The sequence below is a fragment of the Nicotiana sylvestris genome, chromosome 11, assembly GCF_000393655.2.
Source record: "Nicotiana sylvestris chromosome 11, ASM39365v2, whole genome shotgun sequence".
In the NCBI taxonomy this organism is placed as follows: Eukaryota; Viridiplantae; Streptophyta; class Magnoliopsida; order Solanales; family Solanaceae; genus Nicotiana; species Nicotiana sylvestris.
Window position 1 is genome coordinate 14,625,295 of NC_091067.1, and position 71,921 is coordinate 14,697,215.

Genomic DNA, 71,921 nt, shown 5'->3' on the forward strand with positions numbered 1-71,921 from the left:
GGAGAGTTATGGAGTATGAATGAAGGAGGTTGATGCGTATAAGTAAAGGTTTAGTAACTGGCAAAAGTTATGATGGTTCGTGGGTTGACGCATTTTCGGGGCATCAAATGCGGAGAGACGTGTGTCTAATCAACTATCAGAAGCTTTTCAGAAGCAATTATAGTAATTCCAATCAAAATGACTATTTCTACCAACTTCCCGGTGATACAAAGTCATGACACCGAAAAGCAGGGGGACTATCTGTATAAGATAAAACATGCTATGCTAAGTGGCCGCTTAAGAGAGTGACACGTGGAGTCTAAGGTGGGGGATAGTTAAAATCGAAGGCAATTGCCCCGTTTGTTACTGAAGGGAGTGACACTTCATAAAGATGCAATAAATATCCTCCGCTCGGTAGCATTTAATGGAGAATATTCCGCAGCATTTAGTACACTGCCCGTTACAGAGAATTTGACATTTATGCTCACCATTATACCTTCTTCAATGGACCTCATAATTGACATTAAAGAAGGGCATGATCCTAGGACCTTGTTTCCTAGGTGCAACTATAAATAGTGAGCTCTGTTATCATTGAAAAGAGGACGACTTTTCTGGCAAACTTACGCTACAATTGATTCAAAGCTTTATACAATTCTATCTTCTTATTCTTTGATTTCATTCCTGCTGTGCCCGGAAGCTCTGATCTCGGAATTACTTTTTCTGCGATTTTATCTTCACTTCAAGGCTAAGTATTGTGTGTTTCTTCAATTATTTTATTATTTCGGGATCGAATTAATTCACTTGTCTAGAAACCACGTATAAATTCAACTGTACTATTTTACAGATAAACACATACGTCATTAATAAATTCACTAAAATTTGTTAGTAAGAATATAGTTAAATAGCGCACAAAATATTCATATAGAAGATAGAAGTATTATTGAATTATTTTTTTCTAGTAGAAAATAAATAATCATTTACAAGAATATACAAACTTGCTCACTCTAGAATACCAAAAAAAAATGATTATTCTAGATGGTGAGAAGGTGACGAAAATATTGATGGGTTGGGAATTTGTTTTTAAGAAAAGAAGTATTTTATGGGTATAATAATAAAAATATTGGTCAAATGCTTATAAGCAGAAAAATCATAACTTTGGGCGACCAACGTATCACTTTTAGCTTATTTTTTATTTATAAATAGTAAGCTTATGAGCACTTTAAATGCAAATAAGTCAAAAAGTGTTTAAAAATTGATTTGACAACTTATAAGCTTAACCAAACAGTCTCGTACTCAAATGAAAGAAAAAACGGAAAAGGGTAAAAAATATCCCTATCATTTGCTAAATGGTTTATAAATACCCTCTGTCCATCTATTCGTTCAAAAAAATACACCCCGTCCATCTATCCGTTCAAAAAAACACACGAAGTTAATTCTATTAACAAAAATACCCCCGCGACTAACGGCAGAACTGATGGGTGTTTTTTTTTGAACGGATAGATGGACGGAGGGTATTTATAAACCATTTAGTAAACGATAGGGATAGTTTTGGCCCTTTTCCATTCATTTAATGACATGACATTTTTTAATTGGGCCACGGGGTAATCTTTGACTGGAACACAAAATGGATATTATTTCAACCCATTTACCTTATCCGACCCATTTACAAAAATGGGTAGTATCTATCACACCCATTCTCACTCATCTGATCTCCCCCTTTCTTCTTCTCTAATTAGGACACTGCATACACATAATAACAAATTAATTAAAGAATAGATAAAACCCAATCCCGCTTTTTGGAGCAAACAAAGTGCAGATCGCTCAAAATCTGATTGAAGTCACGAGCTCTGCCAATCCCGCTTCACTCAATGCTGCAGAAATAAACAAGCGCCTACAACTTACGAGCATCAAGATTCAGATCGAAGTCTACAAGCAGAATCAGCTAAGACTCAAGATCAATTTGCGAAAGAATTATAGATAGGAATCTTGTAACTAGTAGTTGATAGGCATAACTAGCTTAGTTTCAATTTTCTACCAACAGGCACACTTTTAACTTTTGAAATGGTCTTTCCATCAGTCTATGGCAAAGGCGATTGTTCCCCTGTCACTACATTAATGATTTTAACACTACTTGGCCTTTGCACTTTGTCTTGCTTCTTCTTCCATTTTACCGATAATTTTTATGGACCGGAGGGGAAAGTTTACTATGGATTTGTGACACCAAGAGGATTGAAAGTTTTCAAGTCCGGATTAGGTGTGGATGTGCCAAAAGATGAGAGGTAATATTTGCGACGGAATATATGACAGCCATATCGCCTATCACAATTTTATGTTAGATTTTTTATGGAATTCATCCATGTGGATTGATATTTGTGGCGGAATATATATAATTGACAAATCGTTTTGTCACAATTTTGTGACAGTTTTGATGATGGAATTCATCCATGTGGATTGATATTAATTTTGTGATGGAATATATATGATAGACAGATCATCTGTCACAATTTTGTGACAGTTTTTACGACGGAATTCATCCATGTGGATTGATATATGTGACAATTTTATTCTTATGTTAATAGCATTATTTTTCTTGTAGTAAGTTGATTTCATGTTTCAAGCTATTATTTCATTTTTTTAATCTATTATTTACTTTTTCTAACAGGTACGTAGTGGGATTTACAGATTTCGTGCATGCGATGATGTCTGTTTTGGTATTTGTGGCGATTGCATTTTCGGATCATAGAGTGACGCTTTGTCTATTCTGTTTAACAAAAAATCTGAGTCTTTGGTCAAAGCTAAAAATAAAGAGAAATTCGGGTTACTAATAATCAGGAGACGAAAATAATAAAAGTTTTTTGAGAACGATGATAAAGCAGTAAATAGTTTTATATTTCAGTGAAATCTCAATAGTATTTTGTGTCCTTACAAATGTTGAGTCTTTCTCCTTTTATAGTTGATTCTAGGAGAAGGCGTAATGCCTTAGTCTTAATGAGACAATTATGAGCAATAAATGACATTAAATAAGACGTTACATAATCATTCCTATTTAATACCAATTCTCTAACATATTGGGTATTTAATATTGAATTTGGACTCCTTTTCGTCATCATATCCATGTCTTCAATGCCTTCTGATCTCTTGGCTTTTAATGACCTAAATAGGTACGAAGCTTGTATTATTCGAATTGCCTCTCGTGCCTATTTAGCTTTCCTCTCCCCGTATCTGTTGTCACTCGTGCCTCTTAACTGATCATCATGTTTTGACCATTTAACTAGTCCAAGTGTCATGCCACGTCACCTTCAATGTAAATTCAGTTTTTTCCCAATACAGATAGTCCCCCCACTTTCCATTTATTTATCAATTAAATATCTGGGAAGTGGATCTTCATAAAAAGGGAATTTTTGCCGTAATTAATGCTATGACAGTACTGACGCTTCAATTGTCTTTTCTATTTAATGGTCTCCGCACGCGTCATCTTCTGATTGGCTCTGTAATTTTGCAGCCTTTTTTCAAGGCTTATTCATACCTTACTATTCATGAAGTGATAGTTGCCTTTATTATAGGCTTTCCATCATTACACTTCTAAGTTTGACGGTTGTCATTATAAACATATTTAACCCTCTTTCTTTTATCTTCTTCTTCATAGATCTTCAACAAGCAATTTATTATTCACTTTTTGCTTTTTATCCCCTTTAGTTCATCCTTCTTCAACAATGTCATCTCCAAACCCTAACCCTAGAAAAGTTCCAATTCTAGATCACTTCTCCAATACCCCCGTAAGACATAGGAGAGGAAGAGGAGGTAGGCTTTGGAGCTTGAGCCTAGGATCCACTCGTGGTGGTTCATCTGGTTCTGCTTCTTCTTCTTCTGGTATTAGATGTTCTATCCCAAAGACCCCTTATTCTAAAGGTAAAGAACTTTCTGAACCTACTCACGAACTTTTAGTTGAAGAAATTGTACCCAATGATTTATCTTTTGGGAATGATAGAAGATATCTCCAAGAACAAGTTAAAAATTTAGAAAAAGCTGACACCTATCCTTCTTTAATAACTGAACTTGTGATTCCCACTGTTAGGAAAGATTGTAATTGGAGAGATAATCTTCGTATGATGATTCCTGCCCAAAACCAGAGAATTTCTTCTTTCAGAATTGGATTCTCTTTCGTTTATACATATCCTTTTACTTTGGGATTTAATCCTGCCATTGACCCAGTTATACTTGAATTTTGCCGCTTTTTCAAAATTTGCTTAGCACAAGTAGGTCCTCTTGTTTGGAGAGCTGTGGCTTGCTTGAGGTATTTGTCTACCAAAGCCAATGTTAATTTTACATTTTCCCATCTTATTCACCTATAACACCCCAAATTATTCCGCCATGGAGTTTTTACCTTGACTGCAAAAAGCAAGAAGATTTTGGTAAACCCCGAAGATGACAAGGATCGAGGGTGGTATTGTCGTTACGTTGTTGCACATATGGTGGATTTGTTGGGTGAAACAAACATTCCCTTCCCTGAGAAGTGGAATTTTGCACATAAGTTTTTCTTTTTCTTACCGTATCTATTTTTTAAGAATTTTGATTTCTTTTCTAATCTCGTCTCTTTTTAGCTTTTTGTAGCAACCATGGGAGATGTGGAACACGTTCCTGACTTCCGTGGTTGGGTAGATTCAATTTTGAAGATTGCGTCTATGGAGGCGAGAACTTGGAAATCAATTTCTCTTTTGAATGGTTGGAAAGTGAAGACTCATGGTATGTATTTCCTTATGCTTTGCCGTATATTGAATTATTTCTTATTTTAATTCTTTATCCCTCTTTTTATCAGGATTTGGTATCAGGGGTATGATAGCTGAGGTAGTTGTTGCTATTCGAGCGTCTTCAACCGCTTCACTTGATTTGGAAAAGACTCGGGCCACGCTATCAAAAAGAAAAGTTGCAGAAGAAAGTTCTGAGAATGAGAAAGAAGAGAATACCTCTTTGATAGCTAGGCCAAGAGCCAGGAAATGCGTCATTGATGGAGATGAAGTTGAAGATACTCCTGCTCGAGCCTCTATCTCCGAGCCTGTTCAAATCCTTTCTGATGAGGATACCACTCCAAGAGGCTCTAATGAATCAATTCGACGTCTCTTTGTTAGTGGTTTTGAGAGTGGAGAGTTTGGACCAGTTCTTGATGAAACTCCCCTCTCTTCTTCTATTCCCATTTCTTCTATTCCTTCTATTTCTTTGACAACCACGAGTATTTCTTTACCTATTTTATCGACTCCTGTTTCCTTACCTGTTTTGGTTCCCATATCTGCTCCTACTGTCCCTGCTTTGTCTCCCACAGCTCCCATTGTTTTTACCTCTTCTACTACTCTTCCTTCCATTGCTCCCCCTCCCTCTGTTCAGCATACAGAGGCGGGTTCTAGCAGCAGAGGCATGGCTATGAGAAGTGTTACTCTTGAAGTTCCTGCCAATCATAGCCTTTTGAGAAAGACTGGTGGAGCTGATGTTTGGCTCGAGCCTCTAATCGAAGATATTGAGAAGAAGAAGATGTAGAGCCACAGTTGCTTGACTCTGATGAATGACATAGTTCATTCTACTTTGAAGGTATTTTTCCTTTACTTACTAACAAGTTTTTTTTTAATCTCCAAATTCTCATTTCTATGAGTTGTCTCTGTAGGCTAACTTCATTGGTACAGAATTGATGGGAAGAATCTCCCTTCTGGAAAGGAAAGCCCATGAGTCTGAAAAGTCTATCCACGAGGCTGAGGAAATAGCTAGGGGAGCCCAGCTAGAAGCAGCTAGTTGGAAGGAGTAGTTTGAGAATGCTCAGGGGACCATAGAGGAGTTGCAAGAAAGTAGAAATCTCCTGGAGCAGCAAAAGCGTGGTTTGACTTCTGAGCTAGCAATTGCCAAGGCTTCTTCAGGCCAATTTAAAAGAGATAAGGAGCTTTTGGAGTGCTCATTTTTAGAACAATTATCAAAGGCTAGTGAAGAAATCAGAGAGCTTAAGGCACTTGTGGAGAAGAAAGAAGAATATGCAGGGGAGTTAGTGCAAAGCTTGACTCAAGCTCAAGCTGACTTAAGGATCTCCTCTGACGAGATACGTGCTTTGAAGAGTTCTCATGCCTCCCTTGAAGCTTCCCTTGATTCCACTTAGCTGAACACCAGATATTGAAGAACGATCTTGCTATGTGGGAAAGGAAGTATGGACTTCTTGAGGAGAACTTCAACATAGAGGTAAGTTGGGCTTTTTTAAAATCTCGTCGTGATGCTTTGATGGAAGCTACTCAAGAAAACTTTGATTTGCAATCTGAATTATCCAAAGTCTTAGACACTATTGAAAAAAGCCAACAACCAGTTGATACTCCTTCTCCTACACTTGGAACTCCTGGGGCAGAAGAGCTTTTAACTGAAGAAGTGGCTACTGCGGCAATTAGAGTTGTAATTCCGACTCTCGATGGTGAAACTTCTATGACACAGTCCATGGAAGCTGAAGCTCCTACTGAAGCTTCCGTGACCCTTGCTTCCCTCGGTGATTTTAACACTCAGGCCCAGTTGAAACCGCTCCTATTGCTGCTTCCTCAGAAGTTGTTACCGTGCCTGCGACTGCCCCTGAAAATGAGATTGAAACTTCTGATGTTCCAACCCCTTCAGTGACTAGTTGAATGTATTTCAAACTTTACTATTTTTGTTTTTTATTAATTGGTGGTGTTATCCCTTGGAAACTTTAAGGGATATTTTGATAAAGTCCCCAGTTATCATAATGGGGCATTTGCAAAAAACAAATATTTTGTTGACTAAGTTTGTACTTAGTTTTTTATATTAAGAAGTTTTATCGGTACTTCTATATATTCTATTCTTGCCTATTTATCTAGGACTTATGGAATAGCTTAGTATTTTTATCCTTTGAAAATGCTTTATGATTCTTCTCATGGATTATCAACATGAGGCTTATAAAAGAGGGCCCTTTTATTTTATCGACACTTAATGAAGAAGACGTCTCAACTTTATAATGGTGTTATAATATGATGAAAGAAATAGGAATACACATGTTTTGTATGAAACAACTTTGACTAGTTTTTATTCATGAAATTTAACAAGTTTTTTGACTATTACATGTATTAAAATACATCTATAACTTTCTCGTAACTGTTTTTCTTGTAACAGATTTTTACATAATATAAAATAAACAAGGTTTTTCTTCATAACCTGTTTCAGTACATAGTCATGACCCTATCTTTATATATTTGGAAGGGTTTGAGAGGTGACTTCGTTTATGATCTTGAGAGATGACTCTGTTGTTCTCATGGGAAAAACATTATGATGAATGTCTTGTGTTTATTGAACACGATGATGAATGCTGAAGACTTCGTAACTTTTTCTCAACACTTGTCTCTTTGTGTCCGACTTTTATTCGATATTCGTATCTGTTTTTCTACACATATCTGTGTATAATATGTAGTCCCCCAAGTATTTGAGCGGTGAAGTATGAAGCCTCGAGCACTTGTTTATTTCTTTCAATTTGGTCCTTTTCCTGAAACAGAAAAATATACGGGACTCGGAGGTGCGATTATAGATGAAGACTGCCTAACTCGTGTGTATTTCCATCAGATTAATTGTAACCCTGGGCTGGGAATTTTAGAATACTCCATTTTGCCTTGCAGGTCGTGACTCATCATTTGGCACGAGTTAGGGTTTTTGCCTAGCATCTAAAATCGTTAGAAAAACTTTAATAATTTCAAAAGAAAAATTTTAACATGGTGATACCTGATCGTGGATACTTTCTCAGAAGTAATATCTCTTTAAATGGATGGCATTCCAATGTGAAGGTAAAACTTTGCCGTCCATTGTCTCCAACTCGTATGCTCCTTTTCCCGCAATGTCATGAACTCTGTATGGTCCTTCCCATGTTGGACTTAGTTTTCCTTAATTAGCAGCCTTTGTGGATTGGAACACCTTTTTAAGCACGAAGTCCCCAATTTTAAAGAATCTGAGGCGTGCTTTCCTGTTATAATACCGTTCAATTACTTGCTTTTGTGCTGTCATTCTTATTAGTGCAGCTTCTCTTCTTCCTTCGAGCAAATCAAGGTTCACCCGCATCTCTTCATCATTTGATTCCTCCGTTGTTTGAACGTATCGTGTGCTCGGTTCTCCTATTTCAACTGGAATTAAGGCTTCCGCACCATAAACCATTAAAAATGGCGTTTCTCCCGTGCTTGTTTTTTTCGTTGTACGATAAGCCCATAGTACTCCAGGTAATACCTCAGGCCAATTACCTTTTGAATCTTGTAACCTTTTCTTCAAGTTGTTGATAATGACCTTGTTTGTGGATTCCGCTTGTCCATTACCCACCGGATGGTATGGTGTAGATGTTATCCTTTTAATTTGTCAACTTTGAAAAAATTCTGTGATTTGAGCTCCTATGAATTGTGGACCATTATCACACATGATTTCCTTTGGTACTCCAAAGCGGCATATTATATTCCTCCAAATGAAATCTTTAACTTCTTTCTCTCGTACCTGTTTAAATGCTCCTTCTTCTACCCATTTAGTAAAATAATCAGTAAGTACAAGTAGAAACTTCACCTGACCTTTTGCTTGTGGTAATGGACCTACGATATCCATTCCCCATTTCATGAAGGGCCACGGTGTTATGACAGGATGCAGTAGCTCCGCTGGTCTATGCATATTATTACCGTATCTTTGACATTTATCACATTTGGACACAAAACCATTTGCTTCTTCTTCCATTTTAGGCCAATAATACCCTGCTCGAATTAGCATTTTTACTAGCGACCTTCCTCATGCGTGATTTCCACAATGTCCTCCATGTACTTCCCTTATCACATATTCTGTTTGAGAAGGTCCGAGACACCTTGCTAATGGTCCATTGAACATCTTTCGATAAAGATTTCCTTGATGTAAACAATAACGAGCAGCTTTTTTGCGAAGTGCATAAGCTTTTCCTTTGTCATCAGGCACGGTTCCGGGCTGTAAAAAAACAATAATTTCGTTTCTTCAATCCCATGTTAAATGATTAAAATTTACCTCGTTCTTATCAGGTTCGAGAACGGAATGAAATAAATGTACGACTGAAGCATTTGCATCGTTTTCTACGTCTGCTGCAGATGCGAGATTAGCTAAAGCATCTGTCTCCACATTCTCATCTCTTGGGATCTGCATTACCTTCCAAGTTTGGAATTGCTTTATTAGTTCTCGTACCTTTGCGAGATATTCTTGCATTCGTGTCTCCCTGGCTGTATAAGTCCCCAGCATTTGATTGACCACGAGTTGAGAATCACTCTTGATTATAATTTGTGTTATACCGAGTTCTCGTGCCAATTCTAGACCTGCAATTATAGCCTCATTCTCTGCTTTATTGTTAGTTATAGAATGACATTTTATAGCCTGTCTAATAGTCTCACCTGTAGGTGGTATAAGGACTATCCCTAGGACTGCTCCTTTTACATTAGACGAAGCATCAGTGAATAAAATCCAAATCCCCGGGTTTGCACCATTAAAAACTTGTAATTCTTTTTCTGCTTCTAAATGCATCCCCTGACTAAAATCAGCTACGAAATCGGCTAATACTTGAGATTTTATAGCAGTTCTAGGCTGATAAATGATTTCGTATTCACTTAATTCTATAGCCCATTTTGCTAACCGTCCTGACAATTCATGCTTATGCAAAATGTTTCGTAATGGAAAAGCAGTAACTACAACAATGGGATGACATTGAAAATAAGGTCTTAATTTTCTAGATGCCATGATCAAAGCTAATGCTAATTTTTCTAGTTGTGGATAGCGTGTTTCAGCATCTAATAAAGACTTGCTTACATAATATATAGGAGATTGTTTACCTTGGTCCTCACGGACTAAAACAGCAGTTACCGCAACTTCTGACACAGCCAGATAGATGAGAAGCTTTTCTCCCACCTTTGGTTTTGCCAATAACGGTGGTTTTGACAAATAAGCTTTCAAATTTCTAAGGGCTTGTTGACAATCTTCATTTCATTCAAAATGATCTTGCTTTTTGAGTGCAGAGAAAAACTTAAAACACTTTTCTGAAGATTTGGAAATAAATCTCCCCAAAGCTGCAATTCTTCCCGTTAATCTTTGAACTTCGTTTTTATTAGTAAGGATATCAGGGATTTCTTCTATTGCTTTGATCTGAGAAGGATTTACCTCAATACCACGCTTAGAAACAAGAAAACCTAAAAACTTACCTGATGCAACTCCAAATGCACATTTTTCTGGGTTGAGTTTCATATTAAATTTTCGCAAAATTTCAAATGTAACAGATAGATGAGAAATATGATCATGAGACTGTTGGGTTTTGACGAGCATATCGTCTATATATACCTCCATTGTTTTTCCTAAATGTTCTTGGAACATCTTGGTAACCAACCTTTGATAGGTTGCTCCAGCATTTTTGAGACCAAAAGGGATTACTTTATAACAGTAAGTCCCCCTATATGTGATGAAAAAAGTTTTTTCTTCATCACTAGGGTCCATTTTAATTTGGTTGTACCCTGAATATGCATCTAAAAAACTTAAAAGTTCATGTCCTGCAGTTGCATCAATTAATTGATCTATATGTGGTAAAGGAAAAGAATCTTTTGGACAAGCTTTATTAAGATCTGTATAATCTACACAGACTCGCCACTTACCATTTTTCTTAGGTACAACAACTGTGTTGGCTAACCAATTAGGGTACTTTAGCTCGCGGATTGACCCAATTTGTAATAGCTTTTGGACCTCATCTTGAATCACCTGGTTTTTGAAAGCCCCTTGTTTTCTTTTCTTTTGCTTTACTGGTGTAAAGGATAGGTCTTTGTTTAATTTGTGAGTCATCACATCCGGTGGTATCCCTGTCATATCAGCATGGGACCAAGCAAAGCACTCCACGTTAGATTTTAGAAATTCAATTAACATATCTCGCATGTCTGAGCTTAAATTGGCTCCAACATAAACCTTCCGTTTAGGCCATTGCTCAAATAATATCACAGCCTCGAGCTCTTCAATTGTTGTTTTGATATTTTCATTCTCTTCAGGTTCTTCAATTGTATCAAGTCTCGAGTCTAAATCCGTCTTTTCTTGTTCAGCTAAAGTTTGATCTTTGATACCTTCAACCGTTTCCTATAATTGCTATTTTTCTTTATTTACGGTGCTCGTACCTGTTACAGCATTGATACTTCTAGCTGTCTACTGATCCCCACGAATTTGGCAAATTCCCCATGGTGATGGGAATTTAATAACTTGATGTAGAGTTGATGGGACAACATCCATATCATGTATCCACGGTCTCCCCATGATCATATTGTAAGCCATTTCCATATCTACTACCTGAAATTTAGTTTCTTTAACAACACCTGCAGCAAAGGTTATTAGAATTACCTCTCCATTTGTTACCACACTTAAATTGTCGAAGCCTGACAAAGTGTGCGCCTTGGGTATCATTTTGTCTTCAGCTTGCATTTCACGTAATACCCTTAGTATTATAATGTTTATGGAACTCCCTGGATCAATCAAAACTCATTTTACATTAGTATCATGTACAAGTAAAGATATTACCAGTGCGTCATTATATGGGGTTATCACTCCTTCGGTATCTGCATCATCGAATGAAATACTTTCATTTTCTAAAACCTGCCGTACCTATTTCCCGTGTGTAATTGTTACTTTAGAAACCTTTTTGGAAGCCGTATATGTTACACTGTGAATATCTTCTCCTCCGCTTATAACATTCACGGTTCTCTTGGGTGATGGGGGCTTTGGTGGCTCTTGACTATTTTTCATATAAGCTTGCTTACCTTTCTCACTAAATAACTCAGTGAGATATCCTTGTTTCAATAGATGATTCACTTCACTTTGTAAGAATCTACATTCTGAAGTTTTATGCCCGTGATCATTGTGGAATTCGCACCAATGGTCTGTATTGCGTCTATTTGGATTTGACCGCATCTCTTTTGGCCATCGTACCTTATCTCCCATGCTCCTCAAAACAGCTACGAGCTCGGAGGTAGTGAATTTGTTGTTCCCTATTAAATTGGATTCCGTGTTTTCGTACAAGACTTGGAGCTAGGGGTGTCAATGGTTCGGTTCGGCCAGTTATTTTATAAAATTTGTATTATACTAATTTTTGGTTATTTTATTATGTATAATTAAAATTAGCCTTTTCGAAACTATCCCAATCATGTCGGTTTCACTTCGGTATCGCTACGATTCGGTTAATTTTCGGTATTTTTCTAAATGTCATGTAAAATTCACAAGTAAAATGCAATAACATACGTTCTTTTATAGGACTTAACAAACTCTCTAGACATTTTTACTGTTTAAAGGGTGATGAATCAACAAGCATGAAAGAAGGCTAGAGTATAAATGCACAACTATTCGACAACATCGTAAAAGAAACCAAGTAAAAGCAAAGAACATATAAATCACACGAGTGGAAAGATATTAACCAAGTTGGGACTCAAAAATAAAGTCTATATTAAATATTCAAAAAGATAAATCTAAATTATATGAAAGGAAACATATTCAACACATTGTAGTTTGTTACTCATAATCGCTAGAATACTTTGTGTCTTGCTAATAAAGATATTTGAAATAACTTAGTTTAAGTATAAGTAGCATAATAAGTTTTAGAAATTAGTATTTTGAGTTTAATTACTTACTAGCTTGTAACAGTTTTCATAATTCTAAGGCCCAATAAAAAATTAATGCTTTATTAGTTTTAAACTTACTATATAAATATATTTTCCACATGTAAAATTTATTCGATACGGTTCGATTTTTTTTGATTTATTTTTATAAAATAAAAAACCTACCCTAATTATCAGTATGATTATAGATTTATATAAAAACCTACGATTTCTTTAAAAGAAACCTAAAAATCAATTCGGTACGGTTCAGTCAGTTTAGTCGATTTTCAAATATCCATTGACACCTCTACTTGGAGCTAATCGTTCATATTTGAATCCCTTTTGAAGTCAAATTCATGTTGCAGCCAAATTGTTGTCGCCGGCTAGCACTTGTTCCCACATCGAGAAACAAGCTTCTCAATATTCTCTTTTGACATCTATACAAACTCTCGAGTCTCATGTTAATCAATAACGACCAGCAACTCGGGCTTTGACGACTCGAAAGCTTTAATGCGAAAGTGATCTTTTCTCTTTCAATTTTGAGTCACTCTTTCCTTTTTCCTCGTTTTTAGGTCCGTTTATCTTGAAAATAGTAATTATAATTGAATTTAATTTTATGGTTCTAAAAATACGTGATCCGTTTTTATGCTAGTTGTTTAGGCAATAGATGCTAAGTAAGAGATCAGAAAATGAGATAAGAGCTTGTAGGTAATATAATGACCAAACCGAATGGCTGAAAATCAGGGCCTCGAGGTTGAGTCGGCTGCTCGGTTAGGGGCAGTCGAGGGGGGATTAATAGTTATAATAAAATCAACGATGGTTCTTTATGGCCAATAATAAGCAATAAATGGAGAACAATAAATAGAACACAATGGATGTAAGCAATAAATGCAAGTAATGAGAGTAAAAGAATATGTTAGAGAACAGAGAGAATGTTCTTGTGTATTAAATATTAAGCATCAGATCCCTTACAAAATGACAAGGATCCCCTTTTATATATCAGAAGGAATCCCAACATAGTACAAATGTATTTATTACAAATATATGGGGCTAGTACAACCATTTAAAGCCTTAATCCGGGTCTGAACTAGCCCACTAGGCTTTGCCAACTCTAGTTACGCGCCTTGGGAACTTCCCACTTTTTCGCTATAACCATCGATCTGTATTGCCCCGAGGTCGGGCGTCGATAGACCTTCGGGTGTAAATCTTGATCGTAGCCTCGAGCCTTTGAAAACGTGCTTACCGAGCGTCGTAATGATAAAAAATTGGATCCTCCAATTTTACTATATACAAATAGTCCCTACGTTTCCTAGAACGAAGTGATAGGAAAAGGTTTCAAACTTCTACTCCTAAGGCACTGTTATCATGACGTTAGCCTATCAGAGGATTAAATGACATAACTCAAGAGCCGCGCAAGGATCGCCGTCAACATGACTATCGAGAAACTCACGAACCGTTATTGGTTCAGCTTTTTCGCTGCCCATACGGCTTCTATAAATACCCCAATTGCTTAGTGACTCGCACTTTTGTGATTCTTTCAAGCTTTCAAATCCAAATCCATCTTCCTCTACGACCCCTTTTCTTTTGTTTTTGGTTTCCTACCTTCCTTATCGAGAAAAGAAAACTTTTAGTCGTCATGGCCAGAACCTCCAAGACAGTGCCTTGGAAAGACGAAGCTGCTTCTTCATCTCGAACATCCAACAATAAATCCAACGGTAAGGCCAAAGTGGCTCCTACCGTCGAACAGTGTACACCCACCGAGTTCGATAGTATGAAGGATTTTTCCATCGATAGACCTTCATCTATGTCGGGTCGATGCGAACCCGTGTCCCGGTTCATTAGCGTTGTGAAGGATATAGACAAAGTGCGGGCGAACTGCCAGTGGGAGAAGAAGGTGCTGGTTGACATCCCTAGCCCTAACGAGAGCATAACGGATCATAAGGCCGATTTTCTTTATGTATACACATACCCCTTCACCTTGGGCCCTGTTGACTCCTCGAACACTTCTTCTCTGGCTATAGAACTGGTCATTCTCGGCTTCTGTTGTAAATACCAGGTCACACTGGACCGAATTTACCCCTCTTTCTAGAGGATAGTTTACATGCTTCGCTACTTTTCTAGCAAAGTCAAGGATACGACTTTTACCCTTGATCATTTGATCAGGCTGTACAGCCCCCGTCTTTTTTGAGGCTTGATCAAGCTTCACCCTCGATCTTCAAAATCCTTTTTCTCGAGTACCGATGAACGCAAGGATCGGGGGTGGATGAGCCGATTGTCCGAGTGAGGACCTCGGACATTATTCCGACTGAATGGATGTCGTTCCCGGAGGAGTGGAACATGAAGCGTAAGTGTCTCTCCTTTGAGTATGCTTTATTGTCTTCTTACTTTCTTCCCAAAATAAAGCCTCAAGGCAATGGTATGCAAGACTCACCGCAACACTGAACTTTAAAGGTTATTCTCACTCTCTCAATGATTATTCATTATTTTTTAAAAGGTCAGCAGGCAGGATTACAATTGTTGCAGTGTATGTTGATGACCTTTTAATTACAGGGGATAATTTTCCTGAACAAGAAAGCCTCAAACTTTTCCTTCATTCTGAGTTTCAAATAAAAGATCTAGGGGATGCACATTATTTTTTGGGTTTTGAAATCCTAAGGGAGACACAAGGTATCATTTTGACTCAACGGAAGTTTACCTTAGATCTTTTGGCTAAATTCCATTGCTTAAGCATGAAAGCAGCTCCTTCTCCTTTGGATCCCACCCAGAAATTGAGAGCAAACGTTGGGGTTCCCATCCAAGATCCCACCTTTTATCGTCGATTGTTAGGAAAACTTAATTTCCTAACACAGAAAATTACAATCTTTTGGTGTTTGGACAAGAGGGAAAAACTAGTTTAGGAGAATATAATTTGGAATGATGCATTTAGTGCTTTAGCTTGGATGAGATAAACTGTAACTAGGCTTTAAGATCATACATTGTTGAGCAGAAATTAGTCATTTTTCCTTAGAATAAAACAAGTGTAGAAAATTGCTTAAGGTAAATGTAAAGAGTTTACTTTTATTCTTGGCATATTTTTGTATAGAAGTAGCCAACGATGACTTTGATTTTAACCTAATGGATTGTTGTTTCATACATTTCCCGGTTACATAAGGTCCGTCAGGCTTTGACATCATAGCTCTTTTATTAGGATACTCATATGGCATTTTTACTCACACATTGACATTTAAAACATTGCATATCTCTATGTCTAGTTTGAATAGGTAGAGCATCTGTACTTTTGCCCTTGTCATCCTTCTAGCCATTGCCTTTGTAAACTTTAAGCTTAAGCTTGCTTCTCATCTTCGGGCGTGTTTTAAGTTCTCTGCAAATGTATTTTGGCTTGTCCCATGTTGATGGAATTTGTTTAGCCTTTTTCTTTATTTGTTCTACCATTTGGCATGCCAAATGCAATGCTTAATCTTAATTGTTCTCTAAAATCATTTCATGAACTCCCTCTCTCTCTCGCACAAACACACACAGCATATATGTATAACTTTATTGATTCACTGTAATCATTAAACTTCTTTTCGGTTTTGGCAGTTTAATGGAACTCCTGAAAAACCAAAACTTTCAGTCTTCTGCTTAGAAAAACAGTTATATGCTACATTGGTAGATGACCAAAATAAAAAGTCTTTGTTTTATGGGAGCACTTTGCAAAAATCAATCTGGGGTGATCCACCATGCAGCAATGTTGTGAGTATTTTTAGCATATTGAGACCATAATTTATAATTATGTTAAGGCAAATTTTATAGTAAGTGTTATTTCAAGACTGCTTAATTTGAAGAGGGATCTCAGTTTTCTTGTTCCAACACATTATGGGATTTTCAAGTCATAGCATCATCCCTTGACTTTGTCCCTCTCAATCACAGGAAGCAGCGAAACGAGTTGGTGAGAAACTTGTGCAGACTTGTGTTGATCTCAATGTGGAGCACGTGATTTTTGCCTTACATGAAAATAACTCCTAAAAATAGACCAAAAATAATTTTTATTGATTTTAGGAATTTTTCTTAATTTATTTGCATTTCATGCATTTTTAATATTTTTAAATCATAGAAAAAATCCTAAAAGTTATCATTTTTACATATTTAAATTTTAGTCTTTTAAATTAGCATTTTTTTTAGTTTTAAGTTAATTAGTTGTTTTAATGTTAAAAATAAATAAATAATTTTAATTTCTACAAAAATAGATAAATTAATTAAAGAAAAGAAAAAGGAGAATAGGAAATTAGTAAGAATGTATTTTTGGTCTTGTTTCTTCTAAAATTGGGTCAATTCCTAAAGGCTCAAATCAATTCTAAACTCCAACCCAATTCCAATACCAACACTCATTTGACCCATTACCCGGCTAAGAGAGATCTGATTAGGGGACTTCACCCCTAGAAAATAGAGATAGCAGCGGCGCTCCTGTCCTCTCTCAAAAAAAGAGGCGCAGCACCTCCCCTTTTGGCTTCTTCTTCATTTTTTTTCCCAAACCACAACCAAAAGAAGAAGACTCCCCATCTCAAAATCACCAAACCAGCCCCAAATGGCCATGAAACTGACCAAAATTCCAGCAAAAAATAACACCTAAAGACAGCTCCAAATCCGGAATCGAATCCAGATCTGAGATTTCTAAAAGGACTCCAAAAACGCGAAATAAAGAAAAACATAAATAAAAAAAAATTCGAGATCGATGGAGTCGTAGAGCTTGGCTTGAAGTTGTTTTCGGATTTTTCTTCTCTTGGTTCGTTACTGTTTTGCTGCTGTACCTGCCATATTTGTGGATTTTTCTCTTGCTTTGCTGAGTTCAACGTCCACTGTGTTCTATTTCTTCTATCCTTCTTAAAGGTACTTATCTCATAAACTTTGCTCAAATTCGGATATGTCAGAGATTAATGTATGGATTTGATTTTCATTGTGATGGTTAGTTGAGTACAATTTTATGGTTTATACATATGGATTGCTTGAGCATATTCCCTTTCTGTTCATTGTTGGAATAAATCAGTCTTTATATCTTGTTGGGTTTAAAGTTTTAATCAGAATATGTTTGTTTCCTATTAATCCGCAAATAAAGCTTTTGTTGCCTCATTGTCAATTTCTTTCTCACATGCGTCCGTGATTCTCTCTTTTACTGATTTGATTGCTTTATGTGTTGTTTCATACGTGAATGATTGTTGATAGGCCATCTAATTTAAGAACCTATTATTTGTATATCTTTTTTTCTATGTGCACCCTTAAGATCGCTATTCTTGTGATTTGAGCATTTTACACGTTGGTGTTGTTGAACAAGGAATTTCCATATTTGGGTCCGTGGCATCTTATGGTTCACATTTCCATATTTTTTTTTAGATTGCATAATTGAAGCAAAAATTCGTACTTGATACAATCATATGGACGTTCATTATGTGCAATAAAAACGAGGTAAAGTACTTGATGTAGTATAAGGTCATGTGAATTTAGAGCAGCGGATACAATTTATAAAAACGCATAGTTGCTTTAGGCGCGTAATTTAAAATTACCTTCCTAAACTCGGGTGTGCATTTCATGTGACCCAAAACCAATTCTCAACAACGTTAAATAAAATATGTCGTGGACCGCGGGTGCATTTCATGTGGCGTGGTTCAAGGCGTGTTTTAAATAACGTTGAATCTTCTTTAAAAATTAATTAAAAGCGGTTTAAATCTAAAATGCACATAGGTTCATAATTGTTTAAAATCAGATAAATAAGCCAAATATAACAGTCAAGCGACCGTGCTAGAACCACGGAACTCGGGAATGCCTAACACCTTCTCCCGGGTTAACATAATTCCTTACTCGGATTTCTGGTTCGCGGACTGTTAAACAGAGTCAATCTTTTCCTCGATTCGGGATTGGAACCGGTGACTTGGGACACCATAAATCTCCCAAGTGGTGACTCTGAATTTGTAAATACAATGAATCTCGTTTCGATTGTCCTTTAATTGGAAAAACTCCCTTTATACTCCTTTACACCCTTCCGGAGGTGTAAGTGAAAAAAGGAGGTGTGACACTCAACATCAATTAGATTTCATCATGATTGAAATGGTTTTGCTCGAGGAGAAAGAATGCAAGCGTTTGTGATTGCCATTTCTCGCCATGGTTTCCTGCCCAGATAGTTTCTTCCTTCTTTTCTATGTGAATTTTGTGTAGCTTTCAGCAGCCTAAAGCTATTACCTTTTTCTGCCAGCTTTCTCATTAGGGCGTCAAACAGACACATACATAACTACCTTAATAGTAAATTTTATTACGGATAACTTATGAAATTCTGGTACCACTAAGTTGTGAGACAAAAAAGAGGTCTCACACAACTAGTATCAGTTGTTTGAGGCACAAAATAATTTTTTTTTGTAATTCGAGTGGTTTTATGGTGTGCGTCACACAACTGACATTAGTGGTGTGAGACCTCTTTTTATCTCACATACTTGTACAATTATTATTAGCCTGTTATTTGTACATCATGTCCCTTTACAATTTTGAATCTAAGAAAATGATCTTTTTAGATCTGTTATGTGTAAAAGACAGATCTCTTACGTGTAAAAGTAAATCTCTCATGTGTAAAAAAAGAGGTAGGGTTATAAAACAAAAAACAAGTTTGTAAAGTACCAAAAAACCAATTGACACAGTAACATATATAAACTCATGTTAATCAAATATTTTTTAGTTGCACTCTTTGAGAAATCATCTTGGAACGGAGATAGCAGTTATTTTGCCTTTTACCAAAATGATTTTTTTCTTTTCAAAAAGTAATTAACGGGAAAAAAAGTAACTACCAAAATGAGGACTTGCAAATTTTGAATTTGAAAGGAATAGTTTGCGGGTGGCAACCATTCAAAACAAGTTAGTTACTTAACGTTAACCAAAGTCAAAAATTGTTTACGCCATTTAATTTACCTACCCAAAAATCAAGGGCTGCTCCTAAAATTTAGTGGCCTAAAGCCAAATTTTAATAAGAGGCTTTATACTTTTTTTATTAGTACGTATACACATATATGCAAAAAATTTAATCTTGTCATTTTTTGCATACTTATTGTTTATAGTATATATTCTTAAATGACATAAAGTCTTTAACTTCACATAGTAATATTATTATTTATATTAGAAAATAATAATTTAAATAAATGAGATGTTAGACATGTATTTACAATATGTTACCTTTGATATTGTTGTAAAAAATGTATTTACTAATATGAAGATTTAAGTAGTTTAATTCAAAGTTTTAAAATATTTTATTGTTAAAAAGTAGACCCCTTTCTTTTTTTTTTTTTTTTACAATTTTTTGTACTTTTTTATTTTTTCTACAAACATTAATATTGTCTAATTTGAAATAAAATTTTAAAATTCATTATTAAAAATTTTGGGGGACCTAAATCAGGGCTTTACTAGTCTCCTATCAGAGCCACTTGTCCACACCTGATATTCTCAATCAAATTTATAGAGTCTCATTAAAGGCAGTGAGTGTGTCATTCAGTTACCAAATGTGAATAAAGTTGGTTGAACAGTAGGTTCATGGTGGGGCTATAGTCTATAATAAATTGTTGATCGTCAATGAGGGGCGGCTCAATAGAACTGGTGGCCTAAAACCAAAATATATTAAAAAGACCCTGAAACGTCTTTTATGAAATCCATATTATATTGAGATACAAAAAAAACTACATGACTTTGTTATAGTGGTGAGAGTGCAACTCATGATGTATGAGTTAGTCGCACATCATATGATATTGAATTGATGTTCCCCTAAATGAAAATGGTAAAGGGTGAATCCATTATCTGTCGTGTTTTGAATCTTGTGACATTTGTCTCTGGAATTTCTTAGTTAAAAAAGATGAAACACAAAAGAACTTGCTTTGTAGTGTGTGGATCAATGAAATGTGACAAAAAAGAATAGTTAATTTAGAGAATTTGAGTTGAAATTAAAAAAGTAAAATCGTGAGAACCATGAAAAAAGACTATACATAAAGGAAGAAAATAAAATTGATGAGAAGATAAATATATTATTTAATTTAGTAAAAAAATTTTATCCAATTAACTCACTCAATTTTACGTCTACCAAATATTAAAAGTTATTAAATTTAAAACCTTTTATTAATAATTATATAAATATAAATTATGGAGTATATATTATATAATAATATAGTAGTGCTTCTTATTTTTGGGGCCTTAATTATTTGGGGGCCTAACAAGGGCTTCACTTGCCTTACCCTAGACCGCCCTTGGCAAAAATATAAATAAACAAAAAGGCACATCAAACCCAGTATACGACACTACAAACATTTTCATGATCTTTGCCTAGAAACTTCAAATTTCCCCATTCCGTCAATCTTCAACGTCTCTAAATCTTCTCAATTATCTCAAAAAAAATGGAGAAAAGTACTGAGGGAATTGGGATTAAAATCTACAGTGCATCAAGACGTGCCGATACATCAATGTATCCTGCTAATTTACCACCAGACGACGATATTCCGATCCCCGAATTATCTCAACCAGCAATTGGTGGCAAATTCATGATTTTGGGCTCTATCTGGGTTTTGAATACAAATATGCTATGACCCCAATTTATTGCCATCGCAAACTTATGATCCCAGATCTATTATGGATAAGAAAACATGCATCGTGTTGTGGACCACACATTTGAAATGCTAATGAGCTATGAGAATGTTGTATTTTGAAGAATATTATGTTGGATCTGATGATCTGTGCTTTTTTTTCTTTTTCAATTCTAATTTTGTGATGGTTTTTCTGAATCTCCATTAGTTGTGTTTTGTGGCATAATTAATTGATTGATTCACAATTTTACTGTTTTTATAATATTGTGGTTACCATTTTCGGCGACTGTGAGGCCATGGATGTCGGTGTCCTTGTCGTTGAAGAAGCAACTCCGCCAACCACGACTCTCATGGCCTTGTCTTCTTTCTCTGATTTTCTCTTATAGTTTCTGTGAATATGAAATTAATATTTTGAAGATCTTTGCCTGAAACTTTAAAACTCCGGCGATCTTGTTACCATTTTCGGCAACTATGTGGCCATGGATGCCGGTGGCTGGTCTGTTAATGAGAGGAAGATGAGAGGAGATAACTATGTATAAAGTTAAAATATATACAAATAGATTGTCACTATACAAAAATTATACAAAATAGACTATCATTATACAATTTGTATACAATAGATATACAAAAATATACTTATACGTAAAATATACAAAATAAACTGTCACTATACAAAATATATACAAAAGAGATTGTCATTATACAAAATATATACAAAAGAGATTGTCACTATACAAAAATATACAAAATTGACGGTCACTATACAAAATAGACTGTTACTATACAAAAAATATATAATATAGACTGCCACTATACAAAAATAGACAAAAACTATACAAAATAGACTGTCACTATGCAAAAGATATATAAAAATAGAATATGTTTTTATACAAAATAGACATTTCGTATATGACATGCATTACATATTTCATTCAATTCTTAGCTAATATTATTAGATCCAGAAGTACAAAATACAATTTAAAAAGGCCGATTGCTCTATCGCGCCAGGCAGGGGTCGAACCTGCGACCTTCAGCTTAGGAAATACATGCCCTACCCACTGAGCTACAGGCACTTGTGTGATCATGCTTATTCCTTTCGGCTACTATATGCAATATGTTTGGGCCGAAGGGCTATTTTTTGTAAGTGGTACAAAACATGGGCTATTAAAATTTTGAGGAGTTATAGAGGGTAGTTTTCTCATTAGTATATGGGTTTTAAGCCCTATTCTTAAATGTCTTATTTTGGGTTTTTTTTTTGACTTATTAAGTATTTAACGATACCCACTTTTAATAATTAATAATATTAAAAGTATTAATATTCCTCTAATTGTATATTCAATTATTTAATTTTTTTTTTTTGCACTCAAAACAATATTAATTTTTTTTATTTTATAATTTAGCGTGTCAAAACAATTTTATCTTTTAGCGTGTCTTGAAACTTATAGATGGGAGGAGTGTGACATCTTTACGGGAAATTCAACTATTTTCCAGTCTTGTAGACTCGATGGTTTTTGACTACCTGTTATGGATTCCGGCTGCTCAGGTGCCTGCGATTATGTTTAGGAGCATTTTTTTGTAGATATGGTCAATTCACCCACACTCTTTGCAGATAATACACACTATGGGTTGTTTGTGATCCCCAATTATTACTGATGCTTGAAGCGGTACCTCTGTTTGCACCTGAATACAGATCCGTGCGTATCTGCCTCTTAAAGTAGCAGAGGTACACATATCTATCTTTAGGAGTTTGCGAATTCTTTTACCCACTTTTTCTAGAATTTTATTGTCATAAAATTTGGTGGGTAGATATGGCTGTGACTTATATTTTTATGTTAGCAGGAACAAAGTTGGGTTCCCAGTTCTGAACAGATAGGAAATGACCCATGATGAACCATGATCCACCGTGCAGTGCACTGATCATATTTTCTTCCTTCGCAAATTTTACTATAAAGAAGCACTATCCTAGATCGATAAGGATGAATTGTTCAGTTGGGGTCCAGAGTTGTTGGAGCTTGGTCCGCAGGAGGTGGTGGGGGATTTTTCTTCCAAACACCTTGACCCCAGTATAATCCCACAAGTCCAAACACCTTAATGATGATTGAGAATTTCCATGGTTGGTGAATTTTGAGTTTTTGCTCCTGCGACAGTGAGACCATACTAAGGGGAAGGGGATTTAAAAATTATAGAGATTGGTTAGGCTTTCTCTCTCTCTAACACCTTCATGAATTGTGTTCCATATATTTTCTTTGAACTTGGGGTTAGGGATGTACTTTTTTGTGACTATAAAAGTATCCCTTTAAAAATAAAGTGAGAAGTCTTAATTTATAGTATTATTTTTTCATACAAACAAATTAGTTTTTTAATACAAACTAATATAAAAATAGTATCATATAAAATGAGACAGACTAGTATTGGTGTTTGGAGGTTGTTAATTGGAGTCTAACAGCTAAAGTTAACTACCTCCTTTCATGAATAAATAAGAAAGGGAATGCTAGTTGCAAAAATAACCACCCATAATGGTTATTACTGCTCCCCTTTGTCATTAATTTATCTCTTCTTTTGTCTGAACTAATAGTAGCAATCAACTTCTTTACAAAGAAGTAAGGATCTTCAAGCTATTTTTCTTATGTTGGGCTTATATCCAGCCCAAACCCAATATACCCCTAATCGAGTCCATAAATTGACCGCTTCTCCATTCTCATTATCTTCTGCACAGATAGATAAAAACTATGGCATGCAAGAAGGTGAATTGCAGACAACCTGTTTGATTAAATTCCCAAAAGAGCGGATGGTTACTCCAGTGAGCCGTGCTAGCTTTTAATCACGCAAATGTCCATTTTTGAGAAGTGGGCCTGTTGTAATTTCTATTAGCAAGTGAAAATATTTGGGAAACTTACGGTAAGAATGACAACTATGGCTCTGGGTAATGTTTGTTCGCTACAAATAAAGACTTGTGAGCTCTTTGGAATTTGTGTAAATCACTCATATACCCTTCCTATCCAAAATAAAAGTAAGTTTTTTGTCAATTGTTCTAAAGTTTATAGCTTTTCATAGATTTTTTTTTTTTGGTACTGGAAATCCTTTTCTGCTGTGTACTTAGCTTTCTATATTATCCTTTGTAGGCTTAGAAATAAAGCCATTGGTTATTCAAGCCACAGCTAAAGCTAATTCTCGAACTGAGAGTGCTAAACTTCGAAATAGACGAATTCGAAAAAAGGTACGTATGTTGTAAAATTATGCTCTTGATATTTTTCCCCAGACATAATTGAGGAGATTGGTTTTTATGACCGGTTACAAATTTTCTTGTAGTTATATGGATTTTTCACAGGAGATCAGTAAATTATAACACATGAAATTGGTAAATAAAACACATGAGATTCTTTATAGCCCCAATTATGTACTACATTTGGCTGCACTAACAGGTAATGTTAGTGAACATGAATCATGTTACATGATTTGGTGCTGATGGGTTTAATTACAATTTTTTTTGTGTTTGGACAAGAGGGAGAAACTAGTTTAGGAGAATATAATTGGGAATGATGCATTTAGTGCTTTAGCTTGGAAGAGATAAACTGTAACTGGGTTTTAAGATCATACATTGTTGAGCAGAAATTAGTCATTTTTCCTTAGAACAAAACAAGTATAGAAAATTGAATAAGGTAAATGTAAAGAGTTTACTTGTATTCTTGTCATATTTTTGTATAGAAGTAGCCAACGATGACTTTGATTTTAACCTAATGGATTGTTGTTTCATACATTTCTCGGTTACATAATCAGGCTTTGACATCATAGCTCTTTTATTAGGATACTCATATGGCATTTTTACTCACACATTGACATTTAAAACATTGCATATCTCTATGTCTAGTGGGAATAGGTAGAGCATCTGTACTTTTGCCCTTGTCATCCTTCTATCCATTGCCTTTGTAAACTTGTAGCTTAAGCTTGCTTCTCATCTTCGGGCGTGTTTTAAGTTCTTTGCAAATGTATTTTGGCTTGTCCCATGTTGATGAAGTTTGTTTGCCTTTTTCTTGATTTGTTCTACCATTTGGCATGCCAAATGCAATGCTTAATCTTAATTGTTCTCTAAAATCATTTCATGAACTCTCTCTCTTGCACAAACACACACAGCATATATGTATAACTTTATTGATTCACTGTAATCATTAAACTTCTTATCGGTCTTGGCAGTTTAATGGAACTCCTGAAAAACCAAGACTTTTAGTCTTCTGCTCAGAAAAACAGTTATATGCTACATTGGTGGATGACCAAAATAAGAAGTCTTTATTTTACGGGAGCACTTTGCAACAATCAATCCGGGGTGATCCACCATGCAGCACTGTAGTGAGTATGTTTAGCATATTAAGACATAATTATAAATATGTTAGTGCAAATTTTATAGTGAGTGGTATTTCAAGACTGCTTAATTTGAAGATGGGATCTCAGTTTTCTATGTTTTCTTGTTCCAATGCATTTTGGGATTTTCAAGTCATAGCATCATCCCTTGACTTTGTCCCTCTCAATCACAGGAAGCAGCGGAACGTGTTGGTGAGAAACTTGTGCAGACTTGTGTTGATCTCAACATCAATGAGATTTCATCTTATGATTGCAATGGTTTTGCTCGAGGAGAAAGAATGCAAGCGTTTGAGATTGCCATTTCTCGCCATGGTTTCCTGCCCAGATAGTTTCTTCCTTTCTCTTCTATGTGAATTATTTATAGCCTTCAGAAGTCTGAAGCTTTCTTATAGGGGTTAGGGATGGCAATAGGACAGGGCAGGGCGGGGCAGGTGAAGCATTGCCCTGCCCCAAATTCAACACGCCCTACCCTGTTTAACAATGTTTCTCTTTTTCAACCTGCCCCGCCCCGCCCTGCCCTGTCCCGTTTAGCTTTTTTGTTTCTTCCTTTCTTTTAAGTTTGGAATTGTAACTATTCATCTTATTATAAAAAGAAGGCGTAATGGCTTCCTGGCCACTTAAACTTGTACCGGATTTTAAAGCCGATATATAAACTTACATTATTCTCATTTGAACACTCGAACTTGACCGACTGAGTACAAATAAATACATTCAGTAGTGCGTGTATATCATCTTATTATAAAAAGAAGGCGTAATGGCTTCCTGGCCACTTAAACTTGTACCGGATTTTAAAGCCGATATATAAACTTACATTATTCTCATTTGAACACTCGAACTTGACCGACTGAGTACAAATAAATACATTCAGTAGTGCGTGTATATCAATTGTGCTGACATGTACAACACTCATATACTAGACTATTTATTACTTGACATATGTTATTTGTGGGTCTTATTATTAAATACTAAATAAGCAAAAATTAAAAAAAAAAAAAAGGGAGAAAAAGACCTGACATTTCCCTCCTTTCACCCACCCCTCCCTTTTTCTCCGTTCACCCACCTCCATTCCTTTCCTTAATTTTTTGTTTTTTTTCCTTTTCTTCAGTGTTCTTTCTCTCTCTTATTTCTAAATCAAGTTTCGTTTGCTACTGAATTGCTTGCCATTAGAATCCTCATCACTATCTGCACAATCATATTATATTTTCCATCGGTATCATGTGCAGGTTTCTCTTTTTCACTTTCATCCAATTGGTATTCAGCAACACCTATATATTAAGGAGTAGGGTAAAAAGTTATTACATTCCTTAAATATTTTTAAACGAAGACGAGCTTTCATTGAATGGAACAACGAAAACAAACTTTTGTTTCCATAGCAGCTTGGTCCCGATCGCGATGTTAGTCTTAGTTGTTTTGATTTGGTTGTTTATGTGTAAAAACTTTCGCATATGCACATGACATAATATATAAAGGTAGATTATTTTCCTTTTCCATCTTCGATTAGGTTTTGTGTCCGAGAAATTTCTTGGGGGAGGACGACAATGGAGAAAAAAACACTGGGGTGAAGGGAATTTTAATGGGGATGGGGAAGTGGGCCTGGTTTATTTTTTTTCTTTTTAATTTGTATTTTTTTTGTTCTAGATTTTTTAAAATCAAAATTATTGTAGTCACACACGTAATTTTCGTGACTTGCACACACTTTGTCCACATCATCTCTGTCATTGCCTCATGTGCATGGTCAACGGTCAAATAGGTTTATAGTTACCGGATATGTGAGTTTAAGTGTTCAAATGAGAATAATGTAAGTTTGTATATCGGCTTTAAAATCCGGTACAAGTTTAAGTGGTCAGGAAGCCATTACGCCTAAAAAGAAAGATGAATATGATTTCCATGATAAATCTGATAATGGTATGGCTTCGGTTTACATGGCGTAAAATTACTTTATTAAGAGCATGTCATTAAGGCTAAAATAGAATGATGTCTTTCTTTTGACAAGAGATTAAAAAGGAAAAGAGTGTAGTATAAAATGGAATATCATATCTGTACATGCAAAATTAACATTTTGACGTGAAAGACAGCAAACACAACGCTTTAATCAAAAGAAGTTCAGAATCATAGACCGTACAGCTACTGACATAGTAAGTACTAATAGTTGTACCCAACAATTGATTGACTTCTTCTAATATATGTATGTATGTGTATATCTACCTAAAGACCTGGAGCAATAAACCCTTCAAAAACCACTGGAGCTCACTGTAGCTGCACTCTTGCTCTTGCTCCATTTGACATATTCACAAAATATCTCCCACCCAAGATCCACCAATATTACATAACCAAATATTTGCCTAGAATTAATAACAAAATTGATCTCCAAGATCCTAACCACCAGATTGCAAAGCGTGATGGGTGACCTCATAGATTATAGCCAATCAGCTTTTGTGCCCGGGAGAATGATAAGTGACAACATTATCTTAAATCACGAACTAGTAAAAGGATATTGAAGAAAGGGATCTCTCCAAGATGTATGCTAAAAGTGGACATGCAAAAAGCATATTATTCACTAGAATGGAAGTTTACTGAACAAGTACTGATACATATGAACTTTCCTAATTTGTTCATACAGTGGGTCATGGAATGCATAAGTTCAGTTTCATACTCTATTGGCATTAATGGATGGCCTACAGAGCCATTTGCAGCTAAAAGAGGATTGAGGCAAGGGGATCCTATATCCCCCTTCCTTTTTATTCTTGCTATGGACTACTTTTCCAGAATGTTGAAAGGACTGAGTGAACGACCAAATTTCAATTATCATCCCATATGCCAGAAAATGAATTTGATACAATTAGGCTTTGCTGATGACCTACTATTATACTGTATGGGTGATTTAATATCTGTTCATATGCTTTATGACTGCTTCCAGGAGTTTTCTCAGGTATCTGGTTTGATAGCAAATAAGGAGAAAAACTCTATCTATTTTGGAGGGGTGAGAGATGAGACACAAAGGGCTATAATGGAGATGATTGGGTTCAATAAATGGGAGATACCATTTAGATATTTGGGTGTACCACTCAGTACAAAAAGACAGTCAATCAACCAATGCCAACCTTTAATTGAAAAAAAGCTAGGAAGGATTAAAAACTGGACATCAAAGTTCCTTTCCTATGCATGAAGGGTTCAGTTGATAAAAAATTTCTTTTCTCCATTCAGATTTACTGGTCACAGATTTTTGTTCTGCCTACTAAAGTGATAAAGCTGATCGAAGATACATGTAGAAGATTTCTTTGGACCGAAGGAGTGGAATTGACAAAGAGAGCATTACTTGCTTGGGAGAAAGTATGTTATCCTGCTAGTGCTGGGGGACTTAATATCCTAGATATAGCTATATGGAAAAGAGCAGCGATTAGCAAGCTATTATGGAACCTATGTTGTAAAAAGGATAAACTCTGGGTTAAGTGGGTTCACAACTATTACATCAAGGGTGGACAAATTTGTTGAGTTGTGTCCCACATCGGTGGGTTATGGGTATCTTGGTCTCCTTATATGGTCTTGGGCAATCCTCACCTCACCAGCTAGCTTTTGGGGTTGAGTTAGGCCCAAAGTCCATTCTTATCATGGTATCAGAGCCAGGCCCATCCCAATTTATTGTTACCGATGTTGGGCCCCCATTTATATTCTCCACGCTCCAGTTGCAGGCCTGAGCGTGATGGAAGTGTTGAGTTGTGTCCCACATCGGTGGGTTATAGGTATCTTGGTCTCCTTATATGGTCTTGGGCAATCCTCACCTCACAAGATAACCTTTGGTAATAAAATCTTTTATTTACCAAAAAAAAAAAATATTGTGGACAACACTTTATATATCTACCCCCAACCAGAAAAAAATAAAAACAGAACATCTAAACATAACATAGAGAAAAGACAAACCTCCATCCTATGAAGTAGGCAAACGCAAGTAAAAGAAAATTCTAGTTTCTTTGTTGACTTTTCAGCTAAAATCCTGCCCTACCCCTGCCATGTCCCATTAACTATTTCTTAAAAGTGTGTTTTGATACACCCTGCTCGCCCGACCCTATTAAGACTTTGCCATGCTTTGCCCCATTAAGGTTTTGCCGAGCCCCGCCCTATTTGTCATCCCTAATTGGGGCGTCAAGTAGAAGCATATGTAACTACCTTAATAGTAGTAAATTTCATTATGGATAACTTATGGCCACTTATTTTTATGCTATCAATGTATTTGAACTTATTTTATCATGTAATTTACATTATTTTCTAGGCTACCAAGTTAGACTACAGGTTCTGTTGTAGTTCACTTTAACTTGACGGAGAAAAAAGGTTTTCACTGTCATGGCACATAAATTTGAACTCTTTGATCATTTTGCGGCCAAAAATTTTTTGCGGCCAAACGCACACGTAAATATACGCGGTCGTTAAGTAATAAAGTGACTAAAAGTCGGATGTCGAACCCACGAGGACTTGTGATTAACTATTAACTAAATTAGACTATCCTAATTATCTAAACAAGAATTAAACCTAGAAATATTCGATTCAAACTAATTAAATAAAGAACTTTGAACAGAGAAAGAGCAGATTTTTATGATATCAATGTAATGAAAACGATCTAGGATGATGGGCTATCTACAATCCTATTATATTCTTCAATTGAATTGACTAAATAATTTGTCTAGTTTATTGGTTAACATGGTTAATATTGCTAATAAGAATCTGTCGTGTTCTTACTCGCCTATTCAAGCTAACCTAACAGCTATATGTCTATGGAGTTAGAATCAGCAAGAACACATTTATAATTCCGGTAAATCAACCAAGCAAGACAATTAAGTATATGTCTATCGTAACCGTGAATCTATTCCCCTATGCCCAGGTTCAAGAACTTGCTCAACTCAATCCTATATGCAATCTAGAATTTTCACTTTCGAGTTCAACTCTAGATTCGTAGATAGTATACAATTGGTGATCAAGCAATCAAATAATTAAGTGCGGGATTGAATAAATAAACAAGTATGATAAACTAAGAAATCAATATCCGAATAACAATAGTCATGAAAGAACCACAACCCTAGAACGTGAAGTTTAGCTCCACATAGACATGGTAGCCAAACAATAAATCATACAAAGAAACATAAAAATTACTAAGTTTTGAGGAAGAAAGATGGAACTTGATGAATTCCGGCCTCCACGGCGGTTCTGTGCTTGTGTTTTATTCTCAAAAAATGTTCTTCCCCTCCAAAATAAGTTTGGGACCCCTTTTATACGAGTTGAGGTTGTGTAAGACCGAAATAACATTGTCCCGTACGAAATAGCAAAACCCAGGCAACACAGCATCCAGGCCAGCGCCCAGCGCTGACCGTGGCGCTGGAGGCAGTGAGCTTTTCGTTCAATTCCTTCACGTTAATTTTCATCCATTGCATTTAGAATGCAATTGCATTCTATATCTTTCTTGTGTTGTTTGTCTCCACTTGGGGGGGGGGGGACAAAAGTCAAAACCAAAGGGTGTCTCCTTTTTTTATTATTTTAATTTACTTTCTTTTTCTTTCGCGTTTTATCAAATTTTATCCCAAATCTTTTCATCTTCACATTGCTTTATTCCTATACAATTAAAATATAATATTAAGCAAAATAATATAACTAATACTCAAATGACGATTAAAAGTACCAGAATATGAGATAACAATGGGTAAATATATGCATTTTTGGCCGAACATCACATTTATCTTGTAATTCGTTGATTGGAAATGACCATCATTATAATTAGCAGTGGTCTAGTGATAGTCCAATAATAATACTAAGGCAAAATACCTTACCACCCCCCTAAACTTGTCACAAATTATTAGTTACAGCCCTAAACTATTCGTGGTCTTAATTACCCCTCTCAACTAGGCCTTTTGAGAGTCATTACCCCCCTGAATGCTGATGTGGCAAATTGTGTGGGTGCACTCACATGCCACATGGATTTTTTTGTATATGTGGCATTTTTTTGGAAAAAAATATATTTTTATCTTTTTAAGTATGTTATTTTTTATATAATTTTTTTGAACATAATTTATAATAAAACTTGGATAGAACTACATCATTTAGGCTAAAAAAATTTATTTGGCTAAAAAGAATAAAGTTTTAGTTAATCTTTTTTTTAAATTTGACCTGAAAATAAAGATTTAAACAATTAAAATAAATAGTCAATTCATCTAAAAAGTTATAAAAATACATAGTTTGAAATTAATTATTTTGGCTATAATTTTTTCTATAGTTCTAAATTATGGTGCTCTAAATATATATATATATATATATATATATATACATATTTTTTTAACCCTCAGAGGTTGACCTGGTGGCAATTGACTTGAGCAAGGGTTTGCTCCCTTTCAAGGTCTCAAGTTCGAAACCCACTGGGTGCAAACAAATTCCGAGGGCCATCGGACTGGGTAAAACCTGAATTAACCATGGTGCACTTGCGGGAAACTCCTTGCCGAGGGCCTGTGCACCCCCGGGGTTAGTCGGGGCTCGTAGAGACTCGGATACCCGGTGCAAATAAAAAAAAATATTTTTTTTACAGATTTTACCCGAAAAATAAAAATACACAGTTGAAATAAATAGTCATTGTATCAAAAGAAGAAATAAAAAGAGTGTACAATTGCAAAAAATAACTTACTCTATGGATATATTTTTAGAGCAATAAAAAAAAAGGGCAGCCCGGTGTACCAAGCTCCCGCTATGCGCGGGATCTGGGAAAGGGCTGGACAACAAGGGTCTATTGTACGCAGCCTTACCGTGCATTTCTGCAATAAGTATTGTTTTAGAGCAACAAGTATGTTAGAAATAATAAGTTATTTCTTGCAATTGTTCACTCTTTTTATTTCTTCTTTTGATGCAATGACTATTTATTTAACTGTGTATTTTTACTTTTTCAAGTAAAATATATAAAAAATATATTTTTAGAGCACCATAATTTAGAGCAATATAAAATATTATAGCCAAAATAATTAATTTCAAACTATGTATTTTTGTAACTGTTTAGATGCCTTGACTATTTATTTCAATTGTCTAAATCTTTAATTTTCAGGTCAAATTTAAAAAAAGATTAACTAAAACTTTATTATTTTTAGCCAAATAAATTTTTTTACCATAAATAATGTAGTTCTATCCAAATAATATTATTAATTGTATTCGAAAAAAATTATATAAAAAAGTAACATACTTAAAAAGGTAAAAATATATTTTGGTTTTCAAAAAATGTCACATATACAGAAAAATCCACGTGGCAGACGAGTGTACTCACACAATTTGCCACATCAACGTCCAGGGGGTAATGACTCTCAAAAGGCCTAGCTGATGGGGTAATTAAGATTACGAATAGTTTAAGGCTGTAACTAATAATCCGTGACAAGTTTAGGGGGGGTGATAAGGTATTTTACCTAATACTAATTCTTTTCGATTATTGAGGTCTATATTAACAGTATTGGAAGGAACATATCTAAACTCATGTAAATCAAATATGCTTTTGTTGTGCTCTTTGAGTAATCATAGCAGTCATTTTGACTTTTCCCAAAATGATTTATTTTTAAAAAGTAATTAACGAAAAAAAGTAACTACCGAAATGAGATTGCAAATTTTGAATTTGAGAATAATAGTTTACGGGTGGCAACCATTCGAAACCAATTAGTTACTTAACGTTAATCAAATTCAAAAATTGTTGATGCCATTTAATTTATCTACCCCAAAACTATAAATAAACCAAAAAGTACATCAAATCAAGTATCCAATACTCCAAATTAATTCATCATCTTTGACTGAAAACTTCATTCGTGATCATTATTCTTCTTTTTTTCTCAATCTTCAACCCCTCTAAATCTTCTCAATTTTCTCAAAAAAAATGGAGCAAAGTACTGAGGGAATTGGGATCAAAATCTACAGTGCATCAAAACGTGCAGATACATCAATATACCCTACTAATTTACCACCAGATAACGATGTTCCGATCCCTGAATTGCCTCAACCAGCAATTGGTGGCAAAAAAAGAAGAGCAATGGCAAATGGGATTCAAAAAACTCTCTCAAAAACTTCATTGCTTGTCAATTTTCTACCAACAGGCACACTTCTAACTTTTGAAATGGTCCTTCCATCAGTCTATGGCAAAGGCGATTGTTCACCCGTCACTACATTAATGATTTTAACACTACTTGGCCTTTGTACTTTGTCTTGCTTCTTCTTCCATTTTACCGATAGTTTTCGTGGACCCGATGGGAAAGTTTACTATGGATTTGTGACACCAAGAGGGTTGAAAGTTTTCAAGGCTGGACTAGGTGTGGATGTGCCAAAAGATAAGAGGTAATATTTGTGACGGAATAGATATGATAGACAGATCGCCTGTCACAGTTTTGTAATAGTTTTATGGCAGAATTCATTCATGTGGATTAATATTTGTGGCGATATATATATATATATATATATATATATATATATATATATATATATATATACTGACAAATCGTCTGTCACAATATGTGACAGTTTTTATGACGGAATTCATCCATGTGGATTGATATTTGTGACGATTTTATTCTTTCGTCACGAGCATTATTTTTCTTGTAGTAAGTTGTTTTACACTTCAAAGCCGTTATTTCATGTTTTAATCTATTGTTTACTTTTTCTAACAGGTACGTCGTGGGATTTACCGATTTCGTACATGCAATGATGTCTGTTTTGGTATTTGTGGCGATTGCATTTTCGGATCATAGAGTGACGCTTTGTCTATTCCCTGGACATGCAAAAGAACTTGATGAAATTATGAGGAGTTTTCCTTTAATGGTGGGAGTTATTTGCAGTGGACTTTTTCTTGTTTTTCCCAATACTAGATATGGTATTGGATGTATGTCTGCTTAATAATTAGGGCAGGGTTGTGCTTTAATTTTAGGTTGTTTTTGTTTTTCGATTCTTCTTTTCCAATTGTATATGTGAGGATTTTTTAGTTAGTTCTGTGTGGTACTATTTGATGTACTGTAATTTAAGTAATTACTACTCTGGTTATTGTTTAGATCTATGAATCAATTTATTAGGAGCTTTTTTCTATCAGTTGTTAATGTTTATTAAAAGAAAGGCATGGTTATGGTAAGAACTTCAAATTATTTAACTTTCTGTAATATTTCGGATATTGATTCCTTAATTTTATTCAATAGTTGATTAAATGTCTCTCTGACTGTTATCACTAAACATGAGATGTTGAAAGAATTTCAATGAATGAGTAACCATAACCTGAGAAGAACCTGTATATGGCGTGGGGGAGGAAAGAAGAGATGGGTCATTAGTCATATGTGCAGATGCTCCGGAATCTGGATACCAAATGGTTGGTTGCATTTCTTCTACATTCATAGCGGCAAAAGTCTTTGGCAAGTTATTATGTGCGAAGGAATGATTAAACCTATTTTTGCACTCCAATGCAGTGTGATTGAAATGGAAGCAAATCTGACATTGAGTAGGAGGTCTGCCTAAAATTCCATTTGCGGAGAATGAAGGTCGAGATTTAGAATGAGAACCAGACCATGGAGATGAAAAGGAGGGATTATATTGTTGATTGTAATATTCGCGACCTCTACCATTATTTCCTTTCTGATTTCTGCCTCTTCCTCTACCATAAGAAAAACTCTTTCTATGTGCCAAACCATTTGTAGGAGAATTGGTAGTAGATTGCTTGTGAGTTGAGGCAAGCAAAGCAGTCTGAGAGTTGGAATTTTCTGATGGATTTTCACTTATATGAGCCTCTTCTGTAAGTAAAAGAGGTCTGAGTGCAATGAAGGAAGGAAGAGAGCCAGCGGCGTTCAAGCCAGAAATAAAAGTGCGATAGGAAGAAGGCAATCCTTGCAGTGCTTGTGCAACCAGATCTTCATCAGTCACTGGTTTCCCAATAGAGCGCAAGGAAGAAGCAATAGAATGAAGTTGTTGAAGGTATTCCTCCATAGATAAGGATCCTTTCTTGAAATTTTGAAATTTTGATTTAAGATGAATTGTGGAAGAAGAAACTTGGTCTAAATAAATGGATGCGAGAGTATCCCAAGCTTCTTTGGATGTTTCACAACCATAGTTAAGTAATGTGTCAAGAACAGAAGGGGAAAGAGTCGCATTAATCCAACTTAATGCGATAGTGTCACATTGGATCCACAACTTATATTCTTCATGTGATGGTGATGGGCAGGGAATAGAACCATCAATTAACGCAAGAAGATTATGGCTTTTCAGAATGGTAATAAAGACTTTCTTCCAGGTGAGATAATTTGAATATGTTAATTCAATAGGCACGAACCCCTTAATGTTGGAAATAGTAGGAGGAGAAATGGGAAGACCAAGACTCGATTGAAGAGTTGCAAGGGAAGGAAGAGTTGTAGCGGAAGGTGAAGAAGGAGATGAGGAGCCCATGATTTGTTAAAAAAAATTGGCTCTTGATACCAAGAAGAAATAGAAGTTCTGAGTAAATAGCAAACGTTGGTTTATACCCACTGTATATGTGAATTTATAGTTGAAGTACAACAGATGTAAGCCCTCATATAGATAAGTACAAATATATTGGATAAGTACAACAAATTCAAATTCTACTAATTATCCTAACAATATCAATGGATAAAACAGTAACACGCTAGCACAGTTTGACATTTCCGCTCAATTCAATTCTAAACAGCTCAATATTTGTAGAAATTGGAATGGACTTTGCTATTTAACACATGTCTACTCTCGTTGCAATAGGTGTTTACAATGTATTGTAGTTGTTATGACTCCGTTGTGGTTTATTGCGCTTCACATGTTATTATCATTATTGTTCCCTTGCCGGGATGTTATTATCATTATTGTTCCCTTGCCGGGATGTTATTTTCATTATTGTTCCCTTGCCGGGATGTTGTCTTGTTATAATTGTTCCCTTGCCGGGATGTTGCTAGAATATAATTGTTCCCTTATCGGGATTCTTTTGTGATTAATGTTGATTTATGAAATGGGAGCGGGTTGCACTCCTGCAACGAGATATATGAAATGAGAGCGGGTTGCACGCCTACAACGAGATATGCTGGCACGCTTGCAACGAGATATGCTTGCACGCCTGCAACGAGATATGTGAAATGAGAGCGGGTTGCACGCATGCAACGAGATATATGAAATGGGAGCGGGTTACACGCCTGCAACGAAATATGTGAAATGGGAGCAGGTTGCACGCCTGCAACGAGAGTAGACATGTGTATGTATTTATTGAACAAATTGACAGGTAATTAAACAAGAACTTGACATAAATAGTGAAACAAAACGGTAAAAAAGATTAGAGTGGTTTTCCAGGAAAATTACAACCATGACTTTTGATGCAAACTAGAGTTCATTATAGACAACCTCCACCACACATTAAATCTATCACTTCAACAAGATAGGGCTAACAAGATAAGTTTTCACTAATTTTTCTGTATTGTTCCAATTTTATGAATTGTTCTCTTGACATAAAAAGAACGCTGGTTAAGATAACTACAAAGTCAGCAAGTACTTGATCATTATAATCATAGATATGGATATGAAGCAAGTATTTGTCCCAAGAGTTAAGCTGAATTCTGGTCATGAAAATTCCTTTATAGGCATGGGAACAGCACCTTCACTACCACCACTGAATGAATTAGTCGCCACATTTGTAGGTGCCATTGAAGCCGGCTATCGACACTTCGACACAGCCGCTGCCTATGGCTCTGAGGAGGCACTTGGCCTAGCAGTGGCGGAAGCGGTTCAACGTGGACTAATTATGAGCCGAAATGAAGTGTTCATTACCTCCAAATTATGGTGCACCAAAACACGCCACGACCTTGTTCTTCCCGCCCTCAAAAGATCTCTAGCGTAAGTTTTTTTTATTTTATTTTATAAAGCTAGGCAAATTCCGGATATATATATATATACACACACATGGAGGCCCACAGAGATACTAACGTGCAAATCATCCGACTTGGTATAGAGGCGAAAGACTAATCAAACCGTTGGTTCCATCCGAAGTTTCCCTCGGGATAGTTGGAGCTCGAGCTCGCGTGCGAGTTCTATCGGTTAAAGCCAATGATTAAAGGCATCGGGCATAAGTATTTTTTATAGAGCTAGCCAATATATATATATATATATATATACACACCGAACATACTGCAAAATAGTCTAGAGTCGTTGTTGGAGCTAGTTTTATTTTTATTTTTTCATTTAATATCTAACCAATGAAGGATAATAGTCTAGAGTCGTTGTTGGAGCTAGTTTTATTTTTATTTTTTCATTTAATATCTAACCAATGAAGGATAGTGGTTCATGTTGTGTCCATGCCATTAAAGGTCGAACATTAGGGTTGAAGGTTAGGAGGTAGTTGAGCATTTTTCTATTTTGTACTAGGCGTGGGGCTAGCTTGATGTTGTTTAGACTGCTAGTATAGTTCATGTTGTGTCCATACCACTTCCTCGTGTTCGTAGTACTATGCCATTAATATTGTTTAGTGTTAATTATTGCTCGTCTCTCTACTTTCCAGTTCCTACGTTGCTGGTGTTATCTTTCTGGCTTATGTTGTTGTTACTGATCTACTGTCTTTTTTGGTCTTCTTGAGCCGAGGGTATATCGGAAATTAAATAGCCTTTTTACTCCTCCGGAACAGGGATAAGATTTGTATACACATTACCCTCCCCAAACCCCACTGGTAGGATTTTACTGGGTTGTTGTTGTTGTATCTGACCAATGAATGCCAAACATTTCTACATTGTCAGTGCAGTTTAACCTGTGATAACACTTACCTGTCACTTTTACCAAGTTGCTAATTAGTAGTTCACCTGTAATTACCTTAAGAGTGACTGGATTGTGTAAATAATTTTTACACAATCATGATGTATAGAACTTAATTAAGCACATGTGAAAAAATGTTTGTAGGACGCTGGGGATGGATTACTTGGACTTGTACCTAATACATTGGCTAGTGACGACGAAAAAAGGTAATGATAAAGAGATAAGGTTTGCAAATGAGGAAGTAATACCATTTGACATGAGAGGAATATGGGAAGCCATGGAAGAATGTCACAGGTTAGGTTTGGCAAAGTCAATTGGTGTATGCAACTTCAGCTGCACAAAACTCTCTCAGCTCTTGCACCATGCTACCATTCCTCCTGCCGTTAACCAGGTAATTAAGGATTTAAGCTATATACATTTAGTGTAACATAGTGGTTTAACCTTTTACAGCATGTTAGTTCTTATTTCAATCAGGTCATAAACTAATGCTTATTAAAGTGTAATTATCTTGTCACCGTATAGAACTTTTAACACTCATTTGTGCTACATAAAATGTTCAATTGTTTTGAAATGTATTTATAGGAATTCTCATCAATCAGAGAATTCAAAAAGATAAATCTAAATTATAAATCACACGAGTGGAAAGATATTGACCAAGTTGGGATTCAAAAATAAAGTCTATATTAAATATTTAAAAAGATAAATTTAAATTATATGAAAGGAAACATATTCAACACATTGTAGTTTGTTACTCATAATCGCTAGAATACTTTGTGTCTTGCTAATAAAGATACTTGAAATAACTTAGTTTAAGTATAAGTAGCATAATAGGTTTTAGGAATTAGTATTTTGAGTTTAATTACTTACTGGCTTGTAACAGTTTTCATAATTCTAAGGCCTAATAAAAAATTAATGCTTTATTAGTTTTAAACTTACTATATAAACATATTTTCCACATGCAAAATTTATTCGATACGGTTCGGTATTTTTTCGATTTATTTTTATAAAATAAAAAACCTACCCTAATTATCGGTACGATTATAGATTTATATAAAAACCTACGATTTCTTAAAAAGAAACCTAAAAATCAATTCGGTACGGTACGATTCGGTTAGTTTAGTCGATTTTCAAATATCCATTGACACCTCTCCAAAAATATCCATTAACACCACTACTTGGAGCTAATCGTTCATATTTGAATTCCTTTTGAAGTCTGATAGTCATCTAAATTCATGTTGCAGTCAAATTGTTGTCGCCGGCTAGCACTTGTTCCCACATCGAGAAACAAGCTTCTCAATATTCTCTTTTGACATCTATACAAACTCTCGAGTCTCATGTTAATCAATATCGACCAGCAACTCCGGCTTTGATGGCTCGAAAGCTTTAATGCGAAGGTGATCATTTCCTCTTTCAATTCTGAGTCACTCTTTTCTTTTTCTTGTTTTTTTAGGTCCGTTTACCTTGAAAATGGTAATTACAATTAAATTTAATTTTGTGGTTTTAAAAATACGTGATATGTTTTTATGCTAGTTGTTTAGGCAATAGATGTTAAGTAAGAGATCAGAAAATGAGATAAGAGCTTGTAGATAGTATAATTACCAAACCGAATGGCTGAAAATCAGGGCCTCGAGCTGGCGTATACGGGCCTCGAGGTTGAGTCGTATACTCGGCTAGGGGCAGTCGAGGGGGGGTCGGGATTAACAGTTATGATAAAATCAATGATGGTTCTTTATGGCCAATAATAAGCAATAAATGAAGAACAATAAATAGAACACAATGGATGTAAGCAATAATGCAAGTAATGAGAGCAAGAGAATATGTTAGAGAGCAGAGAGAATGCTCTTGTGTATTCAATATTAAGCATCGGATCCCTTACAAAATGACAATGATCCCCTTTATATATCAGAGGGAATCCCAACATAGTACAAATGTATTTATTACAAATATATGGGGATGGTACAACCATTTAAAGCCTTGATCCGGGTCTGAATTAGCCCACTAGGCTTTGCCAGCTCTAGCTACACGCCTTGGGAACTTCCCACTTTTTTGCCATAACCATCGATCTGTATTACCCCGAGGTCGGGCGTCGATAGCCCTTCGGGTGTAAATCTCGATCGTAGCTTCGAGCCTTTGACAACGTGCTTACCGAGCGTCGTAATGATCGAAAATTGGATCCTCCAATTTTACCATATACAAATAGTCCCCGCGTTTCCTAGAACGAAGTGATAGGAAATGGTTTCGAACTTCTACTCCTAAGGCACTGTTACCATGATGTTAGCCTATTAGAGGATTAAATGTCATAACTCAAAAGCAGCGCAAGGGTCACCGTCAACACGACTATCGAGAAGCTCACGAACCTTTATTGGTTTGGCTTATTCGCTGCCCATACGACTTCTATAAATACCCCAATTGCTTAGTGACTCGCACTTTTGTGATTCTTTCAAGATTTCAAATCCAAATCCATCTTCCTCTACGCTTCTTTATCTTTTGTTTTTGGTTTCCTACCTTCCTTATTGAGAAAAAGAAAACTTTTAGTCGTCATGGCCAGAACCTCCAAGACAGTACCTCGGAAAGACGAAGCTGCTTCTTCATCTCGAACATCCAAGTATAAATCCAATGGTAAGCCCAAAATGGCTCCTACCGTCGAACAGTGTACACCCACCGAGTTCGATAGTATGAAGGATTTTTCCATCAATAGACCTTCATCTACGCCGGGTCAATGCGAACAAGTGTCCCAGTTCATTAGCATTGTGAAGGATATAGACAAAGTGCGGGCAGACTGCCTGTTACAACCCATATCCACATGTGTTAGTTCATGCCATATATTAGTTAACATAAATCCAAGAAGGAATTATCTTTGAGATGATAAGAAGTCAATCCTATTGGTCTTAAGTGATACAAGAGTGTATAAGAGTGATTAACCAGTATTAGAAGTTAAACGAATCAAGGATGTTGTAACTCGAATTTTCAGGTAATCTAGCGGTGCTTAATACACTCAAGAGGTCATTTATGAAGGTATTTTAATCATATAATATTCGTATCATAAGTCTTGAAGTCAAACGAGTTATGAAACAAAAGTCGACAAACGTTGTCGCAACTTAGGTTCATAATTTTACTTAAACATTAGGTCAAATTTTCTAATCTTTTCTCATAATTTACAAGGAATTATGGGGTGATCTACCAACAAAATTAAAGATCTATGAGTCTCGTTTCCAACGCATTAAACCTTTCATCGATACGATCTCGGAGTAGAGATATATTCGCGTTTTCGCGAGACTGCGCCAAGCACCTCTCTATGGGGCCCACTAAGGCGGTTTAAGATATTTGGACCTATATAGGATGCCTCCAACCCGTTTTAAGTCATTTCTTTTCACTATTTTCAGACCTTAGAACCCTAGGAACATCCTCTCAAGGTTCTCTCAAGATTCAAGACCCAAAAAAGGGCAAACAACACAAATCAAGTGTCGGGAATTCCGTGGCGCTAGTAAGTCTCTTGTTCTTCTTGTTGTTGCTCATTTTTGTGTCGTTTCAGCTCATGTGGGAGGTTGTTTTAAAGGGTTTATGTTCTGTAAATACTCCCTCATGTTCTTAATATCAATCCTAGGTGATTTCAAGCCTTCTAAAGTGATTCTAGTGCCGAAAAACACTAATTGATCGCTAGTTTCGCTTTTTTGTTGTTGTGGCAGCATTGGAGGGATATTTCATGGAAATTTAAGGTCAAATTGGAGTTGTTCTTTCTGTATAAAGGTAAGGAACCTCTTACTCTATGTCACACCTCCTTTTTGCGCGCCCGGCCCCGAAGGGTAAGATGCGCGGGTGGAGTTTTTCCAATTTAAGTGACAATATTCGAAATGGGATTATTTATTTAATTCAGAGTCGCCACTTGGGAAAGGTTTGGCTTTTGGTGTCCCAAGTCACCGGTTTATCTTGAATCCCAAATCGAGGAAATTTTTGACTTTTCCAAATGAAGTCTGCGAACCAGAAATTCTAAGTAAGGAATTCTGTTGACCCGAGGGAAGGTGTTAGGCACCCTCGAATCCCGTGGTTCTAGCACGGTCGCTTAAATTGTTATAATGGCTAAATATCTGATTTAAATACATGTTGTGACTTATGTGCTTTTATTAAGTTTAAACCGCTTTTATTATTATCATTTATTTTATAGAATTGCAACGTCGTGAAAATGCATCTCGAACCACGTCACAATCAATGCACCCGTAGTTGTTAACGCATTTCGACTCCATTGAGATTTGGATTCGGGTCACATCAATGTGCACTCGAGTTTAAGAACGTAATTTAATTAAGCCGTGCCTAAAGAGTCTAACGCGTTATTATTTTTGTAGAAGGCCATGAAATTCGCTAAACGGCCTATCCTGGACTCTAAATAATTATTATGGTTATTTATTGAGGGCCCCGCAATTTTGCATTTTTATTTGGCGAGGCTCGCCTCTATTTTAGAAAAGGATATCCTAAAGTGGCTACATTTCTAATACATTTGTCTCTAGGAAAATAAAGGAGAAAAATACTAAACTTACTTGTTTAAGCAACTAACATACTAAATCCCTACTATATATGATGAATCCAAATTTTTGCTTGATTGCCTAATTGGTTGTTTATGAGGTAAGAATTATCTCATGCCTCGTCTTTAAGGAGTGAATAAGCTTTGTTAATTTGCTAAGGGGGTTGCTAATAACGTACACTAAATTTGCAAAAAAACGATCTTCCAGTTCGAATTGCAAAACTAGCTCATTTGGGCTTGATAAATGAAATCAGTTGTTTATTAGGAAAACCACTGTTAATTGAACTCAAAAATAGTCGCGTTATTTCGAAACGATGAATCTATATTGAAGCCCATATCGAAACTATGTAGAAACAAGTAGTCCAATAACAGGGTCAGCATACATTATTACCCTGTTAACGTAATGCCGCATGAGAATTAGTTCGGGGTTCACTTATCTTGAATTCAAATAGAAATGAATGTAGCAGATTCGATGGTTCAGAGATCTAGGCAAAAATACATACATATGCTTGCTATGATTCTATGTTATGATATCATAACTGAAACAAAACTAACAGTTGCATGCTTAAAAAAACACATCTGATCTATCAAGCCAATGCTATCTAATTGTTCATCTCAACTTAGAATATATGTTAATTTATACAGAATGTTTGCGGTTTGCAGTTAAACAAATACAGGCTAAACTAACATTCAACCTATTTTGAACACCAGTATTATAACATAAACAGATGTTCATTTCTTTATTTCTGCTTCAACTTCAAACTTTCAACAACACATGGTTTCAGGAGTTGTGTACCTGGAAATATTTGACAATTGAAGAAGAGGGAAATCAACAGAGTAACAATGGCAACAGGTGCAACAGCAATAACAGCAGGCAACAAACAGGGCAGTGGAAATAGAAAACCCCAGATAGGCCAAACTTCAAGAAGTAACCCAATGCAAACTAACAACCAGTGAGCTCAGTTTAAACTTGAAAGGAACAGAATGAGCAGAGGAACAGATGAAATCCAGATGACAATATGAAGAAAACAGTTCCTGATTTTCCTATCCTTTCTCCCTTGTATTTGCCTGTGTGTGTTAATAAGGATGTATTCAGCTCTCTCTTCTCAAATCTATCCTTTCTCTGTATGCTCTCTATCTCCTCTAATATCAGGTGTTCTCTCTCTTTCCAACTGAAGGAAGTCTGTGTCTCTCCCTCTATGTGTCTTCCCTCCCCTGTATATATCAGATGTCTCCTCCTTCTCAGAACTGATGGAAGTCTGTGACTATGCCTAATCCCCTTTCCCTCTGTGTTCACTTTTTAATATCAGGTGGTGTCCCTTTTCTTTTTCTCCTATCTTCTCTATCTGTGTCTCTCTATGTGCCCTCTCGCTCTAATCTCTGTATCTATTCTTCTTTTATAAGCCTTAACATTACCCCTTTTAACAGCCTGTTTAGAATATCACAACACCCCTCCCATGTGCTTTCCATTTTCAGATTCCAATTGGCTAATTAAGTATGAACAAAACCCATGATATTCCCTGGCAGACTCACTTTAAGTAATGTTTATTATTTCTGAGGTTAAAGTAGAGTATGGGCAGCAGAATGTAGTCTGACAGCATATGCTGTCAAACTATTTTAATTAAAAAGGACCTTTATGCACATGTTGTGCACAAATGCACATGACATCAATTCAGATTACAGTTACAGACCAAGCCTTAGGTTTCTGAAACCACATTAACAACTATAAGTAACTGAACTTAGTTCTTAATTGATTCAGGCAATGTTCAACAGAAGCAAATCGATTTATTTTTGTTCAGACAGTTGAAACTAATTGACGACACATGTCGACTCGACTATATTAGTTATAACACGTACAATCGACACCAAAATCAGACATTCAAAAGTATAGGACACATGATTCGAATTGTACTGACTAAACAGAATTGTGCTTCGAGGAATCAGTTAATCAGTACAAATTTGGAATTCAACTAATTGCACAACAAATACATACATACACACTATCAGAACAAGTAGAAGAAGATACTCAATCAAACAACAAAGGTTCAGGCAAAGTGGACAGGGCATAGTTGATAAAATTCGGGGACAACAACAACAATAAAAGCCTTTCAAACAAACATGGACTAATAGAACAAAGAAAAGAGAACAGAACTCACCTCAAATCCCGAAAATCAAAACCTTAACTCGGACTCGGACAGACCTTTCTTAAGGCTGAACGGACTTTAATCGAAGTGTTTCTCAGATGAGAAACACTTCGATTAAGGTCCATTAGACCTTAATCCTTTGGTTTGAACAAGACACGGCCCATCGACGAGGAACCTTATGTTTCCAAAATCAGATCTGGGATTCGTGCTTCCCTGGTCAGATTCGGACCAAACCAATCATGGTTTGGTCACGAGGGGGGTCAGGGGAGTGTCTGGTGTGAAGCTGGGGTTAAACGGTGTAGATCGAGTTTTGACTCGAATCTTCAAATGAAGATTCGAGAAGGTGGGATGGGATTCGAACTACGTGGTTAGCAGATCCGTGTTCTGGATGGCAAGGGGGTTCTATGGTGTTAAGGGTAGGGTCACCGGCGTCCATGCCGCCGGCTTTCATGGTGAAGGATACAAGGGCGGCTAGGGTTTGAAGGGGACGGGTTTGGTGAAGACGAAGGCTGGGGTGTTGGATAGGGGGGCAGGGTATGGTAAAGGGTTTATATAGTTAGTGGGTAGGTGGATCCTGGCCGTTGGATGAGGTGTGACGAAGGGCCAGGATCCTTCGACTAACGGGGAACGGTGTCGTTTCAAGGGTAAAGGGTTTGGGTTGGTCCGGGGGAGACGGGTCGGGTTCCTTAGTGGGTTATGGGGAATAGATCTTGACCGTTGATCAATTTGAGATCAACGGCCCAGATCAACCTGTATTAATACGACGTCGTTTGGACGCTCTGGGTGTTTAGCTGGTGTGGACCGGGCAGGCCTGGTTTTGGGCTGTTTGTTTGGGCCAATTTTAATAAATTGGCCCAATCCGGAAGAAGAAGATTTTTTTATATTATTATTATTTCTTTTTCTTCTTTATTTTAAAAAACAAAACAAAGCAAAATCAAATTAAAATTAAATACACACTCAATACAATTACTTGCACACACACTAAAATATTTCAAAACAGGTAAAATCAAACAAAACAAAATCACGGACGAAGATGCCTATTTATGATTTTCTATTTAACGACCGGATTACGGTTCGAATTATGCATGACACACACATTTTTTGTATTTTGTTTTAAATAATAAAAAATACAAATGGGCAAAAGTCACAAATAAATCAACAAAGTGTCGTACAGAAATCCTAAAATTGTACAGCAGGACCAAAATTTTTTTTTTTTTTTATTCTTTTGGAGCGATTGTCGCGCAAAACAAAAATCACGTGCTCACAGCTGCCCCTCTTTGTTCGGAAACACGAAGAGTTTTCGTGCAAAGATAAAGTGAGCGTGTATGAGCGATTTTTGCCTACGAACTACTCTGTATGAAGCATGTTTTTTTGAAAGATCTGACCGAATCTTGCTTCAAAGATTTCCTACATATCCTGGGCTAAACAGGAATCAGGTCAATGTAGTTCGGGAAAATTTTGGTAGCTGGGACTACCATGGGATTGCAATGCTTGCTGTTACTGCTGTTGCTGTCGTCACTGCTGCGTCATTGACCGCCTTATTACAACCAAACGAAAATTGGAAACTGAACTAACTACTTATATGCATGTCAACTGCTAGTTACAAGATTCCTATCTATGATTCTTTTATGACTTGATCTTGGGTCTTAGCTGATTCTGCTTGTAGACTCCGATCTGAATCTTGATGCTTGCGAGTTGCGGCGACTTGTTTAATCTCTGAGATACTGAGTGAGACGCGATTGGCAGGGTTCAGAACCTTAACCAAATGTTGGAGTCAATCTGCCTTCCTTTTACTCCGATATCTCGGGACATCTTTTTTTTCTTTTTCTTCGTTGATTCCGAACTGGGACTCATCTCGTGGGTCATTTCGATCCATGTGGCTCGAGGTTAGACCTGCGGGAGAAAACAAACGAACGAAATTTTCTGCCCCAGTTTCACTAGGAAAATTTCGTTAATTATTCGCCAGGAAGTTCATAAAATTGATGAAAGAGGATATGCATGCTCAGTTCAGGGTTGGAGCCCTAATACCGACTAGCTGGGGAAAGGTTCAGTTTAGGGTCGGAACTCTGATACTGACCAACTGGGGAAAAGTTCAGCTTAGGGTTTAAAACCCTAATGCTGACTAAAGGAAGAAGCTCAGTTTAGGGTTTAAAACCCTAATGCTGGCTGAATGGAAAAAGTTCAGTTTAGGGTTTAAAACCCTAATGCTGACTAAAGGAAAAATTCAGTTTAGGGTTTAAAACCCTAATGCTGATTAAAGGGAAAAATTCAGTTTAGGGTTTAAAACCCTAATGCTGATTAAAGGAAAAATTCAGTTTAGGGTTTAAAACCCTAATGCTGACTGCATGGAAAAGCTCAGTTTAGGGTTTAAAACCCTAATGCTGGCTGAATGAAAAAAAGTTTAGTTTAGGGTTTAATGCTCTAATGCTGACTAAAAGGAAAATTCAGTTTAGGGTTTAAAACCCTAATGCTGATTGCATGGAAAAACTCAGTTTAGGGTTTAACCCCTAATGCTGGCTGAATGGAAAAAGTTCAGTTTAGGGTTTAAAACCCTAATGCTGACTAAAAGGAAAATTCAGTTTTAGGGTTTAAAACCCTAATGCTGATTAAAGGAAAAACTCAGTTTAGGGTTTAAAACCCTAATGCTGGCTGAATGGAAAAAGTTCAGTTTAGGGTTTAAAACCCTAATGCTGACTAAAAGGAAAATTCAGTTTTAGGGTTTAAAACCCTAATGTTGATTAAAGGAAAAATTCAGTTTAGGGTTTAAAACCCTAATGTTGACTGAATGGAAAAGCTCAGTTTAGGGTTTAAAACCCTAATGCTGGCTGAATGAGAAAAAGTTCAGTTTAGGGTTTAAAACTCTAATGCTGACTAAAAGGAAAATTCAGTTTAGGGTTTAAAACCCTAATGCTGATTGCATGGAAAAACTCAGTTTAGGGTTTAAAACCCTAATGCTGGCTGGATGGAAAAAGTTCAGTTTAGGGTTCAAAACCCTAATGCTGATTAAAGGAAAAATTCGGTTTAGGGTTTAAAACCCTAATGCTGGCTGAATGAGAAAACGTTCAGTTTAGGGTTTAAAACCCTAATGCTGACTAAAAAGAAAATTCAGTTTAGGGTTTAAAACCCTAATGTTGATTGCATGGAAAAACTCAGTTTAGGGTTTAAAACCCTAATGCTGGCTGAATGGAAAAAGTTCAGTTTAGGGTTTAAAACCCTAATGCTGATTAAAGGAAAAATTCGGTTTAGGGTTTAAAACCCTAATGCTGACTGCATGGAAAAGCTCAGTTTAGGGTTTAAAACCCTAATGCTGGCTAAAAGAAAAATTCAGTTTAAGGTTTAAAACCCTAATGCTGGTTGCATGGAAAAGCTCAATTTAGGGTTTAAAACCCTAATGCTGGCTAAAGGAAAGAGTTCAGTTTAGGGTTTAAAACCCTAATGCTGACTAAAAGGAAAAAGTTTAGGGTTTAAAACCCTAATGCTGGCTAAAGGAAAAATTCAGTTTAGGGTTTAAAACCCTAATGCTGATTATATGGAAAAGCTCAGTTTAGGGTTTAAAACCCTAATGTTGGCTAAAGGAAAGAGTTCAGTTTAGGGTTTAAAACCCTAATGCTGACTAAAAGGAAAAAGTTCAGTTTAGGGTTTAAAACCCTAATGCTGACTGAAAGGAAAAAGTTCAGTTTAGGGTTTAAAACCCTAATGCTGACTGAAAGGGAAAGGTTCAGTTTAGGGTTTAAAACCCTAATGCTGACTGGAAGGAAAAGCTCAGTTTAGGGTTTAAAACCCTAATGCTGGCTAAAGGAAAAAGTTCAGTTTAGGGTTTAAAACCCTAATGCTGACTGGCTGGGGACAAAGTTCGAGAATACTAAATGATCTATTTTTGAGTTTTCTTGTTTTAATAGAAGATAAAAGGGGGTTTCGTGGAAACTTACCTTTCGAGTGAATTCATCATTGCCGAAGTACTTCCTGTACCCGTGTACCTTCTTCTTTGGGCGACACCTGCTTCTTGCACGGTTGTCTTAGATTAGACCTGTTTCAACCTTTCAGACAAAGAATCACTTGTTAGTTCGGAAATGACGGTCGGTTTGGTGACCTTGATCGTTCCCAGTTGCTTTCTTGCGTCTTTATTTCTGTTGTGAAATTCCGCCATTGATTTGATTCAAATGGCGAAACCCTTTTAGACTGCTCAGGCTTGTATTTCTAGATTCTGCGATGATTTTCCTCGTAATGCCTCTTTTTTTTTCTCTTTTTGTCCCGTTTTGATTGGAGGTTCTCAACGGGGATTTTATTGGATGTATTCTGTGGGCATTTGTACAAAAGGAAGCTCTGTGGGGGAATATTTACGAAGTGGATTCTTTGTGCGGATTTTGTACAATGGGGCATGCTGGGTATTTGTTTCAAAACGAGTTTCCCAGGGTTCGTTGGGGTAAGCTTGTTGGGGAATATTTACAAAGGGACTCGCTGGGGATGTGCTGAGGAAATTCCAACGGGGATTTTTGTTTTTTCATATTGGGGAGACTCTGTGGGAGATTGTACAAAAGGAGAGACTCTGTGGGGATTTGTACAGGGGGAGACTCTTTGGGGATTTGTCCGAAGGCGGACTTGCTGGGGAAGATTTCTCTCTTTCCTCTTTACTTTAAACACCATCAAACGTCATGATCCATCAGGCTTGGGCAATCGTACCAACGAAATGAGGCGCTTTCCTTCATGAGACGGGATTCCGTGCAAACAAACCTGCCACCTGCCCTTTCCGGTGTATCCTGAACTTGGGGTTAAAACACAAAAGGGATTTGAAGAGAAGCAAAGAAAGGAGAACACAAATTCCAGGAAGGGAGTGTCCCTTTTGGGACGAGAAAGACTTATCTGAGGAAGATAATGCTGGCTTTAAATGACATGACATGCTCTTTGGACTGGACGTCTGACCTTCCATGAACTTGCGTTTTCCTGAACCAGAACAGATCTGTGATTCCAAAACCGGTGGAACTTTGCCGAGACCTTCTTGGGGTGGCGTCATTCCTTTTCGGCCAACAGCGCCCTTTGCGGGTTTTCACTGGCTGACCTCTCTCATTTCTCTTCCTGTCATCGCTTGATAGCACTCTTTGCGAGTTTTTACTAAACAAGCTCTCTCATTTTGGTTTCTCTACTCCCGTCGCCTCGTGGTGCCCGAAGGTTTTCACCGACGAGACTCTCTCATTTTATCTCTCTCAATTCAGAGTGTGCCGGTCTCCATTTGTGACGCTTATTGGTTTCCCACTATCTTTGGTAATTGATCTGAAGGCTTGTGCTTGGTAAAGAGAGGTAGATGATACTAACTTCTAAACTGCTCGACGTGCCCCGGTTTCAATTTCAGGGTGAATGGGATTTTATTGTTGGTGTGACTGAACCTCAGGGAGAGGCTGCCTACGTATCCTTTCGGAATCAAGTCAAACGTAGTTCAAGCCTCAATCAATTTTTGTTTTTTGTTTTTTTTTATTCTTCTTTTTTTTGTAGAGAGGATTGGGTAGTGTTTGGGAGTAGTGGGGGATAAAACCTTCGCCATTTTCAAATGTGTCAGGACCACTGGAGTATGATCTAGACGTAGTATCTCTTGACTGCATCTGCATTTACTGCTGTGTCGGGGTCATTTCCTTCGATATCACCTAAATACAATGCTCCTCTCGGCAATATCTTCCTTATGATGTATGGGCCTTTCCAATTTGGGGCAAACTTTCCTTTTGCTTCTTCATGATGTGGCAGAATGCGCCTTAGTACCAACTGACCTACTTCGTAATTCCTGGGCCGGACTTTCTTGTTGTAAGCACGAGCCATTCTTCGTTGGTACAACTATCCGTGACAAACCGCGGCCATTCGCTTTTCATCAATCAAAGTCAATTGCTCTAACCGAGTCTTGACCCACTCGCTGTCTTCGATTTCTGCTTCGACAATGGTTCGAAGCGAAGGAATTTCTACCTCTGCCGGTATTACAGCCTCGGTCCCATAAACCAAAAGATAAGGAGTCGCTCCTACTGATGTGCGTACCGTAGTGCGATACCCCAATAATGCAAAAGGTAACTGCTCATGCCACTGTCGGGAACTTTGGATCGTTTTCCTCAAAATCTTCTTGATGTTTTTGTTTGCCGCTTCCACAACCCCATTGGCTTTCGGCCGATAAGGAGTAGAGTTCCTATGCGTTATCTTGAACTGCTCGCATACATCTCCCATCAAGTGACTGTTCAAGTTTGCTGCATTATCTGTAATGATAGTCGCAGGAATACCGAAACGGCAGATAAGATTTGAGTGTACAAAATCCACTACAGCTTTTTTAGTGACCGACTTGAGAGTGACAGCTTCTACCCATTTTGTGAAGTAATCGATGGCAACCAATATAAACCTGTGTCCATTCGAAGCCTTTGGTTCGATTGGTCCAATGACGTCCATGCCCCAGGCGACAAATGGCCAAGGTGCAGACATGGGATGCAGCTCCGTGGGAGGTGCATGAATCAAATCACCGTGCACCTGACACTGATGACACTTCCGAACGAAGCTAAAGCAATCCTTTTCCATGGTCATCCAGTAATAACCTGCTCGAAGGATTTTCTTCGCTAAGACATACCCGTTCATGTGAGGTCCGCACACACCTGCGTGTACTTCGTGCATGATCTTTCTCGCTTCCTCGATATCGACACATCTTAGGAGATTGAGGTCCGGGGTCCTCTTATATAACAATTCACCGCTCAGAAAGAAACCACTTGCATGTCGCCTGAGGGTCCTCTTTTGATCTCCGGTAGCGTGCTCGGGGTATTCTTGTGTCTTCAGGAATATCTTGATGTCATGGTACCAAAGCTGCGTATTTGATCCTGCCTCGATTACATTGCAGTAACCGTGTCTTTCCTTGATTTGGATTTCCAAAGGATCGACGTGGGCGTTGCCCGGGTATGGTAGCATTGAAGCCAAAGTAGCAAGTGCATCTGCCAGTTCATTGTGACACCTCGGAATATACCTGAACTCTATTGATGTAAAGCGCTTGCTGAGGTCCTCCACATGTTGTCGGTATGGGATAAGTTTGACATCCCGAGTTTCCCATTCGCCTTGAGCTTGCCGGATGATCAGGTCAGAATCTCCCATAATCAGTAAGTCTTCGACATCCTGATCGATTGCCATATGCATGCCCATAATGCAGGCTTCATACTCAGCTGTATTATTTGTGCAAAAGAAACGCAGTCTAGCTGTGGCGGGATAATGCTGACCGGAAGGCGAGATCAAAATTGCCCCAATCCCTACACCCTTGGCGTTCACGGCTCCGTCAAAGAACATCTTCCAAACATGAGCTTCCTCCGAGATCACTTCTACGGTGTTTACTTCTTCATCTGGAAAGTAGGTATCCAATGGCTGGTATTCCTCATCGACCGGATTTTCGGCCAAATGATCTGCTAACGCCTGGGCTTTCATTGCCGTGCGAGTGACATAGACTATGTCGAATTCCGTAAGCAAGATTTGCCATTTAGCCAGTCTCCCAGTAGGCATTGGTTTCTGAAATATATACTTCAAAGGATCCAACCTGCTTATGAGGAACGTAGTGTGGGCTTGGAGATAATGTCTCAGCTTTTGAGCAACCCATGTGAGAGCGCAGCATGTCCTTTCCAGCAGAGTGTATTTGGCCTCGTAGCCGGTGAATTTCTTGCTCAAGTAGTAGATTGCTTGCTCCTTCTTTCCGGTTACGTCGTGTTGCCCGAGGACGCAACCGAAAGAGTTCTCCAAGACTGTCAGATACAAGAAAAGTGGCCTCCCTGGTTCTGGAGGGACCAAGACTGGGGGATTCGAGAGGTATTCTTTGACTTTATCAAAGGCTTCTTGACACTCAGTTGTCCATTTAATCGCCGCATCTTTCCTTAACAGCTTGAATATGGGCTCACACGTGCTTGTCAGCTGGGCAATAAATCGACTGATGTAGTTCAACCTGCCCAACAGACTCATCACGTCTTTCTTTGTTCTCGGGGGAGGTAGATCTCTGATGGATTTTATCTTAGTTGGATCTAGCTCGATTCCCCTCCTGCTTACGATGAAGCCCAAAAGTTTGCCTGACGGAACTCCGAAAGCGCATTTGGCTGGGTTCAGCTTCAAGTCATACTTCCTTAATCTCTCGAAGAATTTCCTCAAGTCTTGGATGTGATTATCTTGCGTCCTGGACTTGACTATCACATCGTCCACGTACACCTCTATTTCCTGATGCATCATGTCATGGAAAATGGCAGTCATGGCCCTCATGTAAGTAGCCCCCGCATTCTTCAAACCAAATGGCATGACCCGGTAGCAGTAGGTGCCCCAAGGCGTGGTGAAGGCAGTTTTCTCGGTGTCCTCTTCATCCATCAGTACCTGATGATACCCAGCGTAACAATCCACAAAAGACTGTATCTCGTGTTTGGCACAATTATCAACGAGGATGTGGATGTTGGGCAGCGGGAAATTATCTTTAGGACTTGCTCTGTTCAGATCTCTGTAATCTACACATACCCGAGTTTTCCCGTCCTTTTTTGGTACTGGAACCACATTCGCCAACCATGTTGTATATTGGACAACCCGGATCACTCCCATTTTCAGTTGTTTGGTGATCTCCTCTTTAATCTTGTCACTGACCTCAGTTTTGAACTTTCGTTGCTTCTGTTGAACTGGAGGACAATCAGGATGAATCGGCAATTTATGAACCACTAGATCAACACCTAGTCCCGGCATGTCATCATATGACCAAGCAAACACGTCTTTGAATTCAAAAAGAAGTTGAATTATCGCCTCTCGCGTTTTCTTGTCCGTGTGAATGCTTATCTTGGTCTCCCGGATTTCTTCCGGGGTTCCTAAATTTACCGGTTCAGTGTCATTCAGATTTGGCTTAGGTTTATTCTCGAAATATTCCAACTCTCGGTTTATCTCCCTAAAAGCCTCTTCCGCATCATATTCTGGTTCTGGGTTCATTAATTCGCAGTTAAATAACTCATTGTGATCTGGGCGTGAAGTCCGCAAGCATGTCATATTTAAAGCCGCATTATTATGACTGAAAAGAAAGATAAAAGAAAATAACAAAAATCAGAACAAAAAGAAAGAATGGGAAAGCAATGATGATTTTTTTTTATTTTTCTTTGGAAAGTTGGAAGACAATAATGTTTACAACTTAGGAATTCAAAGCAACAATTGAAAAGGAGAAAATGTTCAAGTTATGTCCTGGAGATAACTTGTGACTCAGGAAAGGTGGCAGGACAGGTCTACCCGGACTTCCGTCTAGTCGGGAATGGCGTGGCCTCCCAGTTTTGAAGTTGGGCGTTCGGCCCCATGTACATCATCTCAGCAATACTCGTGCCTTCACCTGGTTGAACCATGTGGACCTCGTAGAGCATTTCCCTCATCGCCCCACATATCTCCTCGATTTCCTCAGCTGTGAAGACCTCATCATCTTTTTCTTCAACGTACCTTGGCCTGATGAAAGTTGCATATAAATCCGGCAGTGGTTGAGGTAACTTCCAACCCTCATTTTTCCTTTTCTTTGCCCACTCTTCGTCTGCTGGAGTAGGTTTGAAACCTAGTCCAAAAGGTTTCTTGATGACTGGCAAAGTAATGGGTTCTGTTATTCCCTGAAGGGTTCGTCCAAGTCCCTTCCCTGGCCTAAATCCGTGCTGGATCATCTCTTTGGCCACCATAACCGAGGCGTTAGACAAGAAAGGCTGGGGGCAGGGTATTCCCTCTTCGTGCTGCTCTGCCCGTACAATCTCAAAAGCTTGATAGACCGTGTGTTCGTTCCCTTCTCTCGGTTCCAGATATGGAATGGATGGGTCCCGGTAAATAGCATGCTCATCTTCCCCATGGACCACGATTTCTCGGTTTTCGTACTCGAACTTCACCATCTGGTGAAGAGTGGAAGGCACGGCTCCTGCCGCATGGATCCAAGGTCTGCCAAGGAGAAAATTGTAGGATGTATCCATGTCGAGTACCTGGAAGGTTACTTGAAATTCGACTGGTCCTATGACCAACAACAGGTCTATTTCTCCCATGGTATCTCTCTTGATGCCGTCGAAAGCTCTTACGCAGACATTGTTGGGTCGGATTCTTTCGGCCCCAATTTCCATTCTTTGCAGCGTGGAGAGCGGGCAAATGTCAACGCCTGAGCCTCCATCCAACATTACCCTCTTGACATAATAGTCTTCGCATTTAACTGTTAGATGCAAAGCCTTGTTGTGTGCCGCTCCTTCCGGGGGTAAATCATTCTTGCTGAAAGAGATTTGGTTAACGGCGAAGAATCTTTCTGTCATCCGCTCTAGTTGTTCCACCGAGGTTTCAACTGGTACATATGCTTCATTCAGGGTTTTCAATAGGATCTTTTGATGTTCGGTCGACCTCGTCAATAATGACAGCATGGATACTTGCTCAGGGTATTTGCGCAGCTGATCTATCACCTCGTAATCCGGCATTTTCATTTGTTGGAAGAACACTTCCGCTTCTTCAACACTCACGGGCTTCTTTGGCGGGAAGCGCCTTTGGGTGGCGTTGTTCAGTTCTTGGGTATTTGAATACCTTCCAATGAAAGTATTTTCTGGGAGTTCTCCCATGACCTCTTTACCTTTGTACATCACCAAAGTCTTTTGATAATTCCACGACACTGTGGACGGGTTGGTCATTGGCTTTTGTGGCACGCGTCCGATAACCACTGGCTCATTCAGCCAAGGTGGTTGAATCGTCCCCCAGACCACATAGGCTCCTTTCGGTACGTACATAGGTTTTGTCTTTTTGATTCCGAAGTTCTGCGTCTTCTCAGCTTGACCTCGTGGTATGTAAAGAACTTCATCCTTTACCGGTACCACTTTCTTCTCTACCTTCTTTTCAGGTACTTTCTTTATAGCTTTGGCCTCTTCCCCCTTTTCTGGTTTTTGGTCCGTTTCGGGCCTCTTTCCCATGTCAACAATGGCAATTATGGCTTTTAGAGCAGGGTCGAACTCTTTGTCTTCACAAATCATTCCGATCAGCGGCCCATTATTGTGAGCAGGTAATGGATTGTTAGTTACATTCGGGATCTCCTCGTCCCTTAGCACTATTTTCCCTTGCTCTATCAAGTTTTCGACCACTCTTTTCAACGACCAGCAGTCATTTGTGTCATGTCCCTCGGCTCCTGAATGATAGGCGCATCTGACTCCAGCTTTGTAAGAAGGTGACGTCGGGTTTTGCCTTGTTTGAGGGATTGGTTGCAAGAAACCCAACTGGACCAGCTTTGGGAACAAAGTTGAGTATGGCTCACCGATGGGCGTGAAAGTCCGCCTTCTGGGTGGCTCCTGAGGGCGGAAGTTATTCTGCGGGGGTTGTGGGTTATAGTGGTTGCGGTAAAGTGGCTGATTTCTAGGAGGTGGAGCTGGGCCTCGGTTGGCTTGTTGTGGAGGATGGGTATAAGGTTGGGCATTCATGACCATATAAGGTTGATGAGCATATGCCAAATTTGAGTGGGGGTAGTAGTGTTGTGGGGCTCTTTCCAGAAAATGGGGCCTGGGATGACGATACTCCCTTGCTTCCGAGGCTGCCATAGTCGTTTCTTCCTTCTTCTTCCCCCTTGTCGTTCCTCCGGACCCGCTTTGGACGGCCTGGGAGGTCGCCCTTATGGCTGCTTGACTCAGAATCCTACCTGTTTTCAGACCATTTTCCACCATCTCTCCAATCTTGATTGCTTCCGCGAATGGCTTACCCATGGCTGACATCATGTTTTGGAAATAGTCAGACTCTTGAGCCTGGAGAAAGGTAGTGACCATTTCCACTTCATCCATGGGAGGCTTCACTCTCGACGCCTGTTCACGCCACTTAATAGCATATTCTCTGAAGCTTTCCGAAGGTTTCTTCTTCAAATTCGACAGAGAGTTTCGGTCTGGCGCAATGTCGATGTTATACTGGAATTGTTTTACAAAATCTCTGGCGAGATCATCCCATATATGCCATCGGGACATTTCCTGATCCATATACCATTCCGAAGCTATCCCTACTAGACTTTCCCCAAAATACGCCATCAGCAGTTCTTCTTTTCCGCCGGCTCCCCGTAATTGGTTGCAGTATTTCTTAAGATGTGCAATGGGGTCACCGTGCCCATCGTATTTCTCGAACTTTGGGGTCTTGAAACCCGTTGGCAGGTGCACGTGAGGGAACATGCACAGGTCGGCGTAAGAGACGCTCTTTTGTCCGCTCAATCCTTGCATATTCTTCAAACTTTGTTCAAGGCTTCTCATTCTCTTGGCAATCTCATTTTGTTCTGCAGTTCTGGGGTTCTGATCCTGCCCAGGTGCGAGCTCGCACTGAGGCGGTAGAGGATTAGTACTGGTAGCGAACCTAGTTGGTTCCATTGAGAACGATGGTGCTTGGAATGTAAAAGAGGATGAGTCAAAGCTTGGCTTGTACGGGGTAGGCTGTGCCTCAATCGGGCAAGGCGATGCAGTAAAAATGTTCATGCTTGCATCAGTGGCCGACATTCGGGGATGAGGCTCAGAAGGCGATCCAGCAGAGAAGGCTGAGGTGGCTGGGTACCCGAATGGGGTAGCAGGATAATTTATGGGGACATTAGAAGTCCCACTTGACCTGGAGAATAATTCAGGGAATCCGGGGACGACACTTGGCGGCTCTTTCCCATTATTCCAGTCGTCCAGCATTTCCAACATGCGGAGCCGTAGGATTCTATTTTCCTCCGCAGTTGCGGATTCAGGTGTGAGGACGGCTGAGATTGAGCTCTCCTCAGAAACAAGGATCGTTTGCAATGGAATTTCTGAAGACATTTCCACACTTCCTTTTGACCTGGTGAAGTAAGTGTGAGTACTGCTTCTGGTCCTAACAACAGGTAGTTGAACACTTCTCTTTGACCTCGTGAAGTATGAGTGCGAGGCCAGACTTTCACCAAACCAAACGTCTTTCTAAAAACCTGGAGGTACTTAATGACAAACGCACGGTTAGTTTGTAACAAATAATAGATAGTTAATCTCACGTTGGGCATGATGCACCTATACAGTTAAGTGGATTACTATATGTTTGCTACGAGAGCATGCGTCATTCCGGCATTTTCCTCGTATTAGTTTTTTCCCTCTTTTTGTTTTTTTTTATTTTTTTATTTTTTCTTGCAGTAAAAGAAATGCGACCGGATCCGATGAGGACTGCCTACGTATCACGATGCCTACGTGAATCAGATCATTACGTAGTTCGAAATAACACAAATGATCGTAAAAGAAACAACCTCTTTATTGTTGAGAATGTTCTATTACAAACTACATTTTGCAAAAGAAAAAAGCGAACTTTGAAAATAAACCTAGATTCAAAATATACTAAAAATCAATCTGATGGGAAAAACAAGCAGAAGATGCTAAGATACAGATTTGACCTATGAATGCATTATGGTTTTGAAAATTGGTGTCCGCGGGGCATCGTTCGGCCTCACCGCGGTCCTAGGCGTGAGATCCCTCTCAAGTTGCTCCAGCTCATGCATAGTCTGCTTGACATAACCCATTACTGCCGAGAGGACGGTAACGCTGGACATGTTCTCACATCGTAGACATCGTCTGGTGATGGCATGGGCAATGGCCTTGATCCTATCTCTGGTTTGCTTTTTCTCTATGAGTAGGCGTTTTATCTGATCGCTACATATCTTGAATACTTGAGCATCCTGTATATGCTGATGCTTCAGTTGCCGTACTTCCAACTTCATCTGGGCTATTGAGTCGTACCAGTATCTGCTCTTAATTTGGAAATCCTTGGCCTGATTAGCTGCTTTGATCTCGAGTGTAGCCATCTCTCTCTTCATTTTAGCAACAGTTTTCTCGTAGTCGCCTTCCAATTGATTCAGGTATCGGCGATGCTTATCTACTCTTGCATCCCACTGTGCCTTGAGCTCGGCTATGACGTTTTCAGATTTCTCCAAACCATCTTGCCATTCCCTTATTTCACTTTTTAGCCTTTTTATCAGCTGCTCGTCTGATCGACGCCTTGGCTGTTTATCCGCATCCACCCTTATCAGTTTGATCTGGGCTCTGAGTATTTCATTTTCCTGAATTAACCTGTTCCGCTCTCCCAGATCGGTAGCAACTTGCACGTTGTGCTCATATTTCAAGCTTTCCACTTGTTGCTTTAACCTGCTGATTTCGGCGCAATAGCCTCTTTCCTTCGCTAACCAATCCCACTACCTTTGCGATGATTCGGTGAGATTCCGGATGTGGGGTCTCTTAGCCGGTATTTCATGCTCAAGTTCCCTTCTATGCCATGTAAGGTAACCTGGCGCCGTCTCTCCTTTGGCTCGATCCCACACGCAAGTATCTGATTTCAAATATTGACACTCACTCCAGATTTGGCGAATCTTTGCTTCCGGGAATTGTCCGTTAGGACTTATTTCAACTGCTTGAGTGCTAAGATCCTCCTCATGAGGTACTGTCTGACATCTTCCGAACTGTCTCAAAACTCGGCAGGGTGCGTAAGGTTGAATGCTCTTAAGCCCCATCAGTAAGAAATGAGTTTTAGCTGCAGACATATATAGGATCTCATCAACAGGCAACCATCCCAACGTCCATTGTATTTGGCTGGCAGTAAGAGCTTGAAAGAACGAGGTCCATGCCAGGACTCCTTTGGTCAAAATGATCTCTTTGGTTCTCGTGTAAGATTCTTCTATGCATGTCTTTTCCGGGGAACCATGGCTCAAAATCTCGGAATGATGGCAGAGGTGCTCGGTCATCCATATCTGTAGGAGCAAGTTACAACCTTCGAAGAAATCTCCCCCAGCTTTACAAGCTGTAAGAGCTCGAAAGATGTCAGATACCACCATAGGCGCGAGAGTACTACCACTTTGCGTGAGTAAAGTGCTGACGACCCCGGATATCTTCAAATCAATGTTTCCGTCTTTCCTTGGAAATACCAGAAGGCCTAGGAACATCATCATGAATGCTACCCGTCTGTGCTTGTCCCACTTCTGACGAATTCCTTTGCTGCACAGTTTGTTGATTGGATTATTGAATCCCCCTCATGACCGTACCTATCATATATGAAGCATGGAGTACAAAATCCGGCTGCCAGATCCGGGTTGTGGACTGTTCTAGGTATCTTCAATGAATCTAGGAACCTATGCACCATGACAACTCTTGGGGCGACCAAGTATTTTTGCCTCAACGGAAGTTCAGCGTTCCCGATGTACCCGGCCATTTCTTCCAAAGTCGGAGTGAGTTCGAAATCAGAGAAATGGAAAACATTGTGCGCTGGGTCCCAGTAGGTAACCAAAGCTCTTATGATATCTCCCCGAGGTTGAATTTCCAACAAACCCACAAGACCTTTCAGATATTTCTTGACCTCATTTTGTCCTTCAATACCTAGATCATTCCACCATAGCCGTAGCTTGACAGGGATTTTGGTCATTATTGAAAAGTGTTCATTTTGAATTGTGCTCATCCTGCACATTTATTAAGGTGATTTTAACAAAAATGACTTGACTCAAAAATATTTTACAGAGGGGATCAAGTTTTGAACACGACCTTTAAACACTTCGGGGACGGAGATTTTAAGGCTGTGTGGGTCAACCGGACAAAAATGCTAAACAAAACCCAAAGGTGGCTGTTTATGCAAAGTCAGCCTTCCGGCGTCCCTTTCGGGAACACTGGGCTATTTATGACAAAACAGCGTCACCTGATTTATTTACGACTCTTTTAAAGTTTGAAACGCATTTTTTTTATTCATTGATTTTGGCTATTTTAGCAAAAATGGGGGTTGAACCCGACGAGGGTTGCCTACGTATCTCACATCCGGTGAGAATCAAACCGGCGTAGTTCGGGCATACCGTAAATAGGGAAAATCGAATAAACCTAGAAATCAAGAATACGTATTTTTATTATTTTTGAAAAGATGATAAAGACTAAAGAAAATATTTGTTATTTTTTTTATTTTTTATTTTTAGGAAAAATTTGGACTATTAGTCTGAATTCATAAAAGGGGTACTACGAAAGAAACAACATTTTTTGAATTATGAATTTTCCGTTTTTTTTTTTACTTTTAAAATAAATACCTTTTTTTTTTGATTTTGAAAGTGATAAAAAAAATTTATATTATTTTTTTTATAACTCTCAATAAAAAGACAAAATGTTTTTTTTAGAAAAATTCCAGCGAGGTTTTGACACTACTTGGACATTGGTTTTATTTTTCCAAAATAAGTAATTATCTCCCCTACGCTGCTATTTTTCCTTTTTTAGGAATCGGTCGACATGCGGAACCGAAGCAAATAAGTGCACAACACAGATAGGAATGCAGCATGATGGTCTTTTCATTTCAGGTTGCCTGTCCTAGACAGACCCAACCCCTGTGTTGAGTCCCCTAAGTCAAATGCAGCATGATGCAAATAAGCGTTCCTACTAGGGATCCGACATGAAGTCAAGTTATTCTAGGTTCGTAACCTGGGTATTTGTTCTAGACTATGTGCCCGAGCGGACAACTCGAGTCGAGGAGGGGCTACGTACCGGGGACCCGCGAGATCGTCCGGCTTTGTAACTTGTCCGACCTCTTTCTTATTTCAGGTATTGACACTAACAGAATAGGGAGTCTCGACCAACGAGCTTCTCCCCGGAGGTAAGAAGAGAAAGGTTTCGGCACAGTTTATATACAGTTCAGATAATATCAAAGCGGTAAAAGACAACATTTAGCACGTTATGCAAAAACATGTAATAAAGATCAGATAATAAAGCCAAATATAACAATTATTCTAAGCTCGAATTCTTGAACCCTGAACCAGTGGTTCTGGGTTTATCTTCCCCAGCAGAGTCGCCAGAGCTGTCACACCTCCTTTTTGCGCGCCCGGCCCCGAAGGGTAAAATGCGCGGGTGGAGTTTTTCCAATTTAAGTGACAATATTCGAAATGGGATTATTTATTTAATTCAGAGTCGCCACTTGGGAAAGGTTTGGCTTTTGGTGTCCCAAGTCACCGGTTTATCTTGAATCCCAAATCGAGGAAATTTTTGACTTTTCCAAATGAAGTCTGCGAACCAGAAATTCTAAGTAAGGAATTCTGTTGACCCGAGGGAAGGTGTTAGGCACCCTCGAATCCCGTGGTTCTAGCACGGTCGCTTAAATTATTATAATGGCTAAATATCTGATTTAAATACATGTTGTGACTTATGTGCTTTTATTAAGTTTAAACCGCTTTTATTATTATCATTTATTTTATAGAATTGCAACGTCGTGAAAATGCATCTCGAACCACGTCACAATCAATGCACCCGTAGTTGTTAACGCATTTCGACTCCGTTGAGATTTGGATTCGGGTCACATCAATGTGCACTCGAGTTTAAGAACGTAATTTAATTAAGCCGTGCCTAAAGAGTCTAACGCGTTATTATTTTTGTAGAAGGCCATGAAATTCGCTAAACGGCCTATCCTGGACTCTAAATAATTATTATGGTTATTTATTGAGGGCCCCGCAATTTTGCATTTTTATTTGGCGAGGCTCGCCTCTATTTTAGAAAAGGATATCCTAAAGTGGCTACATTTCTAATACATTTGTCTCTAGGAAAATAAAGGAGAAAAATACTAAACTTACTTGTTTAAGCAACTAACATACTAAATCCCTACTATATATGATGAATCCAAATTTTTGCTTGATTGCCTAATTGGTTGTTTATGAGGTAAGAATTATCTCATGCCTCGTCTTTAAGGAGTGAATAAGCTTTGTTAATTTGCTAAGGGGGTTGCTAATAACGTACACTAAATTTGCAAAAAAACGATCTTCCAGTTCGAATTGCAAAACTAGCTCATTTGGGCTTGATAAATGAAATCAGTTGTTTATTAGGAAAACCACTGTTAATTGAACTCAAAAATAGTCGCGTTATTTCGAAACGATGAATCTATATTGAAGCCCATATCGAAACTATGTAGAAACAAGTAGTCCAATAACAGGGTCAGCATACATTATTACCCTGTTAACGTAAAGCCGCATGAGAATTAGTTCGGGGTTCACTTATCTTGAATTCAAATAGAAACGAATGTAGCAGATTCGATGGTTCAGAGATCTAGGCAAAAATACATACATATGCTTGCTATGATTCTATGTTATGATATCATAACTGAAACAAAACTAACAGTTGCATGCTTAAAAAAACACATCTGATCTATCAAGCCAATGCTATCTAATTGTTCATCTCAACATAGAATATATGTTAATTTATACAGAATGTTTGCAGTTTGCAGTTAAACAAATACAGGCTAAACTAACATTCAACCTATTTTGAACACCACTTTTATAACATAAACAGATGTTCATTTCTTTATTTATGCTTCAACTTCAAACTTTCAACAACACATGGTTTCAGGAGTTGTGTACCTGGAAATATTTGACAATTGAAGAAGAGGGAAATCAGCAGAGTAACAATGGCAACATGTGCAGCAGCAATAACAGCAGGCAACAAACAGGGCAGTGGAAATAGAAAACCCCAGATAGGCCAAACTTCAAGAAGTAACCCAATGCAAACTAACAACCAGTGAGCTCAGTTTAAACTTGAAAGGAACAGAATGAGCAGAGGAACAGATGAAATCCAGATGACAATATGAAGAAAACAGTTCCTGATTTTCCTATCCTTTCTCCCTTGTATCTGCCTGAGTGTGTTAATAAGGATGTATTCAGCTCTCTCTTCTCAAATCTATCCTTTCTCTGTATGCTCTCTATCTCCTCTAATATCAGGTGTTCTCTCTCTTTCCAACTGAAGGAAGTCTGTGTCTCTCCATCTATGTGTCTTCCCTCCCCTGTATATATCAGATGTCTCCTCCTTCTCAGAATTGATGGAAGTCTGTGACTATGCCTAATCCCCTTTCCCTCTGTGTTCACTTTTTAATATCAGGTGGTGTCCCTTTTCTTTTTCTCCTATCTTCTCTATCTGTGTCTCTCTATGTGCCCTCCATCAGATCTTTTTTTTTTCCTATATCCTCACAGTGTGCCTCTGTCCATCTCTATCTATCAGATGTCTTCCCCTTTTATAAGCCTTAACATTACCCCTTTTAACAGCCTGTTTGGAATATCACAACACCCCTCCCATGTGCCTTCAATTTTCAGATTCCAATTGGCTAATTAAGTATGAACCAAACCCATGATATTCCCTGGAAGACTCACTTTAAGTAATGTTTATTATTTCTGAGGTTAAAGTAGAGTATGGACAGCAGAATGTAGTCTGACAGCATATGCTGTCAAACTATTTTAATTAAAAAGGACCTTTATGCACATGTTGTGCACAAATGCACATGACATCAATTCAAATTACAGTTACAGACCAAGTCTTAGGTTTCTGAAATCACATTAACAACTATAAGTAACTGAACTTAGTTCTTAATTGATTCAGGCAATGTTCAACAGAAGCAAATCGATTTATTTTTGTTCAGACAGTTGAAACTAATTGACGACACATGTCGACTCGACTATATTAGTTATAACACATACAATCGACACCAAAATCAGACATTCAAAAGTATAGGACACATGATTCGAATTGTACTGACTAAATAGAATTGTACTTCGAGGAATCATTTAATCAGTACAAATTTGGAATTCAACTAATTACACAACAAATACATACATACACATTATCAGAACAAGTAGAAGAAGACACTCAATCAAACAACAAAGGTTCAGGCAAAGTGGACAGGGCATAGTCGATAAAATTCGGGGAAAACCATTACACAACAACAATAACAGCCTTTCAAACAAACATGGACTAATAGAATAAAGAAAAGAGAACAGAACTCACCTCAAATCCCGAAAAATCAAAACCTTAACTCGGACTCGGTCAGACCTTTCTTAAGGTTGAACGGACTTTAATCGAAGTGTTTCTCAGATGAAAAACACTTCGATTAAGGTCCATTGGACCTTAATTTCTTTGGCTCGAACGGGTATGGACCAGTGACTAGGAACCTTATGGTTTCAAAAATCAGATCTGGGATTCATGCTTCCCTGGTCAGATTCGGACCAAACCAAACATGGTTTGGTCACGAGGGGGTCTGGGGGAGTGTCTGGTATGAATTGGGGTCAAACGGCGTAAGTCAGGTTTCGACTCGAATCTTCAAATGAAGATTCGAGAAGGTGGGAAGGGATTCGAGCTAGGTGGTTAACAGATCCAGGTTCAGGATGGCAAGGGGGTCCTATGGTGTTAAGGGGAAGGTCACCGGCGTCCATGCCGCCGGCTTTCATGGTGAAGGATACAGGGGCAGCTAGGGTTTGAAGGGGAAGGGTTTGGTGAAGACGAAGGCTGGGGTGTTGGATAGGGGGGCAGGGTATGGTAAAGGGTTTATATAGTTAGTGGGTAGGTGGATCCTGGCCGTTGGATGAGGTGTGACGAAGGGCCAGGATCCTTCGACTAACGGGGAACGGTGTCGTTTCAAGGGTAAAGGGTTTGGGTTGGTCCGGGGGAGACGGGTCGGGTTCCATAGTGGGTTATGGGGAATCGATCTTGACCGTTGATCTATTTGAGATCAACGGCCCAGATCAACCTGCATTAATACGATGTCGTTTGGACGCTCTGGGTGTTTAGCTGGTGTGGACCGGGCAGGCCTGGTTTTGGGCTGTTTGTTTGGGCCAATTTTAATAAATTGGCCCAATCCGGAAGAAGAAGATTTTTTTATATTATTATTATTTCTTTTTCTTCTTTATTTTAAAAAACAAAACAAAGCAAAATCAAATTAAAATTAAATACACACTCAATACAATTACTTGCACACACACTAAAATATTTCAAAACAGGTAAAATCAAACAAAACAAAATCACGGACGAAGATGCCTATTTATGATTTTCTATTTAACGACCGGATTACGGTTCGAATTATGCATGACACACACATTTTTTGTATTTTGTTTTAAATAATAAAAAATACAAATGGGCAAAAGTCACAAATAAATCAACAAAGTGCCGTACAGAAATCCAAAAATTGTACAGCAGGACAAAAAAAAAAAAAAAAATTTTTTATTCTTTTGGAGCGATTGTCGCGCAAAACAAAAATCACGTGCTCACAGCTGCCCCTCTTTGTTCGGAAACACGAAGAGTTTTCGTGCAAAGATAAAGTGAGCGTGTATGAGCGATTTTTGCCTACGAACTACTCTGTATGAAGCATGTTTTTTTGAAAGATCTGACCGAATCTTGCTTCAAAGATTTCCTACATATCCTGGGCTAAACAGGAATCAGGTCAATGTAGTTCGGAAAAATTTTGGTAGCTGGGACTACCATGGGATTGCAATGCTTGCTGTTACTGCTGATGCTGTCGTCACTGCTGCGTCACTGACCGCCTTATTACAACCAAACGAAAATTGGAAACTGAACTAACTACTTATATGCATGTCAACTGCTAGTTACAAGATTCCTATCTATGATTCTTTTATGACTTGATCTTGGGTCTTAGCTGATTCTGCTTGTAGACTCCGATCTGAATCTTGATGCTTGCGAGTTGCGGCGACTTGTTTAATCTCTGAGATACTGAGTGAGACGCGATTGGCAGGGTTCAGAACCTTAACCAAATGTTGGAGTCAATCTGCCTTCCTTTTACTCCGATATCTCGGGACATCTTTTTTTTTTCTTCTTTGATTCCGAACTGGGACTCATCTCGTGGGTCGTTTCGATCCATGTGGCTCGAGGTTAGACCTGCGGGAGAAAACAAACGAACGAAATTTTCTGCACCAGTTTCACTAGGAAAATTTTGTTAATTATTCGCCAGGAAGTTCATAAAATTGATGAGAAAGGATATGCATGCTCAGTTCAGGGTTTGAGCCCTGATACCGACTAGCTGGGGAGAGGTTCGGTTTTAGAGTTGGAACTCTGATACTGACCAACTGGGGAAAAGTTCAGCTTAGGGTTTAAAACCCTAATGCTGACTAAAGGAAGAAGCTCAGTTTAGGGTTTAAAACCCTAATGCTGGCTGAATGGAAAAAGTTCAGTTTAGGGTTTAAAACCCTAATGCTGACTAAAGGAAAAATTCAGTTTAGGGTTTAAAACCCTAATGCTGATTAAAGGGAAAAATTCAGTTTAGGGTTTAAAACCCTAATGCTGATTAAAGGAAAAATTCAGTTTAGGGTTTAAAACCCTAATGCTGACTGCATGGAAAAGCTCAGTTTAGGGTTTAAAACCCTAATGCTGGCTGAATGAGAAAAAGTTTAGTTTAGGGTTTAAAACCCTAATGCTGACTAAAAGGAAAATTCAGTTTAGGGTTTAAAACCCTAATGCTGATTGCATGGAAAAACTCAGTTTAGGGTTTAAAACCCTAATGCTGGCTGAATGGAAAAAGTTCAGTTTAGGGTTTAAAACCCTAATGCTGACTAAAAGGAAAATTCAGTTTAGGGTTTAAAACCCTAATGCTGATTAAATGAAAAATTCAGTTTAGGGTTTAAAACCCTAATGCTGACTGCATGGAAAAGCTCAGTTTAGGGTTTAAAACCCTAATGCTGGCTGAATGGAGAAAAAGTTCAGTTTAGGGTTTAAAACCCTAATGCTGACTAAAAGGAAAATTCAGTTTAGGGTTTAAAACCCTAATGCTGATTGCATGGAAAAACTCAGTTTAGGGTTTAAAACCCTAATGCTGGCTGAATGGAAAAAGTTCAGTTTAGGGTTTAAAACCCTAATGCTGACTAAAAGGAAAATTCAGTTTAGGGTTTAAAACCCTAATGCTGATTAAAGGAAAAATTCGGTTTAGGGTTTAAAACCCTAATGCTGATTGCATGGAAAAACTCAGTTTAGGGTTTAAAACCCTAATGCTGGCTGGAAGGAAAAGCTCAGTTTAGGGTTTAAAACCCTAATGCTGACTAAAAGGAAAATTCAGTTTAGGGTTTAAAACCCTAATGCTGATTAAAGGAAAAATTCAGTTTAGGGTTTAAAACCCTAATGCTGATTGCCTGGAAAAACTCAGTTTAGGGTTTAAAACCCTAATGCTGGCTGAATGGAAAAAGTTCAGTTTAGGGTTTAAAACCCTAATGCTGACTAAAAGAAAAATTCAGTTTAGGGTTTAAAACCCTAATGCTGATTACATGGAAAAGCTCAGTTTAGGGTTTAAAACCCTAATGCTGGCTGAATGGAAAAGCTCAGTTTAGGGTTTAAAACCCTAATGCTGGCTGAAAGGAAAAAGTTCAGTTTAGGGTTTAAAACCCTAATGCTGACTAAAAGGAAAATTCAGTTTAGGGTTTAAAACCCTAATGTTGATTGCATGGAAAAACTCAGTTTAGGGTTTAAAACCCTAATGCTGGCTGAATGGAAAAAGTTCAGTTTAGGGTTTAAAACCCTAATGCTGATTAAAGGAAAAATTCGGTTTAGGGTTTAAAACCCTAATGCTGATTGCATGGAAAAGCTCAGTTTAGGGTTTTAAAACTCTAATGCTGACTAAAAGGAAAATTCAGTTTAGGGTTTAAAACCCTAATGTTGATTAAAGGAAAAATTCAGTTTAGCTGTGAGCACGTGATTTTTGTTTTGCGCGACAATCGCTCCAAAAGAATAATTTTTTTTTTTTGGTCCTGCTGTACAATTTTTGGATTTCTGTACGGCACTTTGTTGATTTATTTGTGACTTTTGCCCATTTGTATTTTTTTATTATTTAAAACAAAATACAAAAAATGTGTGTGTCATGCATAATTCGAACTGTAATCCGGTCGTTAAATAGAAAATCATAAATAGGCATCTTCGTCCGTGATTTTGTTTTGTTTGATTTTACCTGTTTTGAAATATTTTAGTGTGTGTGCAAATAATTGTATTGAGTGTGTATTTAATTTTAATTTGATTTTGCTTAGTTTTGTTTTTTAAAATAAAGAAGAAAAAGAAATAATAATAATAAAAAAAATCTTCTTCTTCCGGATTGGGCCAATTTATTAAAATTGGCCCAAACAAACAGCCCAAAACCAGGCCTGCCCGGTCCACACCAGCTAAACACCCAGAGCATCCAAACGACGTCGTATTAATGCAGGTTGATCTGGGCCGTTGATCTCAAATTGATCAACGGTCAAGATCAATTCCCCATAACCCACTAAGGAACCCGACCCGTCTCCCCCGGACCAACCCAAACCCTTTACCCTTGAAACGACACCGTTCCCCATTAGTCGAAGGATCCTGGCCCTTCGTCACACCTCATCCAACGGCCAGGATCCACCTACCCACTAACTATATAAACCCTTTACCATACCCTGCCCCCTATCCAACACCCCAGCCTTCGTCTTCACCAAACCCTTCCCCTTCAAACCCTAGCCGCCCCTGTATCCTTCACCATGAAAGCCGGCGGCATGGACGCCGGTGACCTTCCCCTTAACACCATAGGACCCCCTTGCCATCCTGAACCTGGATCTGTTAACCACCTAGCTCGAATCCCTTCCCACCTTCTCGAATCTTCATTTGAAGATTCGAGTCAGAACCTGACTTGCACCGTTTGACCCCAGTCTCACACCAGACACTCCCCAGACCCCCCTCGTGACCAAACCATGCTTGGTTTGGTCCGAATCTGACCAGGGAAGCATGAATCCCAGATCTGATTTTTGAAACCATAAGGTTCCTCGTCACTGGTCCATACCCGTTCGAGCCAAAGAAATTAAGGTCCAATGGACCTTAATCGAAGTGTTTTTCATCTGAGAAACACTTCGATTAAAGTCCGTTCAACCTTAAGAAAGGTCTGACCGAGTCCGAGTTAAGGTTTTGATTTTTCGGGATTTAAGGTGAGTTCTGTTCTCTTTTCTTTGTTCTATTAGTCCATGTTTGTTTGAAAGGCTGTTATTGTTGTTGTGTAATGGTTGTCCCCGAATTTTATCGACTATGCCCTGTCCACTTTGCCTGAACCTTTGTTGTTTGATTGAGTGTCTTCTTCTACTTGTTCTGATAATGTGTATGTATGTATTTGTTGTGCAATTAGTTGAATTCCAAATTTGTACTGATTAACTGATTCCTCGAAGTACAATTCTGTTTAGTCAGTACAATTCGAATCATGTGTCCTATACTTTTGAATGTCTGATTTTGGTGTCGATTGTATGTGTTATAACTAATATAGTCGAGTCGACATGTGTCGTCAATTAGTTTCAACTGTCTGAACAAAAATAAATCGATTTGCTTCTGTTGAACATTGCCTGAATCAATTAAGAACTAAGTTCAGTTACTTATAGTTGTTAATGTGATTTCAGAAACCTAAGGCTTGGTCTGTAACTGTAATCTGAATTGATGTCATGTGCATTTGTGCACAACATGTGCATAAAGGTCCTTTTTAATTAAAATAGTTTGACAGCATATGCTGTCAGACTACATTCTGCTGCCCATACTCTACTTTAACCTCAGAAATAATAAACATTACTTAAAGTGAGTCTGCCAGGGAATATCATGGGTTTTGTTCATACTTAATTAGCCAATTGGAATCTGAAAATGGAAGGCACATGGGAGGGGTGTTGTGATATTCCAAACAGGCTATTAAAAGGGGTAATGTTAAGGCTTATAAAAGGGGAAGACATCTGATAGATAGAGATGGACAGAGGCACACTGTGAGGATATAGGAAAAAAAAAGAGATCTGATGGAAGGCACATAGAGAGACACAGATAGAGAAGATAGGAGAAAAAGAAAAGGGACACCACCTGATATTAAAAAGTGAACACAGAGGGAAAGGGGATTAGGCATAGTCACAGACTTCCATCAGTTCTGAGAAGGAGGAGACATCTGATATATACAGGGGAGGGAAGACACATAGAGGGAGAGACACAGACTTCCTTCAGTTGGAAAGAGAGAGAACACCTGATATTAGAGGAGATAGAGAGCATACAGAGAAAAGATAGATTTGAGAAGAGAGAGCTGAATACATCCTTATTAACACACACAGGCAGATACAAGGGAGAAAGGATAGGAAAATCAGGAACTGTTTTCTTCATATTGTCATCTGGATTTCATCTGTTCCTCTGCTCATTCTGTTTCTTTCAAGTTTAAACTGAGCTCACTGGTTTGTTAGTTTGCATTGGGTTACTTCTTGAAGTTTGGCCTATCTGGGGTTTTCTATTTCCACTGCCCTGTTTGTTGCCTGCTGTTATTGCTGCTGCACCTGTTGCCATTGTTACTCTGCTGATTTCCCTCTTCTTCAATTGTCAAATATTTCCAGGTACACAACTCCTGAAACCATGTGTTGTTGAAAGTTTGAAGTTGAAGCAGAAATAAAGAAATGAACATCTGTTTATGTTATAATACTGGTGTTCAAAATAGGTTGAATGTTAGTTTAGCCTGTATTTGTTTAACTGCAAACCGCAAACATTCTGTATAAATTAACATATATTCTAAGTTGAGATGAACAATTAGATAGCATTGGCTTGATAGATCGGATGTGTTTTTTAAAGCATGCAACTGTTAGTTTTGTTTCAGTTATGATATCATAACATAGAATCATAGCAAGCATATGTATGTATTTTTGCCTAGATCTCTGAACCATCGAATCTGCTACATTCGTTTCTATTTGAATTCAAGATAAGTGAACCCCGAACTAATTCTCATGCAGCATTACGTTAACAAGGTAATAATGTATGCTGACCCTGTTATTGGACTACTTGTTTCTACATAGTTTCGATATGGGCTTCAATATAGATTCATCGTTTCGAAATAACGCGACTATTTTTGAGTTCAATTAACAGTGGTTTTCCTAATAAACAACTGATTTCATTTATCAAGCCCAAATGAGCTAGTTTTGCAATTCGAACTGGAAGATCTTTTTTTTTTTTTGCAAATTTAGTGTACGTTATTAGCAACCCCCTTAGCAAATTAACAAAACTTATTCACTCTTTAAAGACGAGGCATGAGATAATTCTTACCTCATAAACAACCAATTAGGCAATCAAGCAAAAATTTGGATTCATCATATATAGTAGGGATTTAGTATGTTAGTTGCTTGGACAAGTAAGTTTAGTATTTTTCTCCTTTATTTTCCTAGAGACAAATGTATTAGAAATGTAGCCACTTTAGGATATCCTTTTCTAAAATAGAGGCGAGCCTCGCCAAA

General features: G+C 38.0%; 4 protein-coding genes across 8 annotated transcripts; all 4 read left to right on the forward strand.

Moving 5' to 3' along the window:
* Positions 1–16,996: 16,996 nt before the first annotated feature.
* Positions 16,997–26,361, forward strand: LOC104245801 (uncharacterized). 4 transcript variants are annotated; one of them, XM_009801476.2, is made up of 7 exons: positions 17,049–17,465; positions 22,788–22,901; positions 23,018–23,370; positions 23,895–24,188; positions 24,301–24,395; positions 25,370–25,522; positions 25,708–26,361. In XM_009801476.2, exons 4-7 carry the CDS (start codon positions 24,083–24,085, stop codon positions 25,861–25,863), a joined length of 510 nt encoding a protein of 169 aa, XP_009799778.1. In that variant the 5' UTR covers positions 17,049–17,465; positions 22,788–22,901; positions 23,018–23,370; positions 23,895–24,082; the 3' UTR covers positions 25,864–26,361. The 4 variants fall into 4 exon arrangements, with proteins under 4 accessions (XP_009799781.1, XP_009799778.1, XP_070018520.1 ...); XM_070162419.1 differs by having other exon boundaries at positions 25,370–25,526; positions 25,708–26,208; XM_009801479.2 differs by lacking the exon at positions 23,018–23,370 and having other exon boundaries at positions 16,997–17,465.
* Positions 26,362–28,160: 1,799 nt separating this feature from the next.
* LOC138880760 (uncharacterized) lies at positions 28,161–29,026 on the forward strand. The gene is made up of 2 exons (XM_070160933.1): positions 28,161–28,463; positions 28,739–29,026. The coding sequence occupies exons 1-2, from the start codon at positions 28,161–28,163 to the stop codon at positions 29,024–29,026; spliced, it is 591 nt and encodes a 196-aa protein (XP_070017034.1).
* Positions 29,027–33,413: 4,387 nt separating this feature from the next.
* LOC104245803 (protein DMP8-like) lies at positions 33,414–34,423 on the forward strand. The gene is made up of 2 exons (XM_009801481.2): positions 33,414–33,868; positions 34,198–34,423. The coding sequence occupies exons 1-2, from the start codon at positions 33,414–33,416 to the stop codon at positions 34,421–34,423; spliced, it is 681 nt and encodes a 226-aa protein (XP_009799783.1).
* Positions 34,424–36,950: 2,527 nt separating this feature from the next.
* LOC104245804 (methylecgonone reductase-like) lies at positions 36,951–43,995 on the forward strand. 2 transcript variants are annotated; one of them, XR_011403677.1, is made up of 4 exons: positions 36,951–37,393; positions 38,447–38,693; positions 39,544–39,696; positions 43,604–43,727. XR_011403677.1 is itself a non-coding variant. In XM_070162715.1 (3 exons), the coding sequence occupies exons 1-3, from the start codon at positions 37,074–37,076 to the stop codon at positions 43,715–43,717; spliced, it is 681 nt and encodes a 226-aa protein (XP_070018816.1). In that variant the 5' UTR covers positions 36,951–37,073; the 3' UTR covers positions 43,718–43,995. The 2 variants fall into 2 exon arrangements, 1 of the variants encoding a protein (XP_070018816.1); XM_070162715.1 differs by lacking the exon at positions 39,544–39,696 and having other exon boundaries at positions 43,604–43,995.
* The last annotated feature ends 27,926 nt before the right edge of the window (positions 43,996–71,921 follow it).

Excerpts from the sequence above, each read along its gene's own strand:
- LOC138880760 (XM_070160933.1), top strand. The coding sequence starts at position 28,161 with ATGGAATGCATAAGTTCAGTTTCATACTCTATTGGCATTAATGGATGG. Across the intron at positions 28,464-28,738 it reads GCTTCCAGGAGTTTTCTCAG|ATTTACTGGTCACAGATTTT; the intron begins GTATCTGGTTTG and ends TTCTCCATTCAG.
- LOC104245801 (XM_009801479.2), top strand. The coding sequence starts at position 24,083 with ATGACAACTATGGCTCTGGGTAATGTTTGTTCGCTACAAATAAAGACT. Across the intron at positions 24,189-24,300 it reads CCTTCCTATCCAAAATAAAA|GCTTAGAAATAAAGCCATTG; the intron begins GTAAGTTTTTTG and ends TATCCTTTGTAG. Across the intron at positions 25,523-25,707 it reads ATCCACCATGCAGCACTGTA|GAAGCAGCGGAACGTGTTGG; the intron begins GTGAGTATGTTT and ends TCTCAATCACAG.
- LOC104245803 (XM_009801481.2), top strand. The coding sequence starts at position 33,414 with ATGGAGCAAAGTACTGAGGGAATTGGGATCAAAATCTACAGTGCATCA. Across the intron at positions 33,869-34,197 it reads GATGTGCCAAAAGATAAGAG|GTACGTCGTGGGATTTACCG; the intron begins GTAATATTTGTG and ends TTTTTCTAACAG.
- LOC104245804 (XM_070162715.1), top strand. The coding sequence starts at position 37,074 with ATGGATATGAAGCAAGTATTTGTCCCAAGAGTTAAGCTGAATTCTGGT. Across the intron at positions 37,394-38,446 it reads GCCCTCAAAAGATCTCTAGC|GACGCTGGGGATGGATTACT; the intron begins GTAAGTTTTTTT and ends AAATGTTTGTAG. Across the intron at positions 38,694-43,603 it reads TTCCTCCTGCCGTTAACCAG|GAGTTGTGTACCTGGAAATA; the intron begins GTAATTAAGGAT and ends ACATGGTTTCAG.